This window comes from Lasioglossum baleicum, unplaced genomic scaffold (genome assembly GCF_051020765.1).
Source record: "Lasioglossum baleicum unplaced genomic scaffold, iyLasBale1 scaffold0797, whole genome shotgun sequence".
NCBI lineage: Eukaryota > Metazoa > Arthropoda > Insecta > Hymenoptera > Halictidae > Lasioglossum > Lasioglossum baleicum.
Window position 1 is genome coordinate 1 of NW_027469856.1, and position 57,696 is coordinate 57,696.

Here is a 57,696-nt window from a genome sequence, read left to right on the forward strand (position 1 = left end):
TTTTTAAGCGCAGGATTTTGTTTTTCGCCACGGAGAAAAATTACAGTCGATGTAGATGCTTAGTAAAAAAGAAGTTATTAAATTTAATCGAAAGAAAAGCACGCGAAGAGTTACGGAAAATTAAATCCCCTGAGAATAGAATTTTTCCAGAAATTGAAGAAGAAAATTATAACCGATTATGATTCCTATCTTTGATTTGAAAATTAAAAATGATTAAATATAGTAAAAGCAGAAAAATGCTTTATTTTAACGTAACGATATGCATATCGATAAAATACAATAGAATATCGATCAGCAAATAAAATGTAACAGATGCAAAAATATGGGTACATGATTTGCAAGTTACGCGATGTTAAAAAAGATTAATACAGAAATATATGCAATGACTGCCGAAAGCAACCAACCAATAATTCGAACGTATATTCTATAAATAATTCATGCTCCCCTGATTATACATTAATCAAACACTATTTCATTCAGAGGTACTACTGCATAGATTGAAAAACCGACTGCATTTTAATGGCTATCTATTTTAATAATGTAGGAAAATTACCGAAATTCCAATCTGTAAATCGGAATTAAATATAGGAAGATAATACGTTATTTCGATTTCTGATTGAACTCGGGTAAACAGATAAAATCGACGGTATCTTTTTATTCGGAATCCTGTTAGTTACACGCGTTTAAGCGCTAGATCTTCCGGACGAAGATCGAGTAGACGAGCACCACCGAATTTTTGGAGACCCGCCAGGATAATTTCCCAGGTGCACAGTGTCGAGTGAAATTGAAATTGTTTTAAACGAGAGACGTCGAATCGAGCAACCCTAGACGTTATTAAGACCGAGCGAAATTCTCGTGAAACTTGTCGAGGAAACTCGTAACCGTGTTCCGCCAAGTACGTAAATTGATAGATTTGTTCAGAAAAATTGGATAAACTCGCCGAGAACTTGTAATCCCTTCTCTCCTCTGCTAATCCCGTTCTTTCCAAATTCGCATAAATTTCCATTTAAACCCGTCCCGGTGAATTCTACTTTTCTTCAACGGAAGAATATACGTCGGAAATGTCTGCGAATAAATACCTTAGCGGATCACTTCCTGTGAAAGAAATCGACTCTTCCGTTCGATTCGAACGAGAATCGAATCGAGAGAAAAACGAGACGTAAACGAGGAACGAAATAAACGTCTTCTTCGGCTGGATAATGGAAAGTTCGTGCAACTTCCGGCGCGTACCGGATATTCGGCGCACCTCCATCGGGATGATCTCGCGTGGTTGACGAGCACGCGAGTATCGAGCCAGGAATCTCGAGGTCGGATTTCCATGCAGAGGCCACGAAACAATAGCCACAGGCGATCGTGCAAAGTTCCCACGAACCAAGAACTTAGCGGTTAGTAAATCTTGTTCCACTTCCGGGGAAAGCAGCACACACCGGATGTAGGCCGCGTGCTGGCCGCGCAAGAGAACGCAGGACCAGAGTCCGATCTAAACTTTCGGACTAATCCACCGCGGAAAATACCACGGGATAAGCTCTATTTCCGGATCGCCTCACGAGTGGGTTATCCGTGTTCGGTGATGTCTGCTGGATTGATCGAATATCGCCGCTGACAGCAGGGAAAAGCGACGGTTCCTCCAAGAGATTGCAGTTCGATTATCGTTCGATTAATATCCCTCGCTCGGATTATTAGGAGGGTTGGGTTAATTTTCATTTTTAGACGAATCTCTGGAGAGATCGGAATATTTCGATATCGCGAACCGAGCATGAAGTAGGATTTGTGTGCTTGGAACTTCAGCACGAGAGTCCTCGGATGCGAACGCCAGAGTGCTATAGTTAACGAGTACGCAGGATTCGGTATAACAGTTTGGAAATATCAAGAATCCAAACGGAATCATTCTCGACTAATTAAACCATGTTTTCAGTGATTTTTGGATAGTTAGAAATGGATCGAAATTCATTTTGGAATTTTAGGAATTCAAGTTCTTTGAGATTCGCGAAACTTGGATATCATAATTTTCTGGGATTCGAAATTTAGATACAACGATTAATAATTCGAATATAATAATTTCCCAATACCTAAAATACGAATACGATAATTCAGATACATAAAATTCGAGTGTAATAATTTTTCAATGTTTAAAACTTGAACACGGTAATTCAGATACATAAAATTCGAGTGTAATAATTTTTCAATGTTTGAAACTCGAACACGGTAATTTTCGAAGTTGCAAAGCCACGAGATATCTGAAATCTAGTTATAATAATTATTAAACACGAAACAAAACCACGTCGCGGTAATTTTTAGCTGTAACTCAAGCACGGAAGCCCAGAAATAGGTAAAATTCAAATATGCCGGACCTAAGTCCGTAGAACTCGATTACGCTGGTGATCCTCCACTTTGTAGACCCCAGTTACGATGATCGAAGGTTTGGTAGAACTCAATTACACTGTACCTCCAATTACTCAAACTCGATTACGATAATCCCTAAATTCCTACCGCCTCTCCCTCTCTCTCTCTCTCCCTCTCGCACAGACTCTTACTTCATTGACCTTCATCTATCGAAACTAGCAATAATTCTCCAATCCCCGATATAGATTCCCTGTGAAAACTGACTAGGAAAATATCAAATTACGATCATCAAGGAATATTACTTAATCGTTTAGAGTCCTTGATAAATTTAATCCTATTTCGCAAGAGCTCTCCGGCTGCCTGTGATTTATTAATTCCATGGCAACTCGTTAACACGAATATTTAAAGCGAGTAATTAACTGACGGAGGATTTATAATTCAATTTACAGCCTCAGTCTCTAATAAATTCAAGAATTCTGTTAATTATTCAGGAAAGGCATAATCAACCTCTCGTTTTGTCGCAAAAAGAAAACCGACCCGGAAGTAAAAAAAAAAAACACCGTCTAATTCTTACACGTGGAGTGAAGAACGGGAAAAAGTTCGAGATTATGGAAATTCGTTGAGAAATTCGATCGATCTATCATTGGTTGGGACAGGAGGTCAGTCTCCATTGTCCAATCACGCTAATCGAAGTACCAGGCACGGATCGTTCGAGGCTGGGATCGATCGGCAAAGGAAAATTACGATGAAAACGAACATGTATCGTCCGGTTTACGATTCGAGGATGTTCCCTGAATCGTCCGCTTCAGCCTCAACAGGTACCGACCCTGGCGGCTCGATCGGCCGAGAATAATTCAGCAGCCGGACATTTTTAGCGCCATCGGCCAACTGGAGCAACGAATCGACTACGTGGCTCACCTCGTTCCCATCCAACGCCCCGCCGCCTCTTCTCGGCGTCTCTGAATCGAAATAACGAAGGGTGAACACACCTTTCCTGGGACGGCAAGCGTTTTAAATTACGCCCGTGAAATACGAAAAATTGCACCGCGATGGAAAATTATTTTTCACCAAAGAACGTCTTCGTCCACCGCTCGACGCGAAACCATTTTTACGCCGCCCCTAACATTCGGTTCGATGTTATATTCGAAATTATAGGTTAAGGGATGGATTTATTTTGTCCGTTAAAGAATTCGTCGTCGTTGAATATTATGTTATATAAACGAAGCATTGCAGCGGATGGAAGAATTTTTTAATCCTTACTCCAGCTACACTTCGTTAGTTAAAGACTACTTATCAAAAGTTCTCCCAGACCCATTTCTCTTATCTTCCAAGAAATACGTTATCTCGGTATTCTGATAAAATATGAAAGAATTTTTCATGCTCGTTATAGATGCAAGAATTTTCTACCCGCCTCTCTGTTATGCTTCGTCGGGTATAATATTTCAGACCTGCTGCTAGTTATCAAAGAATCTTTCAGTTTCGTTTTACCCATTTCTCCACGATTCTATTATCCTGGATAGCATTACCGTATATAAACGCTGTATACCCCTGTTACCTATCGTGGAATTTTACAACCCTGTTGCACAAATTTCGTTACCCTTATTCTTCGTTACACGAGCTACCTAACACAGTCGCTGTGTGTCAAAGAGTTTTCCGATCTCGCTTTCTAATTTCTCGACAATTATTCAAACACTCCGACAACCCCATTAAAAACGTGCGAAAATATTCTTTCACCCTCGTCAATTATACTCGTCGAATTCTCTACTAGTTTCATTCCCGAATCTACCGACAACCGCATTATCTAACCACGTCGATAACACATCAAACAATCTTCCAACCCCATTTTTCAATCCTCGCCAGAATATGAACACTTCCCTTCACAATTCGAACCTGTCGCGTCTCAGAAACCAACAGAACCTGTTCTACCTGCCAAAAAGAACCCTTGCTTTAACCCCTGCGTCACCCCCTCCGTTTGCAAACGCGATTCCAGCTGAACATGGTTCCCTTCCAAGTCTCCTGACCACCGCATTATCTAATCATGTCGATACACATCAAACAATCTTCCAACCCCATTTCTCCCTCTTTCATCCCTCCAACCACAATACGAACCTCTTCCTGTACAATTCGAACTTGTCGCGTCGCAGAAACCACGAGAACCCGACCTACCCGCTAAAAAGAACCCTCGCTGCAACCCTCGTGCCACCTTTCACCCCCGTTCGCAAACGCGGTCCTAGCCGAAACATGGTTTCATCCCAAATCTCTCGACCACCCCGCATTATCTAATCATGTCAATACACATCAAACAATCTTCCAACCCCGTTTCCTCCCTCTTTCATCCCTCCAACCACAATACGAATCCCCCCCTTCGAAATTCGAATATATCGCGTCGCAAGAACCACGAGAATCCGATCTACCGTCAAAAAGAACCCTCGTTGCTACCCCCGCGACAACCCCCATTACTATTCGCAAACGTGATCCCAGCCAAAACACGGTTTTTTTCCTATCTTTAGCGCGCGTTGACGCCTACTGCTTGAACCGGAGTTTCGATGAGCTGAATTACACAGGAAGGGGTTATAAACGTGCGAAAATATTCTTTCACCCTCGTCAATCAAACCCGTTCCAATCCACTTTTAATTCCATTCCGAATCTTCCGAACAACCGTATTATCTAACCACGTCGATAACACATCAAATAATCTTCCAACCCCGTTTTCCTCTTTCTTTCATCCCTCCAACCACAATTACGAATCCCTCCCTTTCAATTTTCGAACCTATCGCGTCGCAGAAACCACGAGAACCCGATCTACCCACCAAAAAGAACCTCCACTGCAATACCCTCACCACGATTCTCTCCGATCGTGGAGGATCGAAAATCGAAGCTGGCAGAGAGACGGTGGAAAAATCGGAGCCGGGGCCAAGAACCCCCTCGCAACCACCCTTCGAGTTTCGGACAATGCGCGGCCGAATATTACGGCTGTTTCCGGCGGCGACCCGGACCCGGAGCGACGACGACGATGATTATCGCGAGCGGACGCTTCTCGCGGCGATTGTTTGCCGACGAAACGCCGCGCGGGCGGTTCGTCCCGGGCTGTAAAATGGCGGCTTTTATTTCGACGCCAGGCGCCCCGGGGCGCACGGTTGACGAGGGTGGATGGTTGATTTACAGGGGAGAATTCGAGCAGAGCCAAGGCGAATCGGCTGCATGCAGGCCACCCAATCGATGCCTCTCTCCGCGATTCCAGCTTCGTCAGCGGGACCCAACGCTCATTATGTCACCTCGAGGTGGAGGCGTGAGGCAGCTTCCGATGGCGAGTCTGCCGAGGATGATCAACGGAGATTCTTTCGGGGATGAATGCAGTGGTTCCGCGTTTTTCCCACCATTCCTATGCATCGGATTAGTTCTAGCTTTCCGCGCGCAATCCAAGCTCCAGGATTTTAATATCGGGCCCCGGCAGGGGGGCCGAGCGATCCTCGCTTCTTGAAATTTTTCCTTTTCCACGGAATTTAGATCGTGTGCCTGGAATACGGTAATTATGGAAACTGGATGGACGAACGTATCTCGTTGCAAATGATTTTGACTAATTTTCTCCGATTTCCCTTATCAATTCGAAACGAATGGAAAGCTTTTACAAACAACCTTTGCAACTCTTCCGAAATTACGTTTGAAGTAAACACTTTCCAATTTTTCACTTCGCACATTCTTTCGCGAATCACTCCCGTTACATTCCCAGCTAATAAATTTGGAATTTGAATGGAATTCGCAGAATAATTACCGATATCTCGAATAACCACGTTTCCACGAACCGTTTAGAAATTCGAAATTGTTCCTGAAAATTGGTGAAAAGAATGAATTTTCGCGCGAAATCGCCACTTGGAAAATCCACTCGACACCTGGTCACGCTTACCCCGGGTTCTCGCGTACCCTTACGTACATAATCGACCTAATTTCCACTTGAAAACTTCATTCCGCGACGAGATGACCGCGCGCCGTTTCTTTTCATCCCTGCCGGCCCCTTCGCGAGCAGCTCGAAAACGTCAGTTCCATTGGCCATTCTTCGGCATACAGTACCGCATTGTGGCGTGTTCGGATTAATTACTCGGTTACGCGATTAATTATCCGGTCGTTCTTGCGCACCGTTTCAAACCCCTTTGTTTTCCCATCGCGTTCGTTGGTTTTGTCGGGCCAATGTGTCTCTCCGCCACCGCTGCCAACCTTCTCCACAGTTTCCAGCTGCCGTGTTCGATAAACAACGTCGAATCGATGGAAAATATTTGCGCCGATTAAACGAGATACCGTGCCATCCCGGAAGAGAGGAAGACGCTCGTTCGTTGGACATCGCGGTTGGCTGATGAACGTCTTCTTCCAGAGGGTTCTCCTCGAGGATTTCTCGATTAAGTTTCCATCGATCCCCTAGATGGTTGTGTCGATTCGCGGATCGAATGACCGGTTGATTTTAGAGCAGTTACTAGTTACTGTAGCAAAAAGCCGAGTAACAGGATTGGTGATTATACGAAAGCTTATTCGGTGACGGGAATACGGATTAAAGTCGTTATCACCGCGAATTTTTGTTTCCTATTTTAAGACACGAGCCTAGTTGCTCGTTAATTATTTTTTTTTTGCACAGTGCAACTTGATCACTTGGATAATTGGACTCGGTGTAATAACGAACGGGAGAAAATCGAAAATAAAGCAATCGCGTTTAATTAATATCGGCTTTGTCGCATGACAGGTTTATCGAAATTAATTCTAATCCGGAAATTGAGGACGGTCCGATGGAATCGGAGAATCCATTAGAAAATTTAAAACGCCGAATTATAATAATTGAAATACCTCTAAATTTTGTACTGTCAGAGAGAAATGATTTATTGTGTTTTTAAAAGTAAGAGGATTAAAAACTTAGAACGAGGGAAATATAATCGAGTTGTCGCGTAGAAATTCGGAAACATGGTGCGAATATTTAGACAGTAAGCGGTTGAAAGGAGAAAATAAGAAGGAAAGCGGAAATGGCGAGTCTAGCTGAAACGACAGTGTGCATCGGCCGAGGAGAGAATCCTCTTAAGCGAGCAGCGAGGAAAATTGAGAGTCGGAGAAAGAAAGTTGAGGAAAAGTGTTCAATGAGAGACAGACTCTTGGCCAGAGACCCGGGAAGAGTTTAACGAGTTCATTCGGAATACTCGTGTCTATACCAACCCCATCCTCTCCCCGTTTGTTTAATACGACGTATACGAGTTTACAGAACTGTCGTTCGCGATGACAAAGGACCAACGAGAGACTTCGCGCTCGTAAATCATCCGAGATCTTCCGCCATTATTCCTCTCGTTATATTTCTATCTTTCAACCGGCAAGAGAAAATACGACCCTCGAGTTCTTCTAATTCTATGGCGGACCCTCCTTGCGTTTCATAGAACGGAATAATTGAATTCTCATCTTCCTCGGTCAATCATCGCTCTATTCGAAAATATAACCCGGAAATAATAAATAAATCACAAGTGTACTCGTAAGAATTTCCTCGGAAAATACGGAATAATTTTATATTAAACATACAAAAATTTCTTTCCTCTTTTAATTTATTTCGAGTCAACGCGTTTGCTCGACTCGCTCCCTGTGTTATTCTAATTTTCCGAATTATTTGGAGCAAGTTACGACCCCCGTTTCGGCGTATTTTTCACTCGACCCGCATTTATAAAGTCGCGGCGTTAAGCCGCCCTTCCAATCTCCTCGGTCGCTCCCCTCCGCCATTTTACACGAAAGCACGAAGGAACTGGAGATCAGCAGGTGGGAAAGTTACGGGAACGGTGACTTTTTAATAGAAAACTCCGCGGTGGGACGGCGCCAGAGCACGGGGGCAATCTTATCGGAATTATCACCCCGATATTTCACGTTCCGAGCGTCTATGGCCGCTCCTTGACGAAACTTTTCTGTCCCTCGGTCGACTTAATGGCCTGCGATCCCCCGTTTCGAGATCGGGAGGTAAGAGGATCCGCTTCGATCATCGGATTCGACGTTTTACGCTCCCCTTAACTATCTCGCTTCGTAATCATATTAAACGCCGCTGTCTGTCAACCGATGGAAGATATAAAACTGTTCGAATCGCTTCCATAACCTGACGAAGACGCACGATTATAAATTCGCAAAGTACAATTACACGTTATAAAATCAATGTGAATTAATCGTAGGAATGTTTAATATATCTCTTTTGTCATAAACACACCTCACTGAGAAAATCCCTAGCTACCACTTAACAATAAGACGCTTAAACAATTCCTTAACCCATTCGCTGCCAGGAAAATTCACAACGTTTAACATCAGGCGTGAAAATTTTATTTTAAAGGAATTTCAAAGATATAATGCTAATTTACCATTTTTAACAATTCCTAATTCAAGCGACTATAAATTTATTTCGTGACAAATCTCAATCCACTACGAGATATCTCGTAGTTGGCAGCGAATGGTTTATGCTCCGCCAATCAAACTGACCGCTCGAATTCCAACTGGAAGAATTTTTTTCCGAATTTGCGACCACCTCGTTCCAGAGAAAAACATGGGAGAAAGATTCTGCAGCAGTTTCCGCTAACAACTTTCGTTCCCCGGTGCCGTTCCATCACCTCGTTTCCATAATTCACGACTGATAGTATTCGAAACCGTGGCGGGGGCTAAGAAACGACGTTTAGAGCGGCGGAAAGTTGGCTGGAAGGTGGAACCGGAAGCGGGCCGGGCCATCCGCAGAACGTACGAGCACATCTCGCGGGCCAAACCGGGAAATCGATGGTGCACGTGCGTCGCCTCTCGATCATTCGCCATTCGTGCTTCAACTATCACTGGAATCGAAGATTTCGTTAACAGAGATCCAACGATCAAACCTTTCCCTTCCCGGACGACGACGCGCGATCACGCTCGCGATTGTCGGATCATCCTCTCGATGATCCATTGTGAGATCGCTGGATCAAATTTTCGCTTTTGCCAGTGAAAATCGAACGCGAGATACACCAGGGTAATCGATATTTTAACAATCGTTCCACGTTTCTATCTTTTTCCTCTTTTTATTCTGTTTTATTTTTCTCTTTTTTTTTTCGATGGCAGTACTTTTAATTTAACGCGATATTGAAAAAGTTAGAGAAGAGTTTCGGAAATTTTTGAAGTCATAAGTAAATATAGGATTGTAATAATTTCCAGCTTTGTTCGTTTGTTTGTTTACGGTGAAAGAAATAAGGAAATATATTTATTTATTGATTCAGTATAATAATCTAATAAATATCGGCAAGCGCAGGTGAGTTGAGAGAAGTATAGAAAATACGAAGAATAAACTGTTGAAGGTAAAATTTGGATTTCCGAGACGCGAAAGTGAAAGAGAATTTTTAAATCGCGCCAGGACTGCGTATCGATCTTCGACCCCTTTCATCGCGGAGAGTCTAATCTCGAGATTTTAATCAGTCGTCCGGGAAAAAGTGGATCGGTCACGTACAACGAGTTTCCCTTCGCTTAACCCCATGAATAGGGTTGTCGAAACTGTTGCGACAACATTTTCAGCATCGACCGATTAATAGAGCGGAAAACACCAAAGCGTGCTTATCGAGCTCAAACGCATCGCGATTCCAGTTCCGCGAGTAGTTGAGCGTCCAATGAAAACCGATATGCAAGTGAGTTTTCATTGAAATTAAAGCTAAGAAGCGTAAACAGGGAATGAACGATAATTTCGAAAGCTACGAAATTAATTTTCCAACTTTGCAATTTTCTTTCATCACCGAACAGCTTCTAACTATCGTTTAAAGTAAATTAAATCTTTAATTTACGTTTATATTTATTGAATTTGGAAGTTAGGTTTTTCATTCTCTGCAATCTTAGAGTCGAAACGTAGTTCCTGAATCTTTTAAATCCGAATTTTCGTGAATAAAATTTCCGACGACTTTTCAGACCAGAATTCGATACAACGAAGTAAAAATTTTGTTTACGCGCATTGTCCCGGATTCGATTTTGATTGCGAAGGGGACGGAGACGCAAATCTTCCTTGGTCTATTGAAATAGTAATTACGGGAACGTGTGCACCTGCAAATCCGAGAACGCATCTGGCCAGAGCTGGATTACGGAATTTCAGGCCGATTTCCATGAAATTAAGGACACGCAGAGCCAGGGTTACGTGCCTGCATGCATCACCTAAAAATATATAATTCAGCAAGTTAGTCGGGAATCTGTTTCCCACCTACGTCCTTGCTTTAAACTACTCTGCTACATTGTACACCCACTTACCATTACGATTCTACGCGAATCTCGGTGATTCGAATTATCCAAAATTTATAGCAACCCAGACCTTTAATCGCTTTCTACGACATTCTCATTTTGCTCTCTGCAAATATCGAAATTTTATCTTAAAATTTTTGTTCTATAATGTTCGTTATTCTCCGACTCGGTCTATTCGCTTTTTGCGATCTTCCCATTTCGCTCTCACCAAATATAGAAATTTTATCTTAAATTTTTCTTCTATAATATTCGTTATTCTCCTACTCGGCCATTCGCTTTCTACGATCTTCCATTTCGCTCTCTCCAAATATAGAAATTTTATCTTAAAATTTTCTTCTATAATATTCGTTATTCTCCGACTCGGCCTATTTATTCGGAACGAAAACAAAGAGGAATAATAATTACCGGAGCGGGGTTGTATCGTTTGGCGATAAACATTCCGCATTGGCGGAGTCGAAATGCAAATTACCACCTCGCGCCCGTATCCCGGGCCCGTCGATATAACTCAAGGCGATAATTTCGCGCGGTCGTGTGCTACGTGATCCAAAATGGCGGGAACAAAGCCGGGACGCGGGCACGCTCATTAACTTTCAACTTCATCGAGGCCGGCCGCTTATCGGCGTTATCAGGTCGCCCGCTAATATCTCACTGCCTAACTAGAATCGATGGCGGCCACGTCGCGGCCTCCGCGCCGTTTAATACCCGCGGAAATTATTGTCCAAGTTACGCCCTCGCTCGAGTTCCGGCGGCGAAGAAAAATGGCGACACGTCGCGAGGGAACAAAGAGAGCCGAGAGGAAGGGGGGCCCCGCGTTCGAGTCGCCCGATGAATAATGCAAAAACCCAGACGACCCCCTTCGCCGACGCTTCTGTTCCTTTGTACCGGTAACAACGTCGAGCATCTTGGAATTTTCGATCCGATCGATGGGATTGCCGCGAGTGCAGGATCGAATGGCTGCCACTTAAAGAGATTTCGAATCCCGGCTTGTCGAGAATTCCGTTTTTGGACGGTTAGAAGTTTGGACGGGGCTTTCGAGAGCCTTTTGTGCCCTCTTTCCCCGTTATCTTGCTTTATTTCTTCCTTTCGTGGCCGGTGTGTATAAAGCAGTTGCCCCGAAGCGACTCTTTCTTCTCGTTATTTCTTTTTTCACTTCCACCGGCTTCTTCTTGCGGACTCTTTGTAACAGGGTGCAGAAATTTTCGGAATTTTTATTCCACCGAGGTAATGGAATTTTTTTTTTTTACGTGACGCTAGAATGACTTTGTGAGTTCGGGAAAGGTGTCGCGTTAGGTGAAACCTAATATAGATTCGAATCTAATGATTTACTACTTATTTATCCTTGCTTAACTGGAATCATTAAGGCTAATGTCATCGCAAGCTCAGGTACTAAATATACGATGTATAAACGATAGAGAAAGAAAAGAAGCCACCATCTTCGTTTTTCAATAGAAACGCATTAACTCTTTGTAAGAGAAATTTTTGGAATTTTTTCTCTGTAATGTTAGAACGACTAAGTGGATCCATGAAAGATGTCGAGATACGTGAAACCTAATCTTATAACTTAAAGCTCACTCATCCTCCCATAATTGCCAACTCATTACACTAATTTCATCGCAAGCTCGTCCTCCACGCAAACCCCGATGCACCTCTCGAGAAACGAAAGAAACCACCATCTTTAGTTTTCAATAGAAACGCATTAACTCGGAAACGTTTGAAAAAGTGCAACTTGCGACACCCTCGACGAGTGTCACCGAATGGACGTGCTTTCACCTAGCGCCACCTGGATTCCCCTAGAACACCAGCCATTCGGTTCGCAGCGTCGAAACGTGCTCTTGCTTTACGGTTAATTAGGGGACCGGCGACGCGATTCAGACGGCCAATTCGAGTAATTAAACGCGGTCCAGGGTTACTCTAATTAGATTGTCCGATGAAAAGGGGGCAGCTGGCCCGCGCGCAGGAATTCTTTCTCATTATCCATCCCGACCGCCATTTTGGCATACGACCCGTGCGCCGCAGCGTTGAAAAAGCATTCGCGACTCAACAGAAGCGAAACGTTTGGAATGTTATTGTTCCAAGACACCGATTCTACCCAGGCCTCGCGGGCTTTTCGTGACAACCAACCGGATGACGAATTTTTATTTCATACCGCCTCGCCGAGAACGTTTGACGAATTTCAAGGAATTTTTCCTGCAATTCCAGGAGTTAAGTGACTTTTAATTAAACAGCGCAGGTAATCTAGCCGCGTGGTTAATTTTCGGGTTAGTTTAGCCGGTGAGTGTATAACGAGCAAGTGGTTATTCGAAAAAGCGCTATGCAATTTTTATATCGTACATTTTGGTTCGATGGTGACTCGGTCGAATTGACAGAATATTTGGATAATTATTTGAGATTAGCTTGGAAGAGAGAGGGAGATGATTAGCCAAAAACGTCGATTAAAACCACAGGAATATCGAGAAACGTTGGATCGTGACTCGGTCGAATTGACAGAATATTTGGATAATTATTTGAGATTAGCTTGGAAGAGAGAGAGATGATTACGTCCGATGGTGACTCGGTTGAATTGACAGAATATTTGGATAATTATTTGACATTAGCTTGGAAGAGAAGGAGAGATGATTAACGAAAAACGTCGACTCAAGTCACAGAATTGCGAGAAACGTTCGATGGTGACTCGGTCGAATTGACAGAATATTTGGATAATTATTTGAGATTAGCTTGGAAGAGAGAGAGATGATTAGCGAAAATGTCGACTCAATTCACAGGAATAGCGAGAAACTTTCGATGGTGACTCGATTGAATCGACAGAATATTTGGATAATTATTCGAGATCGAGCTTCGAAGATAATTAACGAAAGACGTCGACTCAAGTCGCAGGAATATCGAGAAACTTGGAGATTCGATTGAAAAGCAGGCTTCGCAGGGAATACTTGTCGGTGGTGATAAACAGAATGGGAGAGGGAGCTCGGAAGGTTGGAGTTCACGTGGTTTGGCCCGAGGTAACTATCGAATTAACGTTTCAGCGTGGGTGGGCGCGTTGAGCACTGCGGTCTCCCGTGGGGTCGGCACCCTTGGTCGTTGGCGCGTGTCGTCGAGGAAGTACAAGGCTTACAGCGGTGATCGGCGGTCTCGTGCTGGCATTGGCCTCGCTCTTCACCTCCTTCGCTGCAGAATTGCACCAGGTCCTCCTTAGGTGAGTAAGAAAGCCTCTGCTTCTTTTATTCATCGCCGGGAACCGCTCGCACCTGATTCGCAACCTCTGTGCTTGATATATCGTTGTAACATCCGGAAGAATTCACGAGGAAACCGGAGATCTGTCGGAATATACACCCGGAAAAATATTCGCGAGGAAAAATCGTGAAAAATCAGCACGGAAGTAGCAATTTAAATGTTTCTTTTTTTTACATATTTATTCGCGTGATTTGTCGCGAATATTTGAAAGGATAAAACGATAGAGATTTTCGATTAATCCAATTAGTTCCACGCGCGTTAATCTCAACGACGTCCATTTTGTAGTGGCCAGTGAAATGGCAGCGATTATTGCGTTTCCTCGAGATTTCTAAAACGCGCCGTCGCGTGTTTAATTAAAAACTTGCCGCGCGCTCGAGTCTCAAAGATAAAATTAAACCTCGGATCTCCGTTCTTCGTGTCTTTTTCTATTCCTGCCGCGATTTAACTTTTAAACTCCCCGCGATCCGTACCCCTCCAACTTCCGCTGCAAACATCCGACGAGCCCAACAACGCACGCCTGCCAAGAATTAATAATTCGCCGGAAACCCGACCAGCCCTCGCGATAAGTTTCGCTTTAAGTCGCTTAAAAATACAACTGCTTCTTTCCGCTAACTCCAACAAAACCTCCTAAGCGCGTTTTCACCGTAATATCCGTCCCGATAAACGAGGACGCCGGGACTCGTCGCGAATCAGCGCCAGTCTTCTCGTCGAATAACTTCCACCAGCGGCAAATTCGACGCAACTTCTTTAAAATCCTCTCCAATTAATTTATATATCCGTGAACTTTTAGAGAGCAAGTTAAATCGTACCAAGTTTCCACGAATTTATGAATTTACCCGTAATAATTCCCTCCACTTTGAATCCTCGCGAGACGATCGTCGTTTGTTCGTATATCTGCAAATTAATCTTGGAATTTTCAAATTAATCTTCGAATTTTCAAATTAATCTATCGCAATTTTCTCGGACCGATTTCACATTCTTTTCACGAATTCCAAGTTTGGCGAATTCGTGATACTTCTATCGAGCTTCGAAATTTTCTAGATTGATTCGAGTTACATCGAAATTTACGGATTCATTCGCGTTCCCCAATCGCGTTTCGCCGACGAATTAATTCCATTTTCGATCGAGTCCTCGAGAATTAATTCCTGTATTCTCGAAACTTCGCAGACTAATTCGAATTACTTCTAATTCTCTCTCGTTCCAATTACGATAAATTAATCCCATCTTTGATCATATTCTCTCTACTTAACTCATTTATTCCCGAAACCGTATGAATTAATTTCGCCAATGAAAAATTCGCACGAAATATTCGCGTTTCCTCGATTTCCCGTAAATTAATACCTATCCGAAGGTTTAACTCTCTAGCCTCTCGTAAACAACGATACGTTGCTCCCCTGGAGTCGGTGAGAATCACGACATCTCGAGTCACGATTAAAGGACAGCTTTTGTACGGAATCCGAATGGAAAGTGAGACGGATTATCACAGCGACGTTTCGTCCTGGTTCGAAGCTAGGGGGTTGGATTCCTCGGAAGTGAAAAATGATAGGGGATAGGCGGAAACAGGCGAGGCTGGACCTGTGGCTCCCCTGAGATACGACCCTTCGATGGCCGAATCGAAGACGATCAGTCTTCGTTGAGAGCTTAGGTCCCGAACTGAGAACGAAAAGGAAGAATTAACAGAACTCGGTCGCGGGAATACGCGGGACAAATAGCGTTGGCAGATGACGCGATAGGATTAAAGCAACGACCGTGTTGACAATTTTATTTTACTTCTCTCTTCGTTCATCCGCGGCAAATTTTTCCGCTCGACGAAATTCTCGTTAAACGTAGCATCAATTTCTATAAAGAATCCTCTATGGAACCGCTTCGTTTTAATCGGCGTAGCATAAATTTGTCTTGCATTGAAATATCCTTTATTTTTAACATTTTAAATCACCGATTCGTTTCGATTCGTTCTTTTACGTGCTTTTCGTTTCTTTTACGTGCTTTTCGCTTCTTTTACGATGCTGCGTCTCTTTTACCTTTTTCGATCGGTGTTTTCTCAATATCTTACGATATTAAAATTTCACAATCTTGGCAAGCAAAGCATTTTCAATCGCTGTTTATCATCAGCTAAGAAAATTTCCAGAAGATCTATCGAAGAGTCAATTATTCGCGTCATTTTTCCTTTTTCTCGATCAGTGTCTCCCCGATATTTTAAACATCACCGATATTCCATAATTCTATCGAGAAAAAGGAACTCTCTAATCATCCACCCACTACCCTCTGTATCATCTATCGAGAAAATTCCCGGATGACCCATCCAACAACCTGGGACTTAAACAGCCGGCGGAAATGTTGAAAAAAATATGTAAAATATGTTAAAGAAAGCGTAAAAAAAATCCAATCTACCGGGTACTCGTGTAAGCCAGGCGAGAAGCTCTCAAACGATCGTTCACCCTGGTCGTCGGTCTCGCGCGAGCCACGACAGCGTGGTCGTCGTCCCTGAATCTCCGGCGACGAACAAGAGGCGTCGAATTTGCCGATTCCTCGAGGAAACAAGCCGCAGCAGCTGTAAATCCCTTTTCGCTTGAAACTTCTCCCTGATTCGCGTGTCTCGCGTGCAAGCCCTGTCGAAATCTCCCATCCACCCTTCTTCTCTCTTTCGACGAATCGTCGAGCTATTCGCAGTTGCCGGCGCTGCACACGATTCACCGGTTGGAAAATGTAACAGCTACGGCGTGGTGCTGGGCACCGGGGCTGGCCTCGTGAGGGAAACTGCCGGGCTGGTGCTGGGCCATTACTTCAGAAAACGGCGAGAGTTCGTGGAGATGGTGGTGCAAGCCGGCGCGGGGGTGGGAATAGTGCTCTTCAGCGTCTTCTACAGAGAGGCCGTCGGGTAAGTTATCGGTTGTATTTCCTGTAGCAGATAGGAATATCGTCGTCTGCCACCATCGACCACGCCAGACCAATATCGCTCCGAGGTCCAGACGAAATTCTCCCCGTGGGGTTAATTGCAAGATGGTTCCTGCGAGAATTTTTGCCGCGAGCTTTGACCGAGCAGCCGAGGGTTCGCGAGTGATGTTAGTCGCTGCAAAGGGGCATCTCGAATTAAATTATTGGCACGCAACTGACGTGGAAGAGCGTCCATGGTGGCGGACACTGAATTGAATTTAATGGCGTCAGGAATGTAGTAAAAATTGGTTCTTCAATGGGGAATTTAATTAACGCGCGAGCAAGATTCACAAAAGATTTTTTGCCTAGAAAATTCGGTCGAGTTTAATATTATTTAGCTCGAGAAAAGCTTTAGAAATATATATATATATATTGGGGAATATATTTTTCAGGGAGTGAATTTAATAAAGGATTTATCATAGGAAAAACTAAATTCAATTGAATATTACTAGAAAATTTAGAATCAAATTGCGGAAACATAGAATATAGAAGTTATTTTACATACAGAATTGGTGGATATTTAATTTAAACATAACTGGTTGCAATGGGAATTCATTGCAATTTAAAATTTAAGCGCACAATCGAAAATGTGCAATTAAACGGACCGTTTAATTTATTCTTGTTCATTGTCCCGATATTTCCGTTGAAAATTCATCGAACGATTTTAAGAGACGCGTTATAATCAAAACTGTCTTTTATACTTGATACTTCGATGATATAAAGAAGGATTTAAAAATTAAACACGACTTGGGAGGAAAAAAAATTCGGGAAAATGCGTCTAAAGAGCATCGAAAGATTTTGAAAACATATTTAATAATTCGTGTTATACGTCGTGTTTAGTTTCGTTTAAATTTACTGCGAGATTGGAGGCATTGAAATAACAGGTAATCAAAGTAATACGCAATGTGGCACGTGCAACGATAATCAATTACGAACCGCAGTAATTACGCGTGCAAACAAGCAAGTAGAATGTATCATTGTCGTAACAGGAAAACGGAATTTGGACACGTATGATCAGACAAGTAGAACAGTCGCGTATCAGATCAGACAAGGCCAGCTGAATAACTGTGCTAGCCCAATAAGTAGGATAGATACATATCTAGACGGGCAAATAGAACACCTCTGTGCCTGGTCCTTCAAGTAGAATGGAATTGAATGTAATCAGACAAGTAGAACAGCTCGCTATATCACGTGTGACAATGTTCGTATCTAACGAAACAAATACACTCGCTATATACACCCATAGTCATATATGAAACATCAAGAAATTCGATATATCGATTCGTCCACTCTGCAATTTCTATCTGTAATTAAACGTCAACATTTTACATTTATAATGTTTCTTTAATTTTCATTTGCAACAAATTATTTTAGATATATTTCAGCGATAAATTAAAATTGTCCACAATTTGATCATTTTCGTTATTAGTAAATTTATTTTCGTCTGTTTTTGATAAGGTAATTAATTTGACTAATTAATTGAACGAATTGGAAATAATAACGAAGGTGGTCGCGTTAGATGGACCAACCGGTATATCGAGAAATATACAATCTAGCTTAAAATTCGTAGGAATACGTGTAAATGAAATTCAATTCGAGTGGTAATCGACAAAGGAGTTCAAAGGATTAAATCCGTATCCAATTTGTCAAACGAAAAGGAGAAAAGTAGAGAAAAATCGGGACAGATATATAACAGAAATGCAATTATTATTCCATCAAGCTCTTCAATACCGATCTCCTTGCACGAACACTCTTTGTACAATCGAACCGAAACAAACCGACCGTCAATCTCGTTGTCTGATATCGCATTCTCTTCGCGCGAGCATTTCCTAACACTGTCGACGAATGTTTCCTTCTACTTTTTCCACCGTAGCCGGTGGCCATTATTTTTTAAAACGATTTTCTGTTGCATGTTACCAACGTTGAAACGAAGAAGAAACGAAGACCGTTAATTACCGATACGTAACCATTTTCTGTGTAAATTTTGTGAACTAAATTTTGCGAAGGAAATTTTTCCAAAGAAATAATCGCGGAAGAAATTTCGCGGATAGGATTTTCGCGAAAAAACCGAAGTTTTGTGAAAAAAGTCTGGCGATAAAAATTTTGCGAACGAAATTTGATATGAAGGGGGAGGATGGTGATTTTCTGGATGGCCTGACGTGAAAAACAGGAGACAGATTTCACGTGATATAATTGCACGTCTATTTTTCTCGATGCTCGTTCTGAATCGAACGTCGAAACGGTTTGTTCGACGCTACCTCTGCGGCGTTCCATCGAGTAATGGTCGATAGGTTTTTTCACTCGAAAATTGTGCGAAACTTCCGTAACACGTGATTTAATTTTTCGAATGGGTTTTGGTGTTTCTTTCCGAAAAAAGAAGGGACGAATTACTTCCCGAAATTTGTAATGTATTCTTTATCTTTGTTATCAAAAATTCGATTACTTGAAAGTTCTTTAATTTCTGTGAGTATCTAAAAACTCAATAACACAGTGAGAAGTATTTTTGGAGTAAGAAGAATCGGATCATACTTTTTTAAATTAACATTGTCACAGAGAAAAGAATTATTAATAAATTTATCAAAACGATGTCTAAGGTTTATTTCAACCGTTGGATATCGTTAAAATTATTCGATATTTCGCCGACAGAAATATTTCTGTCGGAGATAATATATCGTAGAATTTTTCAAAGAGCGAATACGAAACTAACATGCATACTCTGGTAAATGGTCCCGAATAAGAAAGAATTCTATATGTCCCGGAGTGGTCTTATACAAACTGGAAAAAACCATGTTCACTTGTCATGATTAAAACATTTCTGGTTTCTGAATCAAATATGATTCCGTTCCACTTTTCTAGCCGCGTAATTTTCTCGTTATATCGGAAATTTTACTTGTCTGGCTAGATACCATCCCCTTCCACTTGCACGAGTACCATAATCGTGTACTCTGACGTTTTCAAATATGTAAAACTCTCTCCGCCGTTTCGTCTCTACTACGCTGTACACAATTACCGCTAACACCCATTGTTTCCCATTTTTTCCAATAATAAAGTAACTTCCCCGGCAATCCGCTCGATCGGAAAATTAATTTTCCTCGGAAATTAAATTTCCACGAAGAATCAAATAATCGTGCTAGATTCTTTTTTTCGCAATCGCTCCATCTTTATACAGCATCCAAACCAGCATACTGCATCAGAAAAATAATTTCTGCAAGCTCGTTTATATTCAATTTCCCCGAAATTGCTGAGGCTAAATATTTACTCGACGTTTAATTTCTTAGAATTCGTGGCGGATGTTTTTACCTAAAGATCCCTTGAACAATTTCTGAAAATTTTATAAAAACGAAAGAAGAACTATTAGATCGTTCGGAGAGTCATTTCGTTTTTTCCCAACAGAGGACCTAATTGTATTTTCTCTCCGCTGCACTTTACCAAAACTTTAAACTTTAGCCCTTTGCGGTCGATGTCCCAGTAGTGGTGACATTTCTAAATCGTCGTGGAAGTCGATCTTAGAACATTACAGAGATTAAAAATTTTGCAATCTCGTACATTATAAGTAGTATTAAACACAACAAACCAGTTTCAATAAATTCTATGTGTTTTAATATCCAAATATTGACTAAATTCTATGTGTTTTAATATCAATATATTGACTAAATTCTATGTGTTTTAATATCTATATATTGACTAAATTCTATGTGTTTTAATATCCATATATTGACTAAATTCTATGTGTTTTAATATCCATATATTGACTAATTTCTATGTGTTTTAATATCCATATATTGACTAAATTCTATGTGTTTTAATATCCATATATTGACTAAATTCCTACCTGCTGGTAATCCGAAGAACAAAATCTGCCAACCGCAAAGTGTTAAACTTTACACTTCAGCCGCATAAAAAAAAAATAGAAAGAAACGAAATGACTTTCGGAACGATTCGATAAAATTAATGGTTACCATTTCGAAACGATAATAAGTAACAAATAAAATACCCAAAAATTGTTCAAAGGCCTTATTCGAGAAACAAAAAAGTGACGAAAAATGAAATTTAGCATCCGACCAATGCTGAATCGAATTGATTTTTGTACACAGCAAGGAGGCGCGTTCAATCTTGGAGATTTAAAGACGAAAACTCCTCGGGACACGAGTTACTTTCACGCTGTCCCTAATTGCGTTAATGGATCGATCACACTTTCCGACCGAATATTAAACGGCGATGACGAACGAAGAAATGGCCCGTTTCGAACGGTTTTAATTAAACGAACGACGGGTCGTAAATTCGCCGGGGACAGTGCTGATAATTAAATCTCGAGCAGAGTAACTCGAGGGTAAAAGTCGGAGTTGGGCACGCCGGAATCTGGTTTGGTGGATAAGTTCATTTCCAAGGGTCCGCTTTGACGCCGAGCTCTCTCTCTTTCTCTCTGTCCACCGTTTTTCGATCATCGATTCCTGCAAACCATCCGAATTTCCGTCGATTTTAACTCGACTTTTCGACGTGTAACGCAATGAAATTTTTGAAAAAAGCTAAGCCCTGAAGCGAGTACCATTTCGACGTCCAACATTCTGCACTTCACCGCCATTTTTGAGTGCCAATCGAAGCGTAAATTTCGAGAAAGCGATTTTTCATTTTTTCATTATCCGTTCTTGAAACATTTATTTTCTTTCGATCCATTTTAATCCATTTGCAATTATTTTACGCGTTCCCGTGGGTTAAAAAAGGAAGAAAAATTCGTCGAGAGAAACGATGCTGAAAGGTTTCCTCTCATATAAAATATTTCCTTCTCTTTCGTTATTAACGTTTGGTTTCCCAACTATGAATAATTGTACGCGCCTTTAGCGTAGTTTATCCTATTTTTTCGTGAAAGTCGATTTACGGACTTACGAGTGTTTAATGAAAAGCAAAAAAAAGGAACGTTCGAGGGGTTGAAGATGAAAAGGTATTCTTAGAGAAGAATGATATTAAAAAACATGATTTGATACCAGACGCTACTCTGACCTCTTCTGTACGCTTTTATGTTTCCCATGCTCTCCTTGCATTCGAAATTATGTAAAAAATCCGCGGGTTTGCGACCGCTGTTTAAATAATATTCGAAAATTTGAATATACGAGCAGGATCTTGAAAAGAAGGATTTGAATATAAATCCATCTTCTGAAAGCTGAATTATTCTTAAATTACATCTAGCCGCCTGCCATTTCTCGCTGCTTTTTTTTAAATTAAATCCCAAAGCATCGGACGTGTTATTAAAACGATATTTCAACGGTTGAAATTGTAACAAAGAATTTTTCCAAACAGCAGGTCCGCTTCGACCGGTTTCGAATTATTCGAATTGATTGAATGTAATATTTCAGAGAACGAAAATAGAAGTTAAATAATTGCTTCTGGTGCACGTTAAAATAAATTTTTTTTAATCGAACGATATCTCCCTGCTGTAAATTCTGCCCGGCTGATCGAATCAACAATTATCTATGTAAAATAATTATACCCGTCCCTTCGATTCGTCGCGGTATCGTTTGATATGGCGGAAAACATTTGACGATAAAGCGAAACGAGAACGCGTCGCGGTGATACGGGAAATATTTTCCAATCGAGAAAATTCGCGACTCCGAACCGGCTGAAATTTTGATAAAAATTTCCGTTTCGGCCGCGATCTCTCGATTTTTCAATCTGTCGTTGAACCGTATCGTCGAAAATTTCTGTCCCGAGTGGCCGTAATTTCGCGGGGGATCGTTATTTCTCGAGGGAAATTCGAAATCTTTTCCCTCAGGCGTGTCGAGAGGGTAACTTTCAGACAGCAGCGCGAAGGGAAATGCAAATGAGGGTTAACGGAAATCGTCGAATCAGCAAATGACTTGTTGCGCCGTTAAGATAGCCTAATCGTCAGAGATCAGACACGACTCCCAGCCATTTGCCAGCGGGCTAATGCTTTTCCCGGGTCCAGACAGGTGATCCATGGCTCGCAAGCGAATCCACTGCATTGCAGGTGCGTGCTGCCGAGCTCCTTCCACCGAAAATAATCCACATGCAAACTCCATTCTGAAAGTAACTCCATTTTCCTCTATCCCGAGCTTAAAATTAACCGGCAATTATTAAATGTCGCGATGAAATTTTCTTTTTCTGTAATTGTGTTAATTATTTCTCCACGATGATGGCAGTGAGTGTTTTGAGATATAAAATATTAATATCTTTAATGGACGTTAATTAATAAGAAAATTAAAAATAATAAGAAAATTAAAAATTAATCTCGTACCTTCGAAGACTCGGTAGAGGAAAAATGTTGAATTTTTGAGCAGATCAAAAGAAGACAGATTTTATTCTCTGTGAAACCAAAGAAATAACTTTACCTCACGCCAAGTCTCAAAAGAACAGATTTTTATTTTCAACAGACTAAATGACGGCAAACCTTCCTTTTCACGTGTCCAACCGAAAATGTATTTCACTTCCCACGAAAACAGAATGAAACAAATTTTACTTCGCATCGAACACGTATACAGATTTTTGTTTTCGCGAAACCAAAAGAGAACGAACTTATATTTCTCCCGAAATAAAATAGTAGAACATAAATTCTACCTCGCACGAAACCAAAAGGGAACAAAATTTTCTTCCCGCGAAATCGAAAAAGGGAGAAGAAAAATTCGCTTCACGGGAAACTAAAAAAGTGCAACATTCGTTTCTCACGAAACCAAAAAGGTGCATACTTCGCTTTTTTTAAGAGGAAAATAAATTTTACCCCTTACGAAACCAGAAAAAGAACAAAATTCGCTTCTCATGAAACCAAAAAAGGATTAAAATTCGCTTCTCGCGTAACCAAGAGAAAAAGAAAAGAAAAAAATAAACAGAAATTCGCTTCTGGCGTAACCAAGAGAAAAAGAAAAGAAAAAAGTAAATAAAAATTCGCTTCTCACAAAGTCAAGAAAGACCAAACTCGTGTTTCCGGAAATCAAGACACGAGAAACTGATTCAAGAGTAAACACAAACGCCATAAAATCACTGTAACGTCGCTGCGGCGAACTTTTTAATTATGATCTCTAATTATCATAGCATGGAGTTCGCAGGACTAAAGCTCGTCGGTGAAAATAAAATTCCCTGCTAACGACGCGATCTCGTCGACAGCACGGTTCCTAAATATTCCGGCAACGGGACTGAGGTACGAATTCGTTCAATTAGCGGCAAGCAGCGAGCGGCTATGAACGATACAATTTCATTTCCTCCAATTTCCTAAACAGAACGAACAAACCTGCTCTGCCTCGTTCGCGGCTGCGAGTTAGTAACGATCGAGTTTCATCTCTAATTTCGTAATTCGCATCGAGTTCGTTCGATGGTCTGTTACGATTTGTTTGTCCATCGATCGGCCATATTTGCTGGCCAAAGCTGCCAATAGGATTCAGATGTTTGGACACGTGAATTGCGCTTTTAATCCTTTCGCGATGCGAGGTATCGGGCTACTTATGAATGCTCCGAATCATAGACCTTCAATCTTCTTTCATACGTATAAATTAGTTATTAAAATTTTACAGGAGAATAACAAGTCTCTGTTTTGCGGACAAATATTTCTTTTACTCTATTCTACTTTATCTCGATTAAATAATTAAGTATCGGCTGCTTTCCTTTATTTTTAAGAAATTGTCGAATTTTGGAATAAACATCAATTTCTCTGAAAAAATAATTATTCTAAATCATGATATAATGGAAACAAGCGGTTAAATTAAATTACCGATATTTTTTATCGTACTTTCCAATTGATTACTCGCAAAAAGATTCGGATATCGCAATAAATACCACGAGATCGGTAAATATCAAAGATCACGAGTCGTCGAGACCGCTTTAAAGCCTCGTTTCTCGCGGTGAAAAATTCAGAAGATCGATTCAAACGGACCGCCCAACTTTCCCCGGGAGCAGTTTCGCGAGATCCACCCCCGAGCTGCCTTAAGCGACGTTTCATCGATCCAGCAGCGCGAGATTGCCTCGATCATTGATGGATGGACCGTCGAGCAACGGTTGATTGATGGCGGCAGGCATTTCGTCGGAGTCTCTGTATCATTTCCACGTCCGGTAGCTTCTGCGCGGTTTCAGACGCGAGATACGCCGATTAATGTTCTTTTTCCCGGTGATACAGCGGCAGATTTATCGGCTGCGTGGATCCTTCGCGCGAGAAATCGCGCCAACGTCGAAATCCCGGAAGCCGCCGCGCGACCATTGCAATTGCAACGCGTTCTGGGACCCCGTCGATGAATTTTTCCCGAGAATGTTCGCCTTGTCGAGAATTGCTAGTGGATTGCTTTGGGATATCGGAGGATCGAGTTAGGTGAATTTGGAATATGCGACTTCGCGAGATCTCGTCGAATTTTCGAGCATCGGTGGGGTGAATTTGAAATATGCAGCTTTGTATTTTCCTTTCGGAAGAAGATTAAAAGCTTCCTTGCAATTGACAGTAATGGTTTCCCAGATGACAGTAATTGATAATAGCGAAGCATCTGGATTTTTAGAGCAATTTTTCAGGATTGAATCGTAATGCCAGGCATTGAAAGAGGTTTCGTAACGTTGTGAAACGGAGATGATACGATGCATCGTATTATTCAAAATTCCGGGATACTTAGATCGAGGAATTTTGGCGATGCGAAATTCTGAAAATGAATGCAATAGAGCCTATTCAGTCAGAAAGTAGAACAAGTATACTCGTAACGCTGTCTATGCAAACAAGTAGAATAGGTCCGCGTTTGAGCGAGCGGGTAGAAGCATGCGAGGACCGGTAGAGTAGGTATGTAGCTAACTGTGCAACCAGAATGGATGATGCTGTATAGGGTCGGACAAGTGGGATAATTTCGCATCACGTTCGACATGGCCTCAAATAGATATGTCTCTCTATACATAAGTAGGTTGGCTCTACACTCCTACAAACTATACAAAATTTTAACACTTTCTCACGCTATACATAAACGAACTCTTACAATCCTGTACTATTCTATTCAATTTTAATTCGTTTAAAAAAAGAATCAATGGTAGATCGTATCGATTAAACAGTCGATTACTTTCTTTTCTTTTTCCTCGCCCCGAGCACGATAAAACTCTCCAATCCCATCTCACGTCGCGCCAATAAACAAACTCGAGGAACCGACTCTCAAGAAATATATCCGGTACCGAATAATCCAGCCCGCAAATGCTTCCTTGCAAACCCTACGCGACTACACGCAACCGCTGAAAAACGCCTTGGCGAAGCCGTTACTCTCCATCGCCGAATACCCGAAGAACCAAATTAAAACGACCAAGCTTCGGGAACGGAAGCGCGGAACCGACAAAACCCGAACCACCTCCCGCGCGCAAGAACCATCCCGGTCGAAACGCTAACAGCCGAACCAGATTTAGCGACACGATTCGTTAGCGGACGTAAAAACGGGAGACAGAGGAGGTTTAATTGCATTCCGTGTAACCGAGACGATGAAACCATTAAACAGGGGGACGCGGTGTTCGCGTGCTTGAGGACGCAACGCTGCGAGCCAGTGGTATAAGCGCGGCATTAACGCGACACGTGTTACGCGTACGGTAGAGCTGGTCGCGTTAGCCCCAGCGATCGTAATACCTCGTCACCTGTTATTTATTATGCCTGTAACACGGCCGTAAGGCGATACGTTCTCCGTGGGAGCACGCGTCGCAACGCCGAGCCAGGGAATAAAGGGCGTTCTCGACGGAGCGCGTACGAGCGTCGTAAAACCGACGGCTGACGACTTTCAGCCGGCAATAAGCGACGAATAAAGACGGTTATTGTTCATGGCTGACGCGCGAGAACCGGCTACGAGAATCAACGTCCCTTTCAAACGGACCCGCGACATGCACGCCGAGGAATTCCGCTTGCTAGCGAGGCGTGTTACGCGTGTCCCGCTTGTCGCACGACGCGTTACTGCCGCCGGCGTATTCCGCGATTGAATCTCGCCAACCGGAACGATTATTCGTCGGCTTCGTGTTTCACGCATCGGACACCGCTCGTTCTTATTTTCCTTTCGAATTTTCCCGTGATTTATCTCCTATCCCATCGACTCTCGTAATCTGTTTTTCCGAATTTTTCCGGATTTTCGGGGAGAAGGGGTGAAGAACGAAATGGGAAGAATAAAACTAGGGAAATTCAGACTATCTGCAACAACGTTAGGGTTAGGTTTGAGTTAGGTTAGAATCTCGAAAGCAGCGATTCTCTCTGCGAGTAGTTGAAAATAATTATTTATTAATTATTTAGAGTTAATATAGCTGGATAAACTATAATTAGGTCTGTAGTAAATAATTAATATAACAGAAATAAAATAGCGTAGAAGAATGAATTACCCTGGTGTTAATTCCTAATTTAATTTCTCCATTTAACTATTTAAAGGTCAATTTCTTTTCCGCGTTAATCGCGACGAATATGAGGCAGGAATTTATCCCCGGAGATAAAACGCGGAATAAAACTGTGGAACATCGTAAATCGGTGTCCGCCTGCCCGATCACGTGGAACGAACGAGCATTTCCGAGGCAGTCTAACTAATTAAGCAAAACGAAGCAGCGCACCGATAAGCAGTTTCGTTTTAAGTTCAACAGAGCGTTTTCAGTTGCGATACGGATAAGTAGCACAGGTACACTTGTATACAGGCAAGTAGAAGGGGTCAACATCTGTGCAAGTAGAGCGGTAATGTACCGACAGGCGAGGAGAATAATCCCGTATCGAGTCAGACACGATCCGTACTACCTGACCTGGCACGATAGTCTCGCATGGGGTCCCATAACGTCGTAGCATCCTCAAACAAGAATATACGCGAACCTCGACGTATAAGTAGAACGTGTCCGTGTTTTGACGAGCAAATATCAAGCCTCGCCGAATTTATTGCCTGCGCGATTATTTGAATCTTTATTAAATTTACCCCGTCCTATTTTATCTCCATATTAACGTCGAAGATTCGTCGTGGAATTCTTAGAATTTTCTTTCTCGCGAATCGGAAAAGGAGAGAATTAAAATAGGAAACAAAGAACGAGGTATTTGAAGGATGGCATCTGATTACGTGTACGGATCGCTGGTAGACGTGCAGATATTAAGTCTCTCGGAATTTATTATTCGCAAGATTGCTTGAATTTTTATTTTTACTTCAATACCGTTAAAGTCTTCTCTATTTTATTTTTCTCTGCTCGGAGAGGGAAGAATTACGTGAAAAAGAGACGATAAATAATAAATTTATTTTACGAGACATTTAATTTACGAGTCTACGTTTCGAAAACGAAATGTGTGAAAAAAAAATATACTATAACACTTTCTAGAAACGGCAAACCATCCGTTAGACTGTACTGTAAACGTATTTCTATGTCGCGTTTGCCTTGATTTTTTATTTACCACTTATAAATCCTCGAATGACCAGTTTATCGATTAGAAAATGGCAATAAAGTATCGATACACTCTGTAAAAACGGAATGATTCATCGAGCCACGAATTCCGTGCGTTGCAGAAAACGTGCTCGTTCTTCGTTAATCATAAACACACGTTCGACGAAACAAATGGAACAATTAAAAAGCCTCGTACGTAAAGCAAGCCGATTCCACCTATCCACATACAAGTAGTACGAATCAGTGCGCGATCAGGCGGCAAGTAAAAAATTCTGTTCCCCTTGCGCCGAAGGTAATAATTTACAGAGCCGGACTGCCGTCGAACGAGTGCCGTCATATATCGCGTCGTGTTCGAAAAAAATCACCGCGAAAAGACGACCGAAAGACTGTCCGAAAAAAAGGGTCGAAAAATAAAAAAAAAGAAATAATAAAAAAACAATGGAAAAAAAAATAAAAATTCCGCTACTTGTCGTATTACAAACGATCCGCGGTGTAAAGTTTAATGCTTCGACGAAACAAAAGCGTGGAAGGCCAGGCTCTGTTGGTTCGAGTTTACTGCCTCCAGTTGGGAAACGTCGCGTTATGAAGTTTGCGGTCGCTTTCAGCCAACGACGAGACAGAATCTCTCTGTTCACCGAGAGCTCGGCGTCCGCGGATCCATTGCGCGTAATTTCGCTTCTTCTTAACAGCAGATCCCACCTCCGCTCGAATGGGCAGGCAGAAACGCGAGAAACTGTCCCTTTTTCCCTCGCGAAACGGCTCTCGTTTGTCTCGTTCGATAAGCGCATTAGCATCCGAACCTCTCGAAATTCGTTAGCATTACCTACCAGCCGAGGGTTCGACGCGTTGTTATAGCAACGTGCATTTCGAACATGAAAACCTCTCTATCGCTGTGCTTCGCGTTTCGCGTCCGTAGAGTAGGCATTTTATATCAAGGAGAGCGAGGGCGAAATCGAGTGGAAAATATGGGATTGCGATAAACCCTGTAGGACGTAATCGACCAAGCTCTTGACTCCTAATGGACGCACTCGGATTATGCTTCCGACGTAATAAAAACAAACCGCGTTTGCCACAAAGTTAAGAAACGTACATCCTCCAAGTAAATCTACCAATCTCGTCGAAAATCTTCGAAAATCAGGAACCATCCTCGAATATACCTCACTGCAGTCTATCAAAGAAACGAGAAATCGTTTGGAAAAACGATGCCCGAGAGTGTAAAAATACAAAGGAAAGGAATAGTTAGGGTAGATGCGACAAAGCCGCGAAAACAACGATTCTCTCTGCGAGTAGCTGGAAATAAAACTGGGGAAAGGTAATAAAAATGCAAAGGGAAGGGTAGTTACGGGAATACTAGGCTAAAAGTTACAGACCAGCCGCGGAGAAAGCACGATTCCGCTGTGTAACCATAACGACACGGTGTTCCCTCAGAAAGCTGGGCTGGGAGCGTGGGATGCAGTCGGTAACCGGAGCCCTCTCGTTGGCCTTCTTCCTGGGCTTGATTTACAGGAGCGCCTCTCTCTATCATCCGCAACGGCGGAGCATGTTACACGTGAAGAATCAACGGGGTGGCAAGCTGAAAGAGAAGAAGACCGCGGCCAAGCCACCGAGGCAACCGTGGGTGGATCTCAGCCCTTTAGGAAGTCGCCCTGTCAGGATGTTGATGCTGGCCGCCGGAGCAGCTGGTTTCGGCCTTTATACGCCTGCCTTTTACATCGTGAGTACCCTAATTACCGTACGAGGCATCGCCTCAGGCCTCCATGCCCTAAAGGAGATCCTGCGATGTTCCTTCGCTCGCGTGAGTTTCCAAATTCGTCATCTGTTCCCGTGTACAATCTCGCAATCGCTACCTGCAAGGATAATCTCGCGTTTCCACGCTCCGGAGCTAGATGATCGAGTTGAAAATTATCGGGACGTTTATCTGTTTCGTAAGGTTCAAGGTAAAAAAGTAATTGGACTGCTAATTGCCGGGATTATTTTGTCTTTGTTGATGATTGAATCACTGATCACAGTGGTTCTCTGTTTGTCTGTACGGAATGTTGGAATGTGTTGGAATGTCGAAAATGAAAGGATAATTGAGTTACTAATCGCTGATGTTTTTATCTTGCCAAGGTAACAGTCGCAGAAATTCTTTTACTCTTCGTGGATTCGAATTTGAATTACCCAAAGTCAGTGCTTCGTGTTTTAGTAACCATGATAGGTTACTAAGATCTTCTTCTTTGTCGTTGATGTTTGCAAAGACGTAGTCTTTGTCTCTTCTTCTTCCTCATAACGTAGCTTCTTAAACGTAAGTACAGAAATGGTAAAGACAGGGAACCAATTGATATATCAGAGATGACAAAATAATAGGAAAGCGACGAATAAAAATCCAAAATTCTCTGCTTCGTAGTTTAGTAGCCATAGACACTGGAATCTTTTCTTTTATCGTTGACGTTTGCATTGACATATCGGAGACGAAAAAATAATAGGAAAACGACGAATAAAAATCCAAAATACTCTGCTTCGTATTTAGTAGTAACCATGACAGGTTACTGAGATTTTCATCTTTGTCGCTGACGTTTACGAAGACGTAGTCTTTGTCTCTTCTTGTTCCTCGTAACATAGCTTCTTAAACGTAAGTATGGAAACGGTTAAAACAGGGAACCAATTGCCACATCAGAGATGAATAAAAACACCTGTGTCGTCGACAGTATGGCAGAGTTGACAGGAGTTTTGTAGAGTTGATTCGAAACCGCGAGTTAGGATAACAGATGCAGGAGGATTGGCTAGAGTTAAATTAACAACGGGAGTCTCGGTAACCGATCGCTGGTCGGTTCGCCAGGCTCGGCCGCGGCGAGGCCGAATCGCGAAACTGCCAGGAACACGCGTATTTCTCGACAACAGCAATCAGAGAACGGGCCACAGTTGGCAACTTCATCCTCGAGTGAAGTTTCGACAAAGTTAACCGGTTTACACGCTCATAATCGTGGCTCACCCGGCCTCTGTGCGCCCTGTCCCAACTCCTGCACGCGTACACGCGTCAGTTAGTATTTCAGACTACGTCGGAGTTTCCTGAATACTCCACCCACTGCGGTATTCCGTGGGTGGATGGTGTTTTTGGGGGTTGGAGAGATCGACGCGAGCATAAATTCGATCTGTAACAAATAAATTGTAAACTTCGCGCGCGATCGCGTCGAGCTGAAGAATAATCGTGGCGCTCGGATCAGGCTCCAGTTTTAACTATTTCGACTTGGAATTAGGTTACTCGAATGATTCGTCGCAGATGAGAAGTTCCGAAGTGTCTCTCTTCTAGCCAAGTTGATCGAGAGCCACGTGCTGGTCAGCTGCACACAGGTCTCGTCGCTTTAAAACGTAGTTTTAGTACACTTGTGGACAGAAAGAATAATCTGTTAGCGAAAGGATCAAAGGATAGTTTGTCTCGACTATCCAAACATTGCGGTACCCACAGAAACCATGGACTAACTTCCAAACTCTCTCAAACATCGTCCAACGATAAATCTTACGACACCAATCTCCACTCGCGATCATAAATCTCGTAACCCTGAACGACTTCGGGATAGATACCTAAAATCCTTTCTCTCTCTCGTTTACCGCATAAGGAAACAGACTAATCCTCCGTCATGAAACCAACTGGAATCGATCCGTAACAACGTCGTCGTTCCCAACACTTTCTTCTTCCAACCGAACCTTCTCCTGTCTCTATACGTCAAACTTCTCCGTAGGCTATCGATCATCCCCGTGAACTTTCCATCCGCTGACCACTTATCCGCTCCACTTTGGACCTTTTCCTCCGCGGCAATCAGCTAATGAAACACATCGGTTCCAGGCTGTCCAGGGCCACAAAGACGGTTTGGAGTTCAGCGCCCTGGTACTTCTGCAGACTTGCTTGGGCTTGGCAGCGGCGCTCGGTTGCGCGGCTTGGGGAGTCGTTACAGCCAGACCATCTGCCCAGTGCCTGGTGTCCAGACAATATCTCTGCCAGGCGGCGCTCCTCGGAGTTGGTCAGTATACAAACCCTACGAACCGCGTTGCGAATCGGCCCAGAAGATCGCGAGATCGCGGAAGAATTACAAGAGAGTTCGGTTCGAACGAGAGAATGCTGCGAAAGATTCGTCGAATGGTAGCTTTATCGCGGAAGCAGATCTCGTGGAAAGAACAGGGGTAGGTCGGGAGAATTGGAACGTAGTTTTTGGCGATTGTTACCGAAGACGAACAGTAACTCGCGTGAGATTAACATCCTACGATCCCAATTTCGATAGAGGTTTCAGGAAACATAAATCGAACGGAAATTTAACGAGTCGAATCTAGCGAACACTCTGACATGACACAGTTATCAACCCTTTAGCTTACAATGACGCCTCAGAGGCGTCCTAAGGTTATCGGGTCAATTTGCAATAATAAATCTTTTTTTTGGTTAATAATCAACTAATCGTAATTATTTATCAAACATCTTGCAAAGTTAATTGTACCGCGCACGTGTATATACAAATTATAGAAAGTTTGCGATTTGTACAGTTTCGAACTCTCAGCTAACGACCTTGGTGTCGGTTCTGTTGAAAAATAAATCGTAAGGCAAGGGGTTAAAATTAAATTACGCGTTAAAATTACTCGTTAAAATTACGCGTCCGTCGTAAGATAACATCGACTACAAAATTAGCAATTTTGGAAAATTCTAAAATTCTTTCTTAGCGAGCTACGTCTTGACACATCTCTGGTGACGTCTAGTACAGGAACTCCCTAAATTATTCGCGAAACGACGAATCTCTGTTCTAAATGGAGAGGAATCGCTCGTGAAAACTACTCGTCACTTTCATCGACGCTAATTTCGACGCGTAAAACGAAAACTAAACCCAAAGATGGTCGGAAGCCGTCAATTCCTCGGTGATCGAGGATACTTGCCGAGCACCCAGTATAGAGAGAAGGGATTGGCCGCGGTAAGCACGGTCAGCGTGGCGTGTGTTATGCTTTCGCCGAGAAGGTTCGTCGGCCGGAGGTTTCTAAACGTGCAGCAGCCATTCAGTCGCGGGTAGACTCACCCCCGTCCCTCTGCGGCGCTGCACGCGGTTCTGTGCCGCCCTTTTGAAGCGGCCAGGGCTCTTCGAGTGTCAGCCGCATACACGTCTTTGCCCCTCATTCAGTCGGCTTACCCTCGGCTCGAGTTCTCGACACAAAGTATTTTCCATTCTGTCCCGCAGCACCACCCTCGCCAGGCGTCGCCACCCCTTCTGTCTTCGCTTCTCTCTCCCTTCACTCCTCTCCGTGTTTCTCTTTTCCTCGCCGCGGAGACAAATATCGTTTCACAGAGAGAGAAGGAAGCTACCCCTTTCTTCCTCTCTTTACCTCGTTTTCAGACCTTTCCATCTCTCTTCGTTCCTCTTTTCCTAGCTTTCGAGATAAATATCGTTCCAAAGAGGGAAAGAAGCTTCCCCTCTCTTTCTCTCCCCTTCCTTCCTTTTTTCCACGCTTTGCAGACCTCTTTCTCTTCCTACCTCTCTCTCTCTTCGTTTCTCATTTCCTAGCTTCGGAGACGAATATCGCGGCAAAGAGAGAGAGAGAAAGGGAGAGAGGAGCCGGTGGAATCGTTAATGGGGTTGCTCTGGACAGAGGAAGCGCATTTAAAGCGCGACGCTAAGCCGAGCCAGCGCTTCCAGCGATTTCGTTACCCCAGAAGAAACTAATCAACCGGTACTCGAGCTTCCACGGGACAGCAGCAGGATCGTGGATGTTTGGTACAGAGGAATATTTCTGTCTGTCTTCGATCCGCCGTTCTAATTGGCCGGGTGACTGCAGGGCGGAGGGAAAAAAAGGGGTAAGTCGAGGTCGAGGTTCTACGGTGCTCGATTCTGCTCTGCCTGGTTGGCTCCCTCTGCCATGCTTTCCCGTTTTTGCCTTAGTAAATCAGCTTTGCTCTTCATCGACTGGTTCGGTCGTGTTAGGTGCTTCGAGCCGATTTTTCTTCCCTTTCTTCCACCAATCGATTACCTCTCCCGTACGTCCAACGTTTGTTCGATTGGAGGATTAGTCGATTAGAGGTGTCAAAATGTTTCATTCCATCGTTCTGCGAAGTGATAAGGGATCGAAACTTGGAAAAATCATAAAAGAAACGGATCGAAAGGGGTTGAAAGCTTCTTCATTTTTCTCTGACTTATAATTATTGTCTGACTTTGTAATTTCGAAATGTCCAAGTCAGACAAAAACGAGGAAGCTTTCAACCCCTTTCGATTCGTTTCTTCTATGATTTTTCTATTCGGAAAATTTCACAACACGGAAAGAATCGCGACTTTTAATAAATTCTACTCGGTGTCAACGATCCATAGCGCGAAATTCAATTGTTCGCGCGGAATCCAATCTCTGAGAATCCTTCAATCAGATCTGCCTCGTTGAAAACTCGACACAGGTCCAGAAATTCAAGCCACCACCTTCCGAAAGGAAGAAACTGTGCAAACCGTGCCACCGGAGGATCCTTCTGCTCACAATCTGCGATACAAAATTGAAGAAACGAGACAGGAATCGCGAGCTTTGTTCCTAGAATCTTGTATTTTCCGTTCGGTTATCGAAGAGGGAGCCATCGTGGAATCGGCGAAGGGGGTTGAAGGAACGCGGAATATTTCATCGCGACTACGCGGTGGAACGTGAAATTTTAATCCCACGCAGCGCGAACAGCCGATCTAGGGATCGGATCTCGGCCAGGATCGAGATCGTTCCGAGGAATCCGAGGGTTGCGAGGAGATGAGGCGACCCTGATCTCGCGTGTTTAGGGGTGAGTCGCGGGAGGACGATTGGAGTAATTCGAGTCGATCGACCGTTTTAATGGGAAACCATATCGATCGTGGAATATTTTCTTTTCTTTTTATTCTCGCTCGGCGGGAATATCGTTGCTTGTTATCCGTAAACGACGATTATCCTGCAGCGATCGCTGTGTGTTCCCTGAAGTGGTCTAATGGCTAAACAGATTGTTACAAAGGAAAGAAACGAGCGAAAAGAGCCTGTATCGGAGATAATATTTCTCTCAAATGTAGTTTGGGAATTATTGCGACTGTTTTTGAGTCCTTTGAGAATAAGAAATAAAAGAGACGAGTGGCTTCTGTCTAAGACAAAATTATTTTCATCTACAACCTGTAAAAAATTATTTTCATCTACAACCTGTAAAAAATTTCTTCTCCTTAAATTTCTTCGTTTTCTGGATAAGATTAATATCAATTTTCAACGATATTTTAGTTTGCTAATTGAAAATGCAAACATTAATTTGCTAGAAATGCAGATTAACATTTTTGAAGATTTAAGGAACAATAGAGAGCAGGGTGTTTTATTATTAGGAAAAGACACGTGTTTGTGGAGGTCATAAAAGAGGTAGAAAAGAAGACTGGTTGGATGACGGCTGTTTTAATAAAGAGGCAACCTGCTGTGGCCAAATTTTTTACAGTTATTACCGAGGTTACAGCCTCTCGTAATCTTAAAGCCCAGATGCGTCTCGCGAGGACATAGTTTCCGGAATATACCACCGACCAAAAATTTGCAGTCACTTTCCCGGTTCTAACCGAATATTCTGCTAATATTAGCATTCATTTAAACTTGACTTTAGAAAAATATTCTTTTCTCTGCAATATCGCGAAAAATTTGATTCCTCCTCGATCGGTTTTGATAAATAATCCTTTATTAAACCATCCGAATATTTAATGGTCGATGAGCAACGTCGTAAAACGATGGCTTAACATATTCACCCGACATACATAAATTTCATGACAGTCACGCCAAGACAATCACGCGAAACATTAAACAGAACATCCTCAATTAACGGCCAATGTAAATTTGAGCACTATATTCCCTGTGGATTCATCGATCATGTCGCAACGTCGCGACAGATTCGATTAGAAAACAGCATCTAGATACTCTCAAAATACACCGTTTACCCAATCCAAAACCACAATCGACTAAAAACGTACCCCAAAAAATGAATCAAAATAGACATTGATACCCTTAAAAAATTCGACCCTTAATTTTAATCCAATTCGTAAATTTCAGCCGCAATCGAAACCAAATATACGCACACGGCAAATATTACCTACCCAAAAATTATCACCGCGTTCTAACCAATTAACCAAACGTCCCATCGAATCGATATTCACTACCAAAAGTAAAAAAAGTAACGAAAAAATGGGAGAATCATCGATTAAACGCACGCGGTGCTAAAATGATATTATCCGCTGCTCGCAAAGGTCTCGCAAATTGAACGCAATGACCGGATGTGAAATAAACAACCCTTGGATCATCCCCGACATTCGACCCGAGCAGTTGACCACGAAATCGAACGAAATATCGCCGTTCCGACTTCGATCCTCGAAGCCTGCCAAATTACCCGATCGATCGGAATCGCGGCGGCCGTAAAAGGGGCATTAAAAAAAATCTGCCGGATAAAACCCGTACGGAAATTCAAGGATAGAATAATATCAACGCAAATATCGTCCACCGGCGAAAATAAAACCCGATAAACCGGCCTGGAAGCCGCGCTAATTCCTGGCCGAGCACGCTGCGCGTCCGCCGACGGGAACAAGGGATGAAACGCGGGGGTGGCGCAGGAAAAATTCCGTGGAACGTAACTCGTAATCAGCGGAGGACCGTATTTTCAGTCGACGACCCTAACACCGAGCTCGCGTGTTCACGCACACGCACCCGGCGTCGCTTTCCCGGCGAAAGGGGTGGCTGACAAGCGCGAGCTAAATATACAAGCGCGACCGGCAAGGGTCCAACCCCCGAAAAGCGGCTTATCCCGACGCTGTCGCTGTTGCATCGAGTTCGTTCCCAGCGTCGCTATTCAACCACGACAGATGAACTATCCGACGAAAAGAATTTGCAATTTCCTCTGAGGTCTGACGCGGCCTGGCCGAGCCTCGCCGCGTTTTCATCCCCCTTTGCCAACGAAAAGGGTCTTGTCGGGAAACCGTGGAATTCGTCGGGTTGTTATGACGGTTCTACGTTTCGCGTGCTTTCGCGAATGTTGCTTCCGGCTGACGACCAAGGAAATGGGATTGGTGTTCGATTTCGTTCGGTAAAGAGACGAGCGAGAGAGTTTTAAATCGTAGGCGGAGAGGCAGTGGAAGTTTGAAGACGTTAGAACCAGAGTCACAGGGGGTGGCGTTGGGTTTCTTTTCACCAAGAGCAAGGGGAATTTTAAAGTGCACGTAACAACATATAGCAAACCGGGGGAAAAGCAGATTAAAAAGTAGCAAAAGATAAAGGTACGTGTAAATGGTTAGAAATAGGGGGATGAAGACAGGTTTGCGGTAAGAAATTTTAAATTGCGCGCGGTAAGGGAGGAGAAAATGAAAAGATGGAAAAGAAGGAGATGGAAAGGTTGGAAATGGCATGCTTTGGACCAGTTAAATTCGAGTGAAACTTCATTTGATAAAAACGCAAGATAGTTTCGAAATGTAAATAAAGTATGCGAAACTGAGGAAGAAAAAATTTAAAGATAGGACAAGATTAGAGCAGACGAGATGATTAGAAATATGAAAAATTCTAGAGATGTTAAAGTAACAAGAATTTGTAAGAAATATTTTATTCGTTTGGAAAAGACAATTTTAAATGGGAAGAAAAAGAAAAGAAACGGTTGTGTCCAAGTAAGAAATAATAAAAATCCCGAATCTTGTTAAAGAATTATTCATTTTCCCGTCCTGTTGGAAAATCTAGTTCGCGATAAAATTTATTTCACGAGAAGGAGAACGCGTGAGAAACTCGAACAATTATCCAGGCAAAGGGACAGGGGTTTGGGGTCCACAACGGGCGCCATTGCGTCGCACGTCGTCACCACGCCGCCATCATCTTCATCTTCCATCTTCAGTTCCATCATCATTGTCTCGCTCAGCTTTTTCACCATCGTTCCACGCGTCTCATTATCCCGTCTCGTTTGCTCAACCCTCCAACCTTCCAAGCGGATCAAAATCGCCCCGGAACAATTGTCACATCCTAGCCCGTCTCTAACCCTTGACCCGCCCCACATCCGATTCTCCAATTCCTTCCTTTCCGCGCAAATAACACGTGCTGGCCCGAGGGAAAAAATTGAATTACGCGGTATTTCGTTCACGCTCTTTCCGCCATGGGAATATCGATGGAATATCGAGTTGCGCACACGTTCGCCTCGTGAAATGTCAAATGAAGTAACGTCGATTACTAACTTGGTTACGGTATTACTCTTCGTTCATGTTCTAAACCCTTAAGGGTGAATTCTCGCGTAACATACCCAAAAAATTCAATATATATCCTGCAATAGAGAAAACTTCCCCAAAAAAAACAAAAAAAGATATTTTTCCAAAGTCTTGTGAATAAAAATGAATCTTTACATCTAACTTCTTCAGCAAATTTTTAATTAAAAAGATCCTCTGGGTGCAAAGGGTGCGGATTAAAGTAATTCTAAGTAATTTTAAATAATTCCTACACTTTCGGAGATAATCGACTCGGTAAACGAGAAAGCTCGTGTCTTCCTAGATCAAACGGTTTCAACTTGTTCTACTTGAACTCTATTATCTGGTCGATGCGAAAGAAAGGAGTTAAGGGATGATATCAATATTCGAGACGTCTATCACGAAAGAGGTATCGCGATATCAAGCAGCCGGAGCTTTAGCCTGATCGGCATTTCTCTGCTTTATTTCGGCCAGTGCTAATGACCGGTGCACAGGTAAGAGGATTACGGAATAAAGCTCGGGCCGATGCGCCGCAAGGATCCGCTGGACTTCCTGATACGTGGATGGCAATCTTAAAAGTTCCCGTCGTAAACGTGCCGCCAGGTGTATACACGAGCATTAACGTGCCGTTTCTACCAGAGGCTTTCGTGGATTTAATTGGCGTTGTAACGTTAAGCCAGACCTGTGACGTGAATCACGCCTGGCTGGATTAAGTGTGACTAGCGTCAGTATTATTTGCGATGGAATTTAAGAGCTCGTGTACTCCGTGTGAGAGTTTTAAGTAAGAGCCCCGCAAGAGTTTTGAGCAAGAGGTTTAACTCGCCTTAATAAGTCGGTTATCGCGATTAAAACTACGATAAGCTCGCGTAATTTAATATCCCACGTGCGAGGCGAAGCTACTCTCCTTTAGATTTTAGATGCGATTCGAAAAAACACAAGATACTAATCTCTGGAAACGCGATACTAATCTTAGGAAACGCGATTTAAATATTTCTTCGAGTAGTCTACGAGAATTCTTCGAGACATTTCTGAAAATCGGATAATAGGAAAAATGGGTAATCGAAGAATATAATTTTCATTTTTTCAGAAATGGGAATATTTAGAAATTTAAGTAGATGTAAAGGATAAAGCGATCATCGGGGAAATGGGATGTATTTTGAATATAATATCCCACGTGCGAGGCAAAGCTCCCCTTTAGATTTTAGATGCAACTCGAAAAGAAACGCGATACTAATCTCTGGAACGCGATTTAAATATTTCTTCGAAGACACCGCGAAAATTCTTCGAGCCCTTTCTAAAAATCGGGTAATCAAAGAATATAATTTTCTTTTTTTCAAAATGCGAACATTTAAAAATTTAAGTAGATGTAAACGATAAGTGATCATCCAGGAAATGGAATGTATTTTGAATTTAATATCCCACATGAGAGGCAAAGCTCACCTTTAGATTTTAGATGTGACTCGAAAAAAACACGCGATACTAATCTCTGGAAATGCGATTTAAATATTTTTTTGAGGACCCCCGCGAAAATTCTTCGAACCCTTTCTAAAAATCGGATATTAGGAAAATCGGGTAATCGAAGAATATAATTTTCTTTTTTTCAGAAATGGGAATATTTAGAAATTTAAGTAGATGTAAACGATAAGCGACCATCGAGGAAATGGGATGTATTTTGACACGTTGTTCGTTTTTCAGCCATAGCTCAGGTGGCGTTGGGCAGCGTGCAGGGCTACCACGGTCTGGTTCTGGCTTCCGGTTTGTATGGTGCGTCCCTCGGCGGCGCCCTTTACTCCCTAAAAATGCTGGCCCTCGAAAGGCTGAGGGCGAGACACTTTGCACGCTCCTGGGCACTCGTGCAGGCCGCGGAAGCTTTACCTATTCTTCTCGGAGTTCCTCTTACTGGTAAATCGCGTTTCTTTCTAGGTTGAAATAGAAACTCACATGTTCCCTTCATCGACAACTATACCTTTCATCCTGGAACCTAAATAACCAAGTGAAAACAACTTTCTAATAAATTACATCCAACTGGAATTAAACTCTCTGTTAATTTCCATACTCTATATCAACGGCTCTCATCGAACGCGACATAAACTGAACTACCCTATCCGAAATTTAAAAATTGTATACAATGTAGTACACTACGCCAAATACATATTCACGAGAACCGCTGTCCTGTACAATTTTTAAACACATAAAATTATATCAAACCTTCAACGAAAACAGTTCACTCTATCTTAACACGAAACAACCAACAGAACTATACGAATCTGATACGTTGGCTCGATATACTGCATGAATCTGATATGTTGGCAGTGTCAAAGAACACTTGTCTGATTGGCCATAGTATAACAAGTCTATCTTCTCCAAAACAAAACACGAGAACCAATGGGATAGAGTTTGTATCAGAACATATCCCTCTTACCTCTATATCTCATCTCATGCGCCAACTCGCGAGTTTCGTATTCGATAGAACAACAATTTTCAGACAAAACAGCATAGTCTTCCAATAACTACCGCTAACCTTCAATTACAGGTTACATGAACGATAACAGCCCAAGGGTGGGTTACTACGCGTGCACGTTAAGTTCCTTGTGCGGTGCAGCGTTGCTCTTCTTGGTGGGCTGGGGTCGCCAACCGGCGTCTCCGCTTCTTCCTGGTTCACACCTGTCGAACGTGAGCATCCCGCCGCCGTGTGCCTGTCCTCCGCCTCCAAGGCCAAGGCTGCCAAAGTCGCAGTCGTTGCACGTGCCGCTGGACGTGGAGGAGAACCTTCGCGACAGGGACATGGAGAGGATGCACACCGCCGAACACTACTACCAGCCGCAGTTCTACGGCCCTTTGAGACCCAGCAAGAGCGTCCCAGAGGGTCTCAGCCATCAGGACTCGTACAGGAGTCGGCCGAGACGGCACAGAGACGTGACGGTGATCGAGCAGATCACCACTAGCGTTTAAACGAGCAAAAACGTCGCGAGATGCGAAGGGAAAAGGGATGAATACGTTTCGACTGATTGTTGGGGACTGTTGGGGACTGTTGAGACGATGGTCAAGCTTGGAGCTGTGATGGAGACTTGGAATTATTGGCAGTTGTTGATTATTTGTTGTTTTAGGTCAGGCCTGGCTAAGTCACGAAGCTCTTGCGAGGTTTCAGGGTTTTTCACGATGATTTCGATCTAATCTTGATATTACAAACTTATTTTATGTAAATTTCTCGATACTTCGGTTAAGGATTCTTTAAGCTACGATAGCATCTAAGTCTGACAAAGAATTCTTCGGAATCTTTTCTTACATTTTTCGAATCTGTGTAACATCTAAACTAGGAGTGTAATTAGTTGAACGAGAGTTACAGAAAGTGAATGTTCATTGTCAAGTTGCTTGTCGAGTTGCAGCTCATGGAGCAATTTGGTTTAGCCAGGTCTGTTTTAAGTGGTTGAACTAGATTCGAGTAAGGAGAGATTGTCGAGGATGTAATTGTCGCGGAAGTCTTTGATCGCTATTTGCGCGAATCCGTACGTGCTCTTCTTGGATCCCTTTCAGGCAGAGAAGAAGGAAGACTCGCAACAGATTGCCTTGAAAACCGTAATCTGAGACAATGAGGGACTTTACGATGAAGAAGGATCTTTACGACCGCGGTGAATCCGGGATTGTACCGTTTTCTGTGCGATTCGAGAATCGCGGGGTGGGAAGTACATTTTTCTTTCTCGGAATTTTCGACGTGCTTCTATGAAGCTTCGTAACAGCGTAGGATGTAAGTGCTCTAGAGAGTGACCCTTCTGGCGTTTTAAAAATCACCATTGTAGTAACTTAGATCGCATTTCGAGATAGCTCGACCAAAATCAGTTGGTCGTTCAAACTGAAAGATAAAAATCCCGTCGTTGCACTTTTGCCCGATTATCGCGTATGAAGAAAATTTCATTGCTAAATTAACCGTGTCTAGAATACGATAACCTATAAGGAGCCAAGAGTTTGCAAGTTCCATCGTGACGTGCCACAACGAGACTCCTTAAGTTTCATTCCGTTCTATTATCTCTAAACGCTCCACTTACGTCAACCGTTAATACTTACAAACCCGAAAACTCGTGTCTCCAGACCACCAAAGTACTACAAACTCGAAACTCGCATCGACACTCGACGCGAACGTTATTCCTCGATCCGTTCTCTAAATCGCTAATCTAAATCACGAAGAAAGAAACCTTTTCTCAACTTTCTCCATCAAAAATCCAAGATCCGCTCTCTAAATCGTTAATCTGAATGACCAAAAAACACGAACCTTCAGCATTTCAATTAACATACCCACGTACTCCAACCTGTTCCGTTCGCCAACAAACGAAAACCACCAATTGCATACAGCAGGTACGCTAGTAAACGCCAGAAGCGCGATTCTCTAAACCACTTACCCCCGCCCTTCCTTCCGTTCCCGAGTTCACGCGAATCCCGTGGCCGAAAACAAACGCGGCGAACGGCTGCAAATGTTTCGAATATTCATTATATCCGACCCCTCGATAGCCGTGAATTTGCACGCGAAACCGCGCGGAAACACGAGCCCTCGTTGCTCTTTAAAGTCCGGCAATTATCGGGCCGGCGGCCGGAAAAGCGAATTGCCAGGGTGGGGATAATCCACCACCACCAGCACCCCCATCACGCGCCGATTCGGTTAATCGGGACGATCTTTCGTGCGCGCAATATCCGTGAACAATGCGAGAGCTATTATCGCGACGGTGTCCGCGGGATACTCGACGCGCGCCGCGGCTGACATCGAAAATCTCGTTGTCATCGGAAATTCTATTCAGCCGGTTCGCCGGCCCGGCCGATTGGCAGATGCCAGGCCAACGATGCGTGTCGACAACGCGATCGGCCGCGTTGCAAGATCCTCCAGCTACGCCGACCCCGCAACTCCCGGCCATTCCATTTTCCAGTTTACCTCGATTAAGCCGCGGCGACCGTGCAAGTGGACGCCGGTCACCGGAAACGCACCGGCTTCCGCCCAACGCGACCGTTCGTGCAGGGCAAACTCGCAGTGCCTTCCTTCTCCAATTTTTCCACGAGACAGGAAATTTCCTCGAAAGTTATCGAAAGTGGAATTTCTTTTTTAGGAAGCTTTAACCCCTTGCCGTACTTTGACGAGGCTGGCGTGTGACGACGATTTTGAGTCCAATTTAAATATGACGAGGCTGGCCCGTGACGACGATTTTGAGTCCAATTTAAATATGACGAGGCTGGCCCGTGACGACGATTTTGAGACCAATTTAAATATGACGAGTCTAGCCCGTGACGAGTCTAACCCGTGACGAGTCTAACATGTGACGAGTCTAGCCCGTGACAAGAATTTTGAGATTAATCTAAGTATCACGAGTGTGGCTCGTGAGACGAGAATTTTGAGATCAATCTAAGTATCACGAGTGTAGCTTATAGCAAGAATTTTGAGACCAAGTTAAGTATCACGAGTGTGACTCGTGACGAAGATTTTGAGCCCAATCTAAGTAACACGAGTGTGACTCGTGATGAGAATTTTGAGCCGTAAATATCACCAGTCGAAGTCGTGGTTTTAATCTCAAATGTGACCCATCGTTTGGGCCCCGATTTTCCGAGTTAAATAGTACGGCAAGGGGTTAAGGAAAGGAGATTTTACGAGCTATAGAAGGCAGCAATTTTAGCGAATTTTTGTCGAGTTCTCGAAAACAGTATTTTTGCTGAACTCTAGGGAAAAGAATTGTTGTCGAAGTACAGAGAAGAGCGATAGAAGATGGATTTTTAATTGCAGTTAACGTTTTTTGGAAATTTATCGAAGCGTTGAAGTATTTATTTATCGCAAAGTTGGTCGTTGAATGAGAACTAATATAAATTTTAAAAGAGTTAGAATTTCTAATCGATTTTGTTACAAAGGTTTCGATTTCAATATTGACATCGTTATTTATACAGAGAAAGAATGAAATAAGTAGCTAATCGTTGCTAAATGAATAAATTTATCGATTACTCGTAGAAAGCTCTATTCGTAATTATATAATAGTATAATTTGAATTATTAAGGTTCGACTGCATGAATGGATAATCTATTGTTGCCTGATAATTCGACGCATAATGCACTTATCGAATGAACAGTATTATATAATTATGCCGATGACGTTATGAGGGATGCAATGAAACGAACAACTCATCGATCGGGCAAATAGAGATTATTCCGCTGTGTTCCTTTTCGTTTTCAAGTATTACTATCCTCGGATTATGGGATTAAATCAAAACCGAAAGAAGGCACTTCGAGTTCCTCCGACGAAAAGAAAACACGCCCAATTTTTATCCAGAACAGATAACACTGTTAACTCGAAAACGCGAGATAAGCGTGAATGTTAAATCAAAACGACTAGCAGTATCAAACGCGAATGAGAAGAGAGATATTATGAGTGTTCAGGGAAACGAATCTTAAAATGTTACTGCACCATGAAGAAGTTTTATGCCTCTCACCTGTTGACGGTGGAAAGCGAGATGGTGTTACGACGTATGTAAATGGAATTTATATAGTCTATCTGATCTATAATTGAAGTATCAAAGTAAGTTAGGGAAATACTTATTCGTGTTGATGATTTCTTAGTTACGATGTTACTGCGAGGGAAGTGTCCATCCGTTTTGCACTTCGTTCTTTAATCCCATCTCTAACCATCCCTTCATCCATTTCGTTTCATCCCAATAATTTCCACCAGCTTCTTCGTACCCTCAAAAATATCCCATCTATCGGAAATTTCGAATATTTCCGATATATTCGATATACGTGCTTCGAATCTACAGACATTTCCTATTTCGCGTTATTTAGCAAACATCGAGTCGGTGCAAATGGGTCGGTACTTCCCTCCCGTGTGTGTTCACAAAATAACATTTAGAGACTTAAAAGACAGAAGAGCGAAAAGGGGACGAAAGGAAAAGAGAGAGAGAGAGAAAAAACGGAGAAGAAAAATGAAGTTCGCAGAGAGAGAAAGATTATATGGAAAATGGAGCTGGCCTCCAGGATTGCCACACGAATCATTAGAGACTTTGCTTACGTTTTAATATACACTGTGTAGAAACCTCGGAGGTTAAGTACAACTTAGGGACAATTAAATGTACGCATACGATATTAACGATATTAACGAGAAATCAAAATGGCACCGCTCGCTGCCGAATTACGCCGGCGAGTCTTCTGAATAATTCGTGTATGATATACCCGAAAGCTCAATTATCGTCTCCTGTTAGAGGGATCGTTGTTCCCTTTCGAGTTTCTAAGTAAGACGAGAAAAAGTACACAAGAGGAATAGGACTTTACGGAGGGGAAAAGCTTTGAAAATGCAAATTGTACAGCCCGCAACAAGTTATTATACCCGTAGCTCATTAAACTTTTCATTCAGATTCTCGTAGAAATTGCTATTAAAACGTAACTTTGATCTAAGGATCCACGACGAGGAATCGAGACGCGTTAAGTCAATATCGATCTTAGGCTGGTGTCTCGCACTCTTTCGCTTTAACGCTAAACCCTACCATCACCTGTAAATGAAGAAATCAAGTGTAAACGACTTACCGAGAATAATAGAATAAGCACGAAACATCTAAATACGAAATTGTTAATCAAAAATTAAAAAACCGAGTATTTAGACTGTGGTACGGTTAGTGTTAACAGCGACGAATGCCAATGTTTTATCTGTCAATCGGTATATGTTGTCTTGTCTCGAAATTTCCGTTGCGAAGCTACGTAATGTTATAAAAATCCTACTGTGCCAAAGAGGAAGATTCAAGAGTGAGTGACCGAGGTCAGGGGTTGCTGAAATATCTAATTTTCTCACGAAAACTAAATTAAAACGAACCTATGATTCACCGTTTCGAATCTTCTCTGAATTTTCCTTTTTTTCCACGAGAACGATTCTGAAATTAATTTTACACCAAGTCAGAGGTATCTGGCCTTATTCTTGCGATTAATACTGCGAACGGGATTATAATAAATCAACGTGTCTTCGCTGAATCGATTCGATCCCCAAAAAAGCGTAAGAAAATGTAAGAAAACGTAAGAAAGGTACGAAGAGGATTATCTCAGCAACCTTCTGCACCAGCTCGCCGACACCAGTCCAAGATTCCAACATTCTATTCCTACTAGCTCTTAATTAAGACTCATCTCGAAGACTTTGATACAGCAATCGAGTCACCGAACGGTAAAGTGATTAGTACCTGAATATTAAGTGTTCTAGGTTTACGCGACTGTCAAAACCACGCGAGCATCGTTCGTTCATGGCGAGCGAGAGGGATGAAAACGTAGGAGCGTTCTTTTCCGCGCGATTTGGCTTCGTTGCGCGTTCTCCGAGGAAAAAATGATCAACGTAGTCTTTCGAGACGAAAGGGTGCCAGGAAAACGATCGCCGAGTCGAGGCTGCCCGGACTCGACTGTACAAACGATTCGCCGCCGCAGATGGCGACGCCATTCTGTCACTTCCGCTTCTTGCTGTCGCTCCACGCGCTTAAATCGCTGTCCAAGACTTTTCTCGAAAGTTGCCTCGTTAGTTGGGCTCCGCTGCCTATCGGGCAACCGGAAAATATTTCCCACGACTAACTGGGCGTAACGATCCGGAAAATCAAACCGCAGACTGTCGCTGATGTTCCGTTCGAGTTTCATTTGTAAATTTCGATGACACGGAAGTTCCGTGCGGCTTCTTCGCTATACTTCGCGTCTTGGAGAATTGTTGGATCGGAAATCGTAGGTAGATTGGTCGTAGAACGGACGCAATTCTTTGTCCTGGCGTTTTCGAGAGTGCTAGAGATTTTTAAACAGACTAGACTCCCGTATAGCACAGCGAAGATATTCGGGTACTTATGTTTAAGCGGATAGAACTGTGAGACGAATTTCTGAAATTGATTTATGAGAGACAGAGGTGTTCGAAGGTATTTCAGCATTCGAGAATATCCTAATTAATATTACGTTAAATAAATTTCCCGTAAAACTTAAGTAACGAAACATATTTGGTGGTTAGGGTGAATGAAAACCTGGAAAATCGAAAATTTTCAAAAATTTTTAATACACTCGAGGTGTCGTCTCACTGTTGGAAAATATTTCGAGTCGTTGTTCGCGTGTATCGATAATAAGTACCTTTTGTTACAAAAAGATGTGCTACTCGTTTAGAAAAAGGAAAAATTTTCTTTAGAATTCTTTTTATATTTTTCGAGACGAAGAGGATCCTCGTAAAATATGATTTCCAATAACATGAGTTCGTACATCGCATGTAAGGCATTAATCACGTTATACGGGAGTCTAATGTATAAAATTCCGTGTGTTTGTGAACCTAGTATAGACTGATCGTGAAACGAATTTCGACGAGGTGATTTTGTTTTTGCAAGAGGATGAAGCATCGTGACTCGTCGGAGTACAAAACGAATGAAATTTATCGCGGACTGTAACTGCTGCTTATTAGAGGAAGACGAGGGGAAATTAGACGAAAATGAAGTAATTAATAAGCATCAACGACGTAAAGTTTAGAAACGTATCCTAAATTTCTAATGTATGAAAAGTTTCGCCTAGTTGCACGAACGATATACGAAATTCGTCGCGTACGAAGGATGTATCCTCCTTTCCCACGATCCTTTGTCGATCCTTTACCGATCCTTTGATGATCCTTCCACAATCCTTCCCGTCCCTCCGAAAATGTTCACGACGCTCTTCGTTAATTCTCTCTGTGGTGAATTGTTTGTATACTGCCAATTTTTATAGAACACCGTTCGCATAATAATTCTTCGACACAGTTGTATCTTCGTGAACGATCAAGCGTTTTAAGTGTATATTATCCGAGTGTAGGAAAAGCGAATTACACGAATTACGTGAGAATTCACCCGTCGTAGGTTTATCTTTATCGGACACTTTGTCACGTGTTTTTTCGATGATCCATTATATTCCGATCGAATAACGGCGAACTTTGGGTGAAAAATCGAAGATGCAAATTTGGTGCTCTAAATCAGATTCATTTACACGAGAATCGTCCTATTATTTGTTTATTTATTTATCTATTGCCGACAAATGCCGAGAAGGTTTTAAAGACTCGAATAATTGAATTTCTCCAGACTTTGTAATTAAGAAAAGAAAATTGTTTTTAAATATGTGAAAAATAAAAGATACGAAAGAGGTGTATTAGAAATTATTAAAAGATTTTACGTTTATACGATTAATTTCCATGGAATCATCGAGTTTGCATCTTCGATTACGATTTAACGACGAACCAAAGGGACACAAATACGAGGAAGCAAGATCCTCGATTTTTGAGAATCATCGTAGAGTTTTAGAGTTTCAACCTCACGATTAATCCTAGAGTATCAAAAATTCACGATGTCTCGATTGTTTCTTTCTACATCCGTAGTTTCCTAACCGCGAGCAAAACGTAGACAGACCATATAATCGGAACAGTCTTTTTCTAATCTTTACGATCCACCGAATTCGATCCAGCCACGCGAACCTCTGGAGAATCGGATGTTTTCGAAGAACGATCTCGAACGCGGAACTCGACGTGAAATCGAGCTTCTGCCGAACGTACAAACCTAGAAAACGTCACGAGAACGTAGACACCGGGTTTTTCCATTTCTATTCGTGTACCGTTTCCGTTCAGTAACTACTAAATGTACGCTTAAACGAGAAAAGACAGAACAAACGACAAAAGGAAGAGGAAAGAAGCTGTGGACGCGAAGCGAGACTATGACAACCAAGTGGACATCGAACGATTTTCGACGCATATTTCGCGAAAAGTCGCGAGGAGTCGTAAAACATCGCGATAAATCCGAGAAATCAGAGAAATCTCGCGAAATTCCAGGAACTTGCGAAGGATCGCAGAAAATTCGGGAAAATGAAAAATTGTAAATAATCGCAGCAAATTGGGAGAAGGCGAAAACTTGGAAACAATTGGAGAAAATCCTATGAAATCATGAAAAATTGGATAAAATGGCAAGAGATCATATAAAGTTGAATTAAATCTAGAGAAATCATAAAAATTGGATAAAATGGCAAGAGATCATATAAAGTTGGATTAAATCTAAAGAAATAATAAAAATTGGATAAAATGGCAAGAGATCATGAAAAATTGGAAAAAAATCCCGAAAAATAGAATTAAATCGCGAGAAGTCGTAGTCGAAGAGTGTCCAAGGTAACTTTTTCGAAACCAAAAGTTTATCGAATGAAACGAGGCTGAGATTTAATCGGAAGTATTTGCACAATCACAATAGACCTTGAGGTGGGAAATCGCTTTCGCCATCGACCATTCCCGAAACTCTGTTCATAAATGTATCTCGAGGAATTCTCTGATAATGTGTTTGACACACACACATACACACACACACATGAACGCATGCACGGCTGAACACGCTAACACAGTCATACAAACACACGTACACATCTAAATAAAATAATACCACTTGATTCTTGTGAAAGCTTCTTGTAAAACAACATTTACGAAAATCATAATTTCTTTACTTTTTAAACCAGATGATGGAAGAGATGAGAGAAAGAGAGAGAGCGAGAGAGAGAGAGAGAAAGAGAAAGAGCGCGCGCGATAGAGAGAAAGAGAGAGAGAGAGAGAGAAACACGCAAGGTTTCCCATTACGAAGCGTTGAGCATTTTGTAAAAGTTTTATAAATAGTTCTATGTAGTTGAACAGCTGGACCAATAAAATGTATATCCGATTGTACGCGTCAATCATTTTTACTCGTATTCCACCTCTCCTTCTCCTGTTACCTAACATCAGGCCATCGTTACGAACCTCTCGGCTCTCAGCCGCTTTCCAAAGAGAAATCAGCGGAAAACGATGGCAATTACCGACTGACCATGCATCCAGACACTGACTCGTAGGACCACAACTGTCCAACCTCCATTACATTTGCCCCAGACCCTAAATTGTTTCCTGTTTCCTCGCCTATCTATCTAGCCTGAAACACGTAGCACTCAGCTCGTCACCGTTTCGCCAAAGGGATACGCAGATCTATCGAAAACCCTATCGATTACCATCAATTACTAAAACATTTAATTACGTAAATTACAAAATGATCCCTAAATCCATCTCTTCTCTATAATTTAACAGATGAAAATCTACGACATTACGTATAAATTATGTCTAAGGTAGAAACAAGACAAATTATTAGATCACTAATCGATTTCTGCTCCCTAATTTAACAGATGAAAATCTACGATATTAGATATAAATTATGTCAAAGGTAGAAACAAGACAAATTATTAGATCACTAATCGATTTCTGCTCCCTAATTTAACAGATGAAAATCTACGATATTAGATATAAATTATGTCAAAGGTAGAAACAAGACAAATTATTAGATCACTAATCGATTTCTGCTCCCTAATTTAACAGATGAAAATCTACGATATTAGATATAAATTATGTCAAAGGTAGAAAACAAGACAAATTATTAGATCACTAATCGATTTCTGCTCCCTAATTTAACAGATGAAAATCTACGATATTAGATATAAATTATGTCTAAGGTGCAAACAAGGCAAATTATTAGAAGATCCCTAATCGATCTCTTCTCCCTAATTAACAGATGAACATCTACCACATTACAGATCGCAGCTAATTAGCTCGTATTACTTGCTATATTATTCAATTACAATTAGAAATAATATGTCAAATAATACCGATTGCGGTGCTGCGAATGGAGACGATGGAGGCGAAAATATTTATAAACATTCTAATAAATTCAGCGATGAAACAAGTTTCTATGTACGAATAAAAAGTACGAGCAGCTGTTAAAAAATTCAACTCTACCAGAAGCAACAATAAAAAATTCATCGAAATAAAGAATAGTACGAACACTGCGTAGCTCTTAGCTTGGCACCGTTTGTCAAAGATAAGGACCGAAAGAATGTCGAAGATCACAGAATAGAAAAATTGTGGAAGAAAATTAATTCAGAAAAATATTGAAATTCATCTTTGACAAACAGTGCCAATTACCAGGTCTCACCACGTGGAGGTGGCTACGCAAACGAGACCCGCGGACCCCACTACCGCAACACTTCTCACAGCCATTATCGGCTGTATATCAAAGAAACCACGAGCAATTGTGAAAAATTCGCGATACGATGCGACGAACACGCGAGTACAAGGCAATCTCGTGCCCCAGACGACCTCTTCGTACCTATTCGCCCCCTTCCTTGAATCGACTTACACTGACGCCACTTACACAGTTCATTACTTCATTGACTGCTACAAGGAGATATGGGCGAAAACTCTTGGAACCGAGGATCCAGGAAGTAAACTTTACGTCAATGGGTAGAAAACCGATTATCATCCAATGACGACTGACGAAAAATACTTCGCGGGAACCAGCCCATCGGATAATCGACAGCATGCCACAGTAAAAACCAAAACAACTTAGCTTTGAAGACGAAGCGCGTCAGAAGCGATACGCGGTTGAATTTAAACCGAGATACGAACGAAGTGCGACTTACGACGGACGAGAATACTTGGTGATAATTTACTACCGCGAAATGAGCCAAGTGGGGAGTCAAGTGGGAAACGAAAAGAAAAGATACAAAATGCGGAAACGATTCGTTCGAAAAGAAAAGAAGAAAAAACGCGGAAACGATTCGTTCGAAATAAAAAAAAAAAGAAAAGGGAAACAGTTCATTCGAAAATAAAAGAAAAAAAAAGGAGGGAAACGGTACGTTTGAAAATAAAAAAAAAAAAAAACGCGTAAACGATTCGTTCGAAAATAAATTAAAAAAAAAAAACGTGGACACGATTCGTTCAAAAAGAAAAGAAAAGGAACACGGAAACGCTTCGTTCGAAAATAAAAGAAAAAAAAACGCGGACACGATTCGTTCGAAAATAAAAAAAAGAAAAAAACGTGGACACGATTCGTACAAAAAGAAAAGAAAAAAAAAGAACGCGGAAACGATTCATTCGAAAAGATACAATGTGCAGAGTATGCACAGTAATATTGCACAAATGTGCATAAACGAGAAGTTCTCTCGAGTTGTAATGAAGCAGTGTAGCGAGAATAGTGACAAAAATAGTATTCGAAATAATATAAAAGATGCTAATGTAAGAATTGAAATATTTTCAACCTAGATTCTAATACGCGATGTACAAGACCAGTTCAAGACTGATCCGACGAATAAATCACACAAATATATATTGCACGAGTGCTATTATACACTAATACATTAGCACTCGTATATACAATGCATGTTACGAAAATAATAAAATACAACCAGTTACCCGTGCCGCTTCGGACTATTCGTCCTACGACATAATGGGTAACCAGAGGAATCGTAAACATGAGACTTACCGATCGTTGACCTCTTCTTCGTACCAAAACAGCTCTGGGTTGACTGTCGCCTTCGTCCTGGCATCAGCGTCACTCGGTCCTTCTCTTGGCACGTCGTCAATCCAGCGATGTCAACATTTCTTCTTCTCCAGCACTTTCACAACGCACTCGCGATATCGCGTACACTACCGTACTTACTACGACCGGTACCGAGTAAAAAAAATCGCGCGTACAATCCTTCGAACGTATACGATTTAGTAAATATTATGGTAATAATTTAATAGAACAGTTAGAAAAATATTTAACGTCCACGAACTCGAGCGAAATTAAAAAAAATAAGACGTAAACTATTTATACAAGTATTAATGAAATTATCATAAATAAAAGTAGAATGAATTATTAAATGAATAATTATAACATTAAAAATAAATAAATAAAATAAATTATTAAGTGTTAATCATAAATAAATTAATTAAAAATATTATTAAATTGATTGATTAATAAATAAGATAATTATAAAATTGTTTAAGGTGAATAAGAAGTAAATAAATTTTAAAAAATTGTTAAAAGTGAATAATAAATAAATAAATTTAAAAGATTATTATATGTAATTAATTAATAAAATAATTAAAAAACAGTTAAAAGTGAATAATAAATAAATAAATTTAAAAGATAATTATATGTAATTAATAAATAAAATAATTAAAAAATAGTTAAAAGTGAATAATAAATAAATAAATTTATAAGATTATTAAATGGGAATAATAAATGAAATAATTTAAAAATTGTTAAAAGTGAATAAGAAATAAATAAATTTAAAAGATTGTTAAAAGTGAATAATAAATTAAGTAATTAAATAAATTGTTAAAACCGAAAAATAAATAATTTAGTTAAATAAATCTTTAAAAGTGAAAAGGGAATAATTGTATTAAATAAATCATTAAGAATTATTATAGATACATAAATTAAGTTAATAGTTGAAGGTGGGAAGTAAGGAAATAAATTAAATGAATTATTAAACGCCAAAAAAAGTAGTTAAATTTGTTTATTTGGGTAATTTAAGTTTGGATGTACGCGCCGCGACGGCTGAGGAGAGATTGACGTGACCTTACCGCGTGGGCCTATATGTAACCTCGGGTAAAGTTGGGGGGGAGCACAACCGGAACGTCCAAGTTCAACCGATTTTGCAAACGCTCACGAACCGTTTACAATAATTATTACACAGTTTATTGCAAATATACACTTCGTATCATTTAGAATAACAATATATACAGTAATTTACATATGTACAATTATACTCCGATACAGGAAAGCCATTTACTTCCCCATAATAATGGTTTTTCGTGTACTAATCGCTTAAAACAACTTTTTAAAGTTAAAAAAAAGGAATAGCGGGTAAAAATGATATTGACCAGATGGACCCCGTATACCCCATACCCATTAACTATCGTAAATTAAGCTAAAAGTCGCGTATCAAATTTTACGAATTTATAAACGAGCTCAACCGATTTTTCAAAGACTCGCGAACCTTTTATAATAATTATTAAATAGTTTATTGCATATATATGCTTTGCATAATTCGCAATAACAATATATACAGTAAATTACATATGTACGATTATTTTTTTATATAAAATTGCCGTTTACTTCCTCGTAAAAATAGCTTTTAATTACAAGTGATCGAAACAACTTTTTAAAGTTAGTAAAAAGCGAATAATCGGTTAAAAAAGATATTAACCAAAGGGACTCTATCCCTATACCCATCACCCATTCTAAAATGAGATAGAATTCGGGTTTTTACTATTTCTACGAATTTATAAACTTCGATATACGTATATATTTTATATATAATATTGCTTCCGTACTTTTGTAATCGAGCATTTATACAATTCTTTAAAATACGTTTAACACGTTCCGTGCCAAGCCATTTTTGCCTGACTTGTTCGTAAGCTTAACGTGTTCCATAAATGGTACACGTGGCATGGAACGTGTTAATGAATACGTGTAGTACTTTTAAAAAAAACGATTAGTCACTGACACAAATATTTAAATAAAGGTATAAGAAAAAGATGTTAATATAATGTACAGATCTTTCACAGATATCTTTCTTCCGTAATTAATTGTATATAATTCGCGTCTGGTTATCCTCAATTTCCGTTAGTAGTTTCGTTAAAGTATTATTGTTATAAGAAACAGCTTATCCCATAGAACCTCTTTTTTTGCAAGAAATTTAACAGGTTCCGCTTCGCTGGTTCCGCTCCACTGTTTCGCTTCACTGGTACCTAACAGAAATTTCAGTGATTAACGAGAAAGTGAATTGAAACGTTGTTTTAGTTTTTAAAACCTTTTTATTTATATGCGCTCCACTTTCTCATAAAAGTCTTCTATATAGATTTGTTATTTTAATAATTTATAACACTTCTATCATGGATTTAAACACTATCCAATTTATTATTAACAGAAACAGATTTCTATTTGCTTTTCTATTATCCATAAATATAAGAGACACAGTATAACACTCTACATCGATACTTTAGTATAAGGCTATTTCAAAAACGAAGCATCTTCCCGCCAGAACGGCGCATGCGTCGTGTAACCGCCGCCATCTTTAAGTCGAAGCAAGCCCGCGCAAACCGGTAACATGGTGGAATATTCTCCCGCGTTAAAGAAAAACTTTTTAACATTTACACGACATGTTTCGCGAAGTAGTGTTATTACTGATCGATATTTCAATTATGGCAATCGATGAAATATGTGTGAAAGAAAAACAACGCGTAGTATCAGGTATTATTTCGAACCATTGCAACTGTACGTTACTCTTGCAACATTGTCGTAATCGTTACGAATGGCTCGTAGGAGAAACTTAAAAAAATTGCGAGAACTTTACCGAGATCGAGATATCTAACTGTCAACCTTGTGTACGGTTGTTATATACCACATGTGTAACGAACAAAGGTTACATAGTGCATATATCAAGTGATATGAAGTGTGCATGTGAAATAAACTGGTGTGAGTGCCATCTGTGAGTGCAATCTGCGAGTGCAAGAGATTGTAGATGTTAGATTTCGATTCAAGATTAGGATAATTGGTTAATATGACTAGGAAAAGGCAGTCTTTTAATAGTTCTGGCAAGTTTTCTTCGATTATAGCGTGGCTTCTGCGAAATAAAGTGACAAACGTGCAAATCGTGTAAATGTACTGTCTAGTTTGACTGTTATGGACTGTACGTTCTAGAATTCGACTACGAATTAGAATTTTTTGCTATCACTGTATATAGTTGAGAGTTCTCTAGTAGGATCAGTTATTCTTATTCGATATTAGTGTCCGTTTTCGAAATATAGTGACAAGTATGAAAATCGTAAGAATCGTGATGCGTTGCTTGGGTACTATCGATTGCAGATCCTAGAATTCGTTAGTGTACTCGGATATTCTACTATCACTGTGTAGAGCAAACGGTTTTCTAATAGGATAAATAGATTTTTTTCGTTTCTGGTGCGGATTCTTCAAGATATAGAGAGTGACAGTTGAGACTGGTGGAAGTCGTGCTGCGCAATAGAACTTTTTGGCTTATTTTGATAGATCATCGATTTCTGTCGGGATTTTTTCATTTATCTGTGTAGTGAGGAGTATTCTGCAGTGAGATAGATGGATTTTTTTCGTTTCTCGTGCGGATTCTTCAAGATATAGAGAGTGACAGGTGTGGCTGATAGAAATCATGCTGCGCAATAGGGGTTTTTGGCTTATTTTTGATAGATTACCGATTTCTGTCGCGATTTTTTCGTCTACCTGTGTAGTGAGGAGTATTCTACAGTGAGATAGACGATTTTTTTCGTTTCTAGTGCGGATTCTTCAAGATATACAGAGTGACAGGTGTGACTGATGGAAATCGTGCTGCGCAATAGAGGATTTTGGCTTATTTTTGATAGATTACCGATTTCTGTCGCGATTTTTTCGTCTATCTGTGTAGTGGGGAGTGTTCTATAGTGGGATAGACGGTTTTCTTTCGTTTCTGGTGCGAATTTTTCAAGATATAGTGACTAACATGTCGGGCACGGAAAAATTGTGCTGCGCAATAGGGGTTTTTGGCTTAACTTTGCTAAATTACCGATTTCTGTCGCGATTTTTTCGTCTATTTGTGTAGTGGGAAGTGTTCTATAGTGGGATAGACGGTTTTCTTTCGTTTCTGGTGCGAATTTTTCAAGATATAGTGACTAACATGTCGGGCACGGAAAAATCGTGCTGCGCAATAGGGGTTTTTGGCTTATTTTTGATAGATTGCCGATTTCTGTTGCGATTTTTCGTCTATCTGTGTAGTGGGGAGTATTTTATAGTGGGATAGACTGTTTTCTTTCGTTTCTGGTGCGAATTTTTCAAGATATAGTGACTAACATGTCGGGCACGGAAAAACCGTGCTGCGCAATAGGGGTTTTTGGCTTAACTTTCCTAAATTACAGATTTATGTCGCGATTTTTTCATCTACCTGCGTAGTGGGGAGTATTCTATAGTGGGATAGACGGTTTTCTTTCGTTTCTGGTGCGAATTTTTCAAGATATAGTGACTGACATGTCGGGCAGCAGAGAATCGTGCGGCAGACAATCACAGCTCTTAAAGTTGGCATCATACTGACTCTCGACCCTATCCTGTCAACAGCTGATATGTCCACCTTGATTTGACAGCCAAATTCCTTGCAGCTTCATCGACTCGCGCCTACGAATATGCTACCGAATATGACAGGTATCGTATAGACAATTTCGAATGAGCATGATTACGTACGAATACATACAGTATTAATAAAACACCATGTTATTAATAGATAGATATATTATTAATTATGTATTTTTAAAAATTAAGAATAACAGAAATAATTCTGATATATTTTTTTTAACGACTAGTCGTAAAATAAATTGCTTTTAAACAGTCTGTCTTTATTAATTCGTACATACATCATTTATATATAATATATTTCTCTTATTTTAAATATACTTCCATACTTCATTTGCGATTATAAAATTTTCTACACTTGATGTATGATCACATACATTGTACACTTATATCGCGCTGAGTCGATAACGTTGCGAGTGACACTAAAATGATAAATCCGCTTATGGATAGTTCCATAAAACGTCAAACACAAAAATGCGTTAAGTGTTTAGCTGAGCCTTATTTATTACAATTTTCCA

At 41.4% G+C, this 57,696-nt stretch overlaps 1 protein-coding gene across 1 annotated transcript; it reads left to right on the forward strand.

Annotated features, from left to right (window-relative positions):
• The first annotated feature begins 11,833 nt into the window (after positions 1–11,833).
• On the forward strand, positions 11,834–41,204 carry LOC143220350 (monocarboxylate transporter 4-like). The gene is given in 9 exon segments (XM_076446014.1): positions 11,834–11,841; positions 13,447–13,547; positions 13,599–13,633; positions 13,635–13,768; positions 16,520–16,684; positions 29,506–29,791; positions 31,901–32,075; positions 39,948–40,154; positions 40,786–41,204. Coding segments are annotated over 9 exon segments (1,530 nt in total).
• The last annotated feature ends 16,492 nt before the right edge of the window (positions 41,205–57,696 follow it).